At 37.0% G+C, this 72,089-nt stretch overlaps 2 protein-coding genes across 3 annotated transcripts; both read right to left on the reverse strand.

Annotated features, from left to right (window-relative positions):
* Positions 1 to 8,712: 8,712 nt before the first annotated feature.
* LOC114268301 (zinc finger CCCH domain-containing protein 48) lies at positions 8,713 to 38,108 on the reverse strand. 2 transcript variants are annotated; one of them, XR_014336811.1, is made up of 10 exons: positions 37,209 to 38,065; positions 36,891 to 36,986; positions 36,263 to 36,352; positions 36,020 to 36,121; positions 35,600 to 35,746; positions 34,792 to 34,911; positions 34,643 to 34,702; positions 24,283 to 24,489; positions 11,326 to 11,423; positions 8,713 to 9,109 (listed from the first exon to the last, which is right to left on the reverse strand). XR_014336811.1 is itself a non-coding variant. In XM_028209435.2 (9 exons), exons 1-9 carry the CDS (start codon positions 37,617 to 37,619, stop codon positions 8,968 to 8,970), a joined length of 1,266 nt encoding a protein of 421 aa, XP_028065236.2. In that variant the 5' UTR covers positions 37,620 to 38,108; the 3' UTR covers positions 8,713 to 8,967. The 2 variants fall into 2 exon arrangements, 1 of the variants encoding a protein (XP_028065236.2); XM_028209435.2 differs by lacking the exon at positions 24,283 to 24,489 and having other exon boundaries at positions 37,209 to 38,108.
* A 14,481-nt stretch (positions 38,109 to 52,589) lies between these two features.
* Positions 52,590 to 69,022, reverse strand: LOC145807321 (uncharacterized). The gene is made up of 7 exons (XM_082905322.1): positions 68,753 to 69,022; positions 56,273 to 56,278; positions 55,512 to 56,170; positions 54,422 to 55,283; positions 53,471 to 53,932; positions 52,888 to 53,368; positions 52,590 to 52,792 (listed from the first exon to the last, which is right to left on the reverse strand). The coding sequence occupies exons 1-7, from the start codon at positions 69,020 to 69,022 to the stop codon at positions 52,590 to 52,592; spliced, it is 2,943 nt and encodes a 980-aa protein (XP_082761448.1).
* Positions 69,023 to 72,089: the final 3,067 nt, after the last annotated feature.

Genomic DNA, 72,089 nt, shown 5'->3' on the forward strand with positions numbered 1-72,089 from the left:
GTGCTTTAATTTAGTAAGACCTGTTGGGATTGAGAAATTACCTGTTGAGTTACAACTTTGAGACTGAAATTACCGACCTGTAGGGGTTCAGAAATCGAAATTGAATACATGGATATGCTAGCGGGAATTTTTAAGGCCAATTGGGAAAGTTAATTGAAAATCTGATATGTTTGGTTCGTTAAGGTAAGTTTGGGTGTTCAACTTTGCACTACAAATTGAAGGTCTTAGAGGCTTCACAAACCAGAATGGAGTACATAATTATAATCAGTGTAATTTTCAGAGTCATCTATGAAGTTTAATTGAAAAGTAATTTTGTCTGAATCGTTAAGGCCCATTTGGCAAGCCTAGAAGCTGAAAGCTTATATAAGTGCTATATAACTCCCTTTTGAACTCATCCCTTAACATAAGTTGAGTGGAGAAGTCTAGAGAAGCTTGAAAGGAAGAAGAAAGAGAGAGAGAAGTAGAAGATCAACAAAATTGGGGATTGGGAAACTTGCTAGGAGCAATTGAAGAATTCAACTTAAATTGAGTATAGATTATTGGTACACTATCAATTCCTCTTAAAGTGATTGGAATTAGGCTTTGTATTGATGTATTCTCCTTCCATGGACACTAGGGTTTGGTTGGATACATAATCATGTGCCTCTTAAATGTGAAAGATAATAACATAATCACTTGATTTCTCTAAGCTTTGCCTAGTCTCAATCTTTCATGTGTTTGAATTCACATCAATGAATAGCAAAGTATTTGTGCATGTATACCTACATCATGGGAGTGAGGAAATTATGGAAATTTGAGGTGTAAATGGTCAAAGAGCTAAATCACATGTTTATGTGTGTATATATATATCATGTTTTAGTGCAAATCTATCTTGATTTTGGCTGTAAAAACTATCCCCTTGTACCTTAATATTGTTGAGGTTTCGGACTGAAAAACAGAGCAAACGACCGCACGTGCAGGGCCCACAGCCGCACGTACGGGTCTCACAGCCGCACGTGCGAAAACAGGGGAAGAAGTGAGGTGCGTTCTGCTAAAAAGGTACGTGCGGCCCGCACGTACGGTGCACCTTCCCGCACGTGCGACCCAAGGTTAGGAATTCTGTAATCTTCTTCTGCCCTTCTCGACCCTCTGAATGTGTTGTTATGACCGTTCAATGTTCCTGTAATGTATTTAATTATATGAAGCGTAACGAATCAGATAATGAGAAATAAAGAGAAACTAAAAAAAAGTGATGTGCTCACGAATTGTGTGCTATGTGTAGGGCATCCATAGGAGAGGACCATTATTCACCCGCATCACTGTGAAAAATAATAGCGTAATGATATATCTTTTGTTGCTCCTACATTTCCGTTTATAAATTATTATACCTTGATTATACTTAGCGCGTTGGAATCACTGTACTATGGTTTAGGTGTCTCTGATTGTGAATGGTATAGTGAGATGAGTCCCACTAGGATCCATGTATGTTATTGATACAAATTACGTTTATTGCTATGGAGTACGTCATGTGAACTAAGTTGTGACGGAAAGAATTAAACTACGACATTGATATGGACCTAAGGCTGTTCTGATATATGATTGGGCCCGAGGCCGTTTTGATATATGATTGGGCCCGAGGCCGTTCTGATATATGATTGGGCCCGAGGCCGTTCGGATATATGATTGGGCCCGAGGCCATTCTGATATATGATTGGGCCCGAGGCTGTTCTGACATATGATTGGGCTCGAGGCCATTTTGATATATGATTGGGCCTAAGGCCGTTCTGATATATGATTGGGCCCGAGGCCGTTCTGATATATGATTGGGCCCGAGGCCGTTGGTAAGTGTGATCACGAATAATGTTGAGAAAGATGTAAACGAGAAAGAGTGCGGTGTTATGCCTCTTTGAATCTAAATTATTCACCTGATTCATTGCACTTTATTGTTACTCATTGAGCTTCGCTCACTCCGTATTTTATTTTTGTGTAGGTGATCAACCGAAGACCATCCTTAGGTCAGCCTCAGAAGTTCTTTTGTGAACCTGCTAAGTCAAGCCACCTGAGATACGCCTCTGTGTTGAGGTTTTAGTCTTGTGTTACTAACGTTTTTGTAGTTATTTAAGTTTATGAAGATGTGTGTGATATATATATATATATATATATGGGTATGTTAGTGTGGTTGCATTAGTTTAACTATTTCAAGTATCATGTATGCACAGGCTCAACGGACATTATCATTAATTTTGTTTCCGCTTTAGGCCCCAATATGAGTTGAACATTATCAATAATATTTCAAAATTTTGTTTTGAGGACTGAGTATAGGCCGGTCATGACCTGGACTTTTAGGGGCAGGTTCAGGTCGTGACAATAGGAATTAGTCTCATTGGATCTCTATATAGGATCTTATCTAAAGTTCTTACTAATAGACTTAAGAAAGTTATACCTGGAATTGTAGGTGAAGCTCAATCTGCTTTCATGAGTGGAAGGAATATTTTCAATGGGGTGTTGATATCCAATAAGATAGTTGATTGGTGGAAGAAACGAAAGAAGAGAGAGATGATTCTTAAATTTGATTTTGAAAAGGCTTATGACATTGTAAATTGGGAGTGCCTTTTTGCTTTAATGTCAAAGTTTGGTTTCCAAAATAAGTGGATCAGATGGATGAAAGAGTGCTTATCATCAGCAAGGATTTCAGTCCTTGTTAATGGATCCTCTACTGTTAAGTTTAATCCAGAAAAAGGCCTTAGATAAGGGGATCCATTGTCACCATTTCTTTTTACATTGTGGCTAAAGGTCTAAACATGCTTTTCCAAAGAGGCAAATCACTGGGTCTCATAAAAGGAGCTATAATTGGTCATAGGGAAGTCACTATCGGTCACCCACAATTTGCAGATTATACAATAGTATTTTGTGAAGCAGATGGGCATGAAATTATAATTATAAAAAAGATCTTGAGGTAATTTGAAGTGATATCTGGTTTCAAGATCAACTTTCATAAAAGAAATGTATGTGGGGTAGGGGTTAATGATGATGTGGGGAAAAATTTTACCAAACAATTGAACTGCAAGTGCCAAAAATTACTTTTTATGTATCTTGGGTTACCTCTTGGTGCAATTCGGAGGAGGGAGAGTACTTGGTTGCCTGTGATTAACGAGTTCAAGGCAAAATTAGACTCTTGGAAAATGAAGCTTCTATCATTTGGAGGTAGATTAGCACTTGTTAAAGTAGTGTTGTCATCCTTACATATCTATTACCTCTCAATTTTTAAAATGCCTGAGAGTGTAGCAAGAGTTTTAAATAGGATTCAGGCCAAATTTTTGTGGGGAGACCCAGAGGTAAAAAAGAAATTGCACCTGGTAAAATGAAAGGAGGTTACAAAAAGTAAGTGCAATAGGGGTCTGGGAATAAGGAAATTGACGGTAGTTAATGATTGTTTGTTAGCTAAATGGCGGTGGAGGTATGGCTGTAAAGACATGGCATTGTGGAAGTCAATATTAATTAACAAGTATGGCAGCACATGTGGGAGATGGATACCTTTTACTGTGAAAGGTGAACAGAGGTTGAAAGTCTGGGGTGATGTACTTAATATTGCTGATAGCAACACTTAATTGTTCAATTTTTATGTAGATAACTGTGATGTTGTGGTGGGAAATGGTATAATAATCAGATTTTCAGAAGATCATTGGATCGGTAACAAATGTTTCAAGGAGGAGCATCCCAGGTTATATGAGTTGTCAATAGAGAAAGAGGTTTCCCTGTATCAAGTGGGTGAAAGGAAAAGAATCACTTCAAGATGGGACCTGAATTTTAGGAGAAGATTGTAGGCTTTAGAGGAATCAGAAGTGGAGAGACTCATCGATGAGTTGAATAGGATTACTCCAAGAATGGCAGATAAAGATGATGCTTTAGTGTAGAAGGCTTCATCATCTGGTATGTTTAATGTTGCTGTAGCATCACATCTGGGCAAGATTTTGATGACGATGGGTTCATTTGGAAGAACATCTTGCCACCAAAAGTGCAATTTTTTGGTTGACTTGTTTGGAAAGGCAGAATTAAATTAAAAGCTTATCTTCAAAGAATTGGGATCTTGAATCATGATACTAGGACTGAGTGTGTGTTTTGTAATGGGGAAATGAAAACTTTAAACCATGTTATGTTAGTGTGCCCTGTTATTTGGAAAATTTGGACAAATCTACAGACTTGGTGGGGTATGTAATGGGTATCACCTCATCATGTTGAAGGTCTGCTAGATTGGTGGGCAGAAAATAATATTTTGTTCGTAAGTTAGAATTTTGTAAAATACAAGCGATGTCAAAATTGTTGTTTCTCCGTTTATAGTGAAGACGACAACATTAGATTAGAGATACACAATAATAATATACACGATTTATATACTGACAAAGAACTCTCCTCATCTTCTGATAACAGGATCCTGAATAGCGACCCTTCTGCCCAATATTCCTCTACCTCGAAGGACCTTCAAGAACAGGAAAAACCACTTAGGCTAGAAGTCTCAGACGACACGACTACTTATCAGGCAAAATAAGTTTCAAGGACTATAATCAAAGATGTCATCTACAACATCATAGATGACATCAAATACTCGACAGTCCTAACCGAACTAATGAAAAATTTAGTAGGTTGCTAGAGAGACTTCCATGTATTTGTTAAATTCCAACCAGATCTCACTATTAGAGGAGGAATTCCTTGTATTATATTAACTAATGGCGACAGTAGTTGGTTAGATTCAATGTCTTCAAAAATAAGAGAATGGTTTGATGTAAATGTAACCACTGTCATGATTAATGAAAAATTTTATTAATTTTATTTATATAACCATTCAAACTTTTATTTACTTACTACATTTCCCTTATCATTAACTATTACATCTTTAGATTCATCACTGCTTTTTACACTCATTATTACATTTCATAAAATATCAAAAAATTCTGCAGGGTCCATAACAACTGATCCTCTCTGATTAACTTTGTCTTTCCTAGAAGCACCAACCTCTAAAATCGACAGACCAGGATCAACATCATTAGCACCATCACCACCTCTGCATACATCAATCTCAGACAAACTCAGACGATTCATGTGTTCATGAATAACTGAACCACTTTCTTCAAAACCTCCTAACAACAAATCTATTCGCCTCTCCAGCAAACCCCAGACATAGTCTATGTCAAAATCGGAATAGCCTTGGTTGGAGCACAATGCCACACATCAACATTACAAATAAAAATACATAAAATTATAATTCTAAACAGTCTTAAAGTACATTTGACTCCTTAACATAATTTTGCATTCTTTTCCACTAACAGTAGCAGCCACTGAATATATGGCACCCTTCTTAATACTTCCAACATTTCCCAACAACGTATCTTTGTTGTCCGTCCAAACATCAACAAGGAAGAATCGGTCCACAACCTCTATTTCGTAACGAACATACTCTTGGTCCTTGCCACCAATGAGCTTGAATCTCATTTTCTTTAGCATCCGAAACCTGTCGAACTGGTCAGGATCAACAATCCATGTGTCAGGATTACCCTCAACAACTCCAATAAATATCTTGTCTGGTGTAGGAATGGAATCTAATGAACTATTATCACTTATGACGAAAAACAAAACGTGGTGGACCACATCTTCCTCTTTAGCCTCTTTTCCCACTGCAAAAGAAAATTCATCTTTGCCATCAGATGTTTCTAGTACCAAATAAATAGCAAAAATGGCTCGTGAGTAAAGACGAAGATTTCCCATTCAAAATAATTCAAAACCATAATCATTTTCCCGCATTTGCTTTATGTCACTCATACTGAAAATATCTTTACTTTACAACCACGCAAACCATACAAGTTGACACATGTATAACATTATCCGGCAAAGGAATCAAAAGTACTCACACTACTCACACCTGGGCCCGGGTGTAACTTCCTTTTAACTACATCTATACACGTGTCCAGAAGTACATGAATGGACAAACCAGATCAGCGCGGAGGGGGGGCTGGTAATATTAATACAACGCCCCCCTTCCCCAGTCACACCAACTCACTCCATTCACACCAGGTTTTTTAACTAATAGGGAGTCATTGTATGGCCGTTGTGAGTTTACTATTTACCACTACAAAATGCCTTGCTAAGTCTCTTTCCGTTTCTATGCCAAGAATGTTTTCCTCATCCACCTACTATGCCCTTACCTAAAAGAACAACTCTTAGAACTCTTCCAATCCCTTCTCCAACTAGCCTGTTAGCCGTATCAAAAGTACTGGCCCGAGTGTGACTTCCTTTTAATAACATCCATACATGTATCCACAAGTACATGAAATGGAGGGCCCAAATCAGTGCCGGAGGGAGGGGTTCATGTGGAGGAAGACTGAAGACAAAATTAGGAAGGCTATCCCATCGGCTACTTTCTGGTCTATATGGAGGATGAGGAATGATTGTGTTTTTAGTGGGAAACAACCTATGATGGTGGAGTTAAGTGAGCTGATAAAGATGAGAGTTGCATTATGGTTTAAAGCTTATTCAAGAGATTGTTTCTACTCGATGCATGAGTTCGTGAATAATTTGCAACATGTAAGAAAGATATTACGTTGGAGGTTGGGCTAAACTGCCAAGTGGTGGAAGGGTTTACTTGGGTGGAACGGTGTGTATGGGTTTTCTTTTTCTTTTTTGGTTTCTCACCAACTTGAGGTCGGTGCTTGCTTGAATCGTGTAGGTCCCGTAGTGCCAACCTAGTTGGGATTAAGGGGGTTTCATTATGATGTGTACAGCACTTCCTCGCTTTATTGATGTATTAATTATATGTGTATGCATTTTCATCAATAAAAGCTTCTCTTTTGCTGATCAAAAAAAAAAGTGGGTGTCAATTCTACTAGCGAATTTTCTTTATAAGAATAAGGGTAATAATCTATAATATTTTCTTACTTATCTTATACAATGGTTACCTGTTTGTTTTTATCTAGTATTATATTCCAGAATTCATTTACAATTTCTAATAGATTGTCTTTATGCTTTTTGCTAAATTCTTTTTATAACTAAATTAATGTATTATTTTGTTCTATTATTATTTGTAGCGAAGCGTTATTATTTAAATTAACTAAGTCTACTTATTCAATATATCTAATACTCGTATAATTTTATTGACAAGAGTAAAACTAAATTTTGATACTAATTTAAATGTATAATGAAATAATAATTTTTACAGACAAAATGGAAAGTTCAATTTTTTTTTTAAAATAAAATCTTAATTAAATAGGGTCTTTTACTAACTTATATTACTTATGGGCTTTATATTTTATTTTTATAATCCTTTCAAGGACTAAATACATTTGAATTAAATACTTTAGTGAGTTATTTTGAGGCGTTGATTAAAAGCTGACTTTTTGACTTTTTGGCTTTTTCACTCGATAGTTTATGAATTAAATAGATTTTGATTCAGTTGTCATTTGGTAAAAACTTTTTTAGTTCAGTTTTTTGAGTTGGGACTAAAAATTTGTTTGGGTTATCTTTTTCGACTTTTGCGAGAGAAAATGTGAAATGATTATAATTTACGCATGATATTTTATTTTATTGATTTATTTAGCCTATTTTATCTTTTGTATTATTTTAAATCTATTCACGAAGTCGCGAGTTGATTCTCCTTTGCAAACTAAAATCTAAAATCTATTCACGAATGGAATCTAGTGATTCGAAGTTGAATCTATTCAAGTTTGTGACATCTGGGACACACAGGATTCGTTACTTTAGTTTGTTTGTGTATTGTCAAATTTTGATTGGTTTGTATGTTTTGTATATTTTCCAGTTATTGTTGGTGATAGTCAATTGAATATTTTAGTTTCAATGTTTATATTATGAGTAATTTAATTATTTAAAAATAATGAGTGAAAAATAAAATTATTATAAATTTAATGTCTAATTAAGCACAGCTGCCTCACTTCAAATAAGACAACATTTTTTTTTTTTTTCACCAGAACTTTCTATTCAGTTTATTAAACATACCAGAGAAGACAAATTCACTTTTTCTTATTTCCCCTTCATTTCCTCCGCAATTAATCAATCATATCACAATGAATATATGTTTCGACCATTCTATGTAGCTCGAAACCGCGGCTCGACACCAAAACGACGTCGTTTTGATGTCGATTTTTTTTTTTTTTTTTCTTTCTTTCTTCCCTGGTTTTGTTACAGAACGAAGAAGAAGAAGGGAGAAGAAGAGAAGGGAGGAGGAGGGAGGGGAGGGGGCCATAAAAACCGGTTGGAGGAGGGGAGGCTAGGCAAATGACGGTGATGTTGCGACGTCGGCGGGGCTGGGCAGACGACCGGGGCTGGGCGAGGCGACAGTCTGCTGCGACGATCGGCGACGACCCACAGCGACGAGCCCTCTCCTCTCTCTTGCTCCCTCTCTCCTCCTCTTCCCTCTCTTTCTCCCCTCTTCTTCCATTTTCGAGCCGTTTCGAGCTCGACCCTATCGAGCTACGAGACATTTTCGTATATGTTTTAACCCCAAATCAAAACAGCAAATCCACATGGACGAGCTAAAGTAGATGCAACAAAGACATGGAAGACAAGATTTGACCCCAAAAATCAATGATGATATATTATATTAAAACACAATGAAAATCAAAGAGGAACTTCTCTGTACGTTGAAACTCACCAACTCAAATCATGTGCACGAACTGCTTCTATTCAGAGTTAGGATTAACAATTAATAAGGTTCACTGGCTGAAATGCTTAGCAAAACCTTAAATCGACCAAAGCACTTATAAATAATTACGCGTACAGTTACAAGTACATGATGAGCTGAAAACAATTATTTCAGATCAACTAAAACAACTATCTCTAAGAACTCAAAAGCTGGCATTCTGTCGTCTTATAAGTCCTTCCGCACAAACTTAACACATTACAAAGACTCGATTTAACAAATTATTAAAAATAAAAAAGGAAAAATTACATTATGGTGGACGTGCACGTGCACGTGCACGTGCATCAAACGGCAGCAGTTGGTTCAGCCAACCAATTCCATACTTTCACTTGACCTGTTCCATCACCAGTGAAAAACAGACCACCTGGACCTATCTGTATGGATCGAACCTCCTGTTTTGCAAATATCTTTCCCCTCTCAGAAAACCTACATCAGTGTAGAACAAAGCTTAATTCAAATTACAAAACAAGAGTAAACAATTAGGGCAAAATTCACTTTACCCCCTTGTGGTTTTGCCTCAGAATACTTTACCCCCTTATAGTTCAAATATAGGCAAAGAACTCCCTTATGATTTGGACTAAAGTGCAAAGCTAACTCTGGTAAAAGTCTAGGTAAAATTACCTAAATACCCCTTTCTCTTTCTCTCTTGTCTAATATATATAATTTTCTATTTTAATCACATATTTGACAAATAAAATCATGGTAAACTAAACACCTTAATTTATTACCATAAAATTACCTTAATCTAATTTTTAACTTTTAATCCAATTTCTCACTTTATAACAATTTAAATTAAAATGAAATTAATTTTTTTTTACATAAAAGATGACAATCACGGTTAGGGTTTGATTAGAATTAAGATGGAATTTGGAGAATAAGATGCATATGAGGATATTATTGTTCAATTTTAACTTTGATTTGGGATTTATTGCTCACTCTCAATTTGAGAGCTTGACACACCGTCCGTTATCTTTAACGGAAAAACTAAGGTCGCATTTGATTGTGTTTGGAATTGTGACTCCAATTAAAAAATTTTAAAACTCATAACCAAACCAATCTTTTCAAAACTCATAACTTAATTCAAAAACTATTTTCAAAACTCTATTTAAAAAAAAAAAAATAAATAAAAAAAATATTTTTTTATTTTATTTTTTAAAATTATTTTTGGAATCATGATTTGAATGTGAAATAGTGTTTTGAATTATGAATTTTGAGTTGAGTTTTGAAAAGAGAAAATTTATTTGATTATGAGTTGAGTAATATTTTGAGTTTTAAGTTATATTTTGGATTTATTTTTTTAAAATATTTAAAAAATTTCTTAATTTTTTTTTTTTGGGTAAATATTTTACATTTTAAATATTTATTTATTTATTTTAATGTACATTATATTTCATACATTTGTGTGCTGTATTTTTTTAAAATGTTATATATATATATATATATATTTAATATTAAAAAAATTATTTTTTTATGTTAAATATATAATTTTTATTTTAAATATTTTCTATTTTTTTATTTTGAATATTTTATTTTATTATATAAATATAATTTTAAATATTTTAATTTTTTTTGTTATGTGTTTGATTACGATTTGAATATAAAGTTTTGAAAGTAATGTGAAATTTCGAGTTATGTGTTTGGTTATGAGTTTTAAAAATAATTTTTGAATTGTGTTTTGTTACGATTTGGGTGTGGAATTGTATTTTGAATTTGAAATATTAAAATTAAAAAAATTAAAACATTTACAAAATAAAATAAAAAAATATTTAAAATAAAAAAATTGAAAAATATTTAAATAAAAAGTATATATTTAAAATTAAAAAAATAAAATTATCTTTGACATTTTTTAATATTTCAATAAAATAAATTCAAAAAATTTCAAAATACAACTCAAAATTCAAAACTCAAGATAAAATTAAAACTCTTTTCAAAATTCAAAAACTTTTTTCAAAACATTATTCAACTAGACAAATTTTCTATTTTCAAAACTTAACTCACAATTTCACACTTAAATCACAATTCCACACTCAAATCATAATTCCAAAACTATAAGGGAGTTCTCTCCCTATATTTGAACCATAGGAGGTAAAGTGTTCCAAGACGAAATCACAAGGGAGTAAAATGAATTTTGTCCAAATAATTAATCAACAGGAATTTACAACCAATGAAATATGAGTAAATTATGCAAATAGTCCATGTAGTTTACACGAAGTGTCAATTTGGTCCCTGTAGTTTCAATTTACTCGATTTTGCCCCTTAGTTTAACGGATTATGTCATTTTAGTCCAATAAATAATGATTAAGTTAATTTAACGGAAGGTCAAACAATGTGTCAATTTGGTCTATGTACTTTACACGATGGGTCAATTTGGTCCATGTAGTTTTAATTTTCTCAATTTTGACAGGGATTAAATTGACACATTGTGAAAAATACAAGGACCAAATTGACATATTGTTTGATGTTCCGTTAAATTAACTTAACAACCATTATTTATTGAACTAAAATGACACAATCTGTTAAATTAAGGGGCAAAATCAAGCAAATTGAAATTGCATGAACCAAATTGACACATCGTGTAAAGTACAAGACTATTTACATAATTTTCCCATGGAATAAAATAGTAATTAAATGTCAAAACTCACGATGGTAAGTCATAGACGCGAACAGAGTTGTCATTGCAAGAGCACAGTACGACTGGCTTAGCTTCCGAATCATGCATCCCACAGAGGGTAAGCAGTCCCTGCAGCAGGCAGGTTATACCATTAAACAACCCCACATTTATTTATAATAACAATAGCTATAAGACATAACTTTAGGCAAAGAAGCACTGACACAGACAGACAAGCATGACACAAACATGTTGATATGAAAATTTTCAAAAAATTTTGGACACAAATATATAGTTATAAAGATAAGCAATTTTTATATGTAAATATACTACTAATTTCTACAGTCTAAAGGAGAAGAATATGTGCAAATTTACAATGTTTTTCTTTATCATTAAATTTCAAGTTACTTTATTCAAACTTCTAATATGTTTCATGTGTAGTGCTCCCAAGTATCTAATGTATGTCCGAATCTAGAATTTTTAAAAATTGTAGGATATATTGGACGTGTGTCGTTAGACTTTAGTTAAACACACAAAGAACCCAATTTACAAAAATAGAAGAAAATGATGCCGCAAGATTTTCTAGAAGAAATGTCAGCAACCAATAGGTAAACACATAGAGAACCCAATTTACAAAAATAGAAGAAAATAATGCCACGAGATTTTCTAGAAGAATTGTAAGCAACCAAATGTATTAGTATATCCCTTACAGACCAAGAATACCTATTAACGACATGAACATGACCATTTCTAGCATAAGAAACGCTTGTCGTAACATTTCTAGCAGCAGGCAGATTATACCATTAAACTACATTTATTTTTAATAACATAGCTACAAGACACAAAGAACTTTAGGTAAATAAGTAGTAACCAAGTTTGCAAACATAAAATGATATTTCCTAGAAGAAATGTAAGCAAAGCAACCAAATGTGTTTGTATCCATTGCGGACCTGGAAACTTCCTATTAACCCCATGAATGTGGAGAGACCTCCACGTGCTTGTGTGCCTACCTAATTGTAGGACAACAGAACTTATTTTATTTGAAACATAGAAGAAAAAATGGGAAGTAGTTATATGTTTCTCTACAACTTCAATGGTCGTATGATATAGTCCGGACTAATAACTCCATGAATGTGACTATTTCTAGCATAAGAAACATGTGTCAAAACTCTAAACATATGGAAGAAATCCCCTCCAGACTTCATGGAGATACACATTAACAAGTTCCTAAAATCTACCAAAGAACAAAATTTTGTTTTGTTTGCATCAAAATGATCGTGACGTATTCATTTCCTAGAAAACTGACAAGAAACATCACTGAAAAACAAAATTTCAGTTTTCATCAAAATGCACCAAAACACTACGAAACATTCCAAAATAATAAGTTGTTTCCAGGCCTATTATGAATATCTAACAAAAGCTATAATTTTATTTTTCTCTTTTTGTTAAAGAAAATATTTACAAACAAATAATATTCTTAAATTAGAATCTAAGAAACTAAAAAGAGAAAAGATGAGAAATAGAGAGAGCAAGAGAAACAAGAGAGGACATGGTTAAGTCAATTGTTTCTTTGCTATTACAGGTACCCTTTTTTAAGTAAATGATATCAATGTTACTTTCTTTTTTCCATTCGTACTAAAATCTAGCATGATTAACTCTTTAAACACCTTTTGGTTATGAGATTCTAATATTCAGCGACTTTTATTGAACATTAATCTTAATTTTTTTAACAAATAAATAAAAAAGTAACCTTTTTTGCCCAAAGGAACTCCCACACCTTGGAAACCCCTTGACCATTGTTTACTACTAATATTTTGTATTTTTGATATTTTGTTAGACCTTATTTGGTTGGAACCTTACCCACATTTAGAATCACATCATTTGCGCATGATAAAATTAATTTGTTTGACATTAATATAATGGTTCTCAGTTTGCATTGCAATTTATTTTTCAAATAATCCACTTGAACCCTTTATGTAAAATGATGTGCCGACTGTAGACCTTAAACATATCCAATTATTTAAGGGGCAATTTCACTTTTTCCTTTTAACTATTTTCATTTTTTCTATATCATCCAAACCAAACCAAACCAAACCAAACCAAGCCAAGCAAACCTTAAGTCTCATGAAATGGATCGGCTACATGAATCCTTCTTCTCCACTCGACTATATCAACGGCTATTTGGTTAGTCAAATTCAGAAGATTCATATCTCTATTTACTACAACAGTCCACATCAATCTAGGTATGCCTATTCCCCTAACACTTCCATCTACTGTCATTGTATTCCATCTTTTCACTACTGCCTCTATTGATCTCCATTGCATATGATCAAACCATCTTAATCTATTCTCTCTCAACTTATATTCTATCAGTACTACTACCTATTCACGAATATACTCATTCTTAACTCTGTCTTCTCTAGTCTTACCATACATCCACCTTAGCATCCTCATCTCAGCAGTACTCATCTTATCTACATGTTCTTTCTTAGTTGCGCAACATTTCATCACATACAACATCGTTGGTCTAATAGCCGTTCTACAGAAATTTCCTTCTAGTCTTGTGGGTACTCGTTTATCACACAGTACCTCAGACACACTCCTCCACTTAAGCCACCTCACATTAATTCTATAGATCACATTCGCTCCAATCTCCACAGCAATTGTGATAATCAATCCTAAATAACAAAAATGTTCACTCTTATGTAGTGCTTAGTTCTCAATTCTCAATTCTCAATTCTCAATCTTCACTTCTCCTCTACTTCCATTGTTATTATTACTAAAATTACATTCTATGTACTCTGTCTTAGTTCTGCTTATCCTAAAGTCTTTAGATTCAAGTGCTTCTCTCCAAGTCTCTAAATTAATGTTAACACATTTTCTAATCTCATCCATTAACACGATATCATCTGCAAAAAAACATAAAACACGGCACATTATCCTGAATATTTCTTGTCAACTCATCTATAACTAAAGTAAAAAGATAAGGACTTAAGGTTGATTCTTGGTGTAACCCCACAATAATTGGAAATTCACTTGTCTTTCCAGCGAGCAATCTAATAGTGGTCATCACACCTTCATACATGTCCCTAATCAAATCAATGTAACATTTTGTCACCACTTTCTTCCCTAGCACCCACCAGATTATATCCCGAAGCACTCTATCATATGCTTTCTCAAAATCAATAAAAACCATATGAATGTCTCTTTTCTTTTCTCTGTACTTTTCTATTACTCTTCTCAAAAGATAGATCGCTTTCATTGCTGATTTACCAGGCATAAATCCAAATTGATTCTCTGACACCTCTGTCATATCTCGCAATTGACGTTCCATCACTCCTCCACACTTTCATTATATGACACGTCAGCTTGATTCCTTTATAATTGTTGCAATTCTGAGCATCTCTTTTATTCTTATAAATTGGCACTAATATACTCTTCTTCCACTCCTTTAGCATTTTTCTAATCAACAAAATATTGCTAAATAACCTAGTCAACCAAGCAAACCCTATTTTTGTCCAAACATTTCCGAGCTTCAATAAGGATATCATTGGGTCCTAAAGCCTTATTCGATTTCATGTTCTTTCAACTTTTTAAGTGCAATCTCCACTTCAAAATTCCTAATCCTGCGATAGAACCTATAGTCTTAGTTTTCCTTATTACTAGCTACTTCCTCCCCTTTTGACCTTCTTCCATGTTCCTCCCCTTTTGACCTTCTTCCATGTTCCTCATTTAACAACTTCTCAAAATAGTTCTTTCACCTAATCTCTTCATCCTTCACCAACACCTTAGCGTCTTCATTCTTAATGTACTTAATCTGATTAAAATCTCTTGTTTCCTCTCTCTTATCTTAGCAATTTGTATTCTCTTCTCTCCTTCCTTACCATCTAGTCTAGTGTATAGGTCTTCATTGGCTTTCAACTTAGCCTCTCACTACTTTTTTGACCTCCTTATTGGCCAATCTATAGCTCTTAAAGTTTTCCTCAATTCTATCATTCTACTACTTTTTAAAGCACTCTTTTTCGTCTTTACCAACGCTTGAACCTCTTCCCTCCACCACTAAGTTTCCTTATAGTTGGGTCCCTTTCCTTTCAACTCTCCAAGGACTTCCCTTGAGATTCTCCTTATAAAATTGGCTATCGAGTTCCACACAATATTAGCATCATCTTCCAAGTCCCAAGTACCTTCTTTATCAATTCTATTCTTAAATTTTTCTAGGTTATCACCATTTAGGTCCCTCCATCTCGTCCTACGATGCCCACTATCCTTCCTACCTTGGTATTACCCTTTCAAGCATAGATCTAGTACCAAAATCCTATGTCGAGACGTCATGCTCTCTCCAAGAATCACCTTACAGTCACTGCATTTTAGACGGCCTACTTTTCTTACTAGAAAGTAATCTATTTGGCTAATAATTGATCCACTCTTGAAGGTTATCAAATGCTCCTCTCTCTTATATATAGTATTGGCCACCACCAAACTAGAAGCCAACACAAAATTTAAAATACTCTCTCCAGCCTCATTTCTATCACCAAAACCAAACCCACCATGCACCCTCTCATAACCTAGTTTGTCTATTCCTACATAGCTGTTGAAATCTCCACCTATAATTTGGTTCTCTCCTACGGGTATCTCCTGTAATTTGGTCCCAAAAATTTCTCTTAGTCTAATCATCTAATCCTATTGTCCCGTATATACTAATAACATTCACTATATTCTCTCTAATAACTAATTTAACTAACATAATCCTATCACCGTTACTAATAACCACAACCACATTTTCTATAAGACTCTTGACAACTATTATTCTTACCCCATTCATGTGTCTATCATCGCCACTATAATATAATTTAAAACCGATATCCTCTATTTTCTTAGCTTTCTCACCCATCCACTTAGTTTCTTGTACGCAAGTTATACTAACTCTCCTTCTAATCATGGCATCTACCAATTCCATAGTCTTACCAATTAAAGTTCCTATATTCCATGTGGCTACCCTAAACTTATAGTCTTGAACTAGCTTCTTTATTCGAGCTCGTCCAGAAAAATGCAAAAACCTTTGCCCATTTTTCACCGTACCCAGACATCGATGCAGTGCCCCTTACTCACTTTTCGAAACACCCGAAGGCAGGCGCAACGCGTCACTTAAGGGGAACGACCTAGCATTTAATCAATTCAAAGCAGGATTCATTTTCATAAGGGATCTGAGAGGCTTTTTTACATGTTGGCTATCAGCTACCTAACACACCACCCTTCTCCAATTGGAGACGCTTGTCCCAATCAATAACGAAGTCAGTCTAACCTAACGAGCAAAAAGATAATTTTACAATTTAAACAACCTAAAAATTACATAACCAAACACCCATCTTCCTACTAACACTATATTAAGACAACTTGCACCATAAAACCAAACATCCATATTCTCTTGCGCCCCCTCCTTCCCCCGCGCCCGCGCCCGCGCTCGTCTCTCCCTAATTGTCACATGTTCCCCACCTGCACTTTGGTTCTATGCATGAATCACTGACACTTCAATTCTCGGTGTCTTAGCCATGTCGGACACATATAGAACATGCACATGATGGGGACACACTGAGACACAAGGGACACGGTCATATTACAATATTTGGAAACGTGAAGGTTAAATTTTACAAAAAAATATATAACTCATATCAAACCATCAACAACACAACACAAATCTAACCACAGTTGTGAAGTTGAGAAACTAACATCTAACTATATCCCTAGAGCCTAACGCAACATGTATCTAAGCACTTGTTGATTTATATGTAATTTGTTTTTATGTTAAATTAGTGTTAATGTTCATTAATTTGATTGTTTATGGACATAATTAATTATTACATAGCATTAGTTATATTTCTGTACATTTCCAAAAAAAATGTTTAACAATACACTGATACGATCCTTGCAACCTACAAAAAAATCTTTTATAGTTTAGATTTTTTTGGGTCGGTTATAGTTTAGAATTCAAGAATAGCACAACCAATGGTGCCCTTCATCAAACCTGTGAAAAAATTCTGCCTTGTGGGCTCTACCAGGGAAGAGATTATGGAAGCACCTCAAGCTCACTGCCACTCACCACTAATGTATTTTCCAGAGCAACGCCGTTCACGTCCAAACAGAACTCCCTCCTTAATTATTTATTATTCCCCACAGAAATAGCTGTAAGATCAACAACTTGCATCTCCAAACAGAATAACTCCACCAGGTACAATTGCCAAACACCACTAACCAGACCAAAAATCGTACCTCACACTTCCCAAGATCCTTCTTATTTGCACAGTCATTGACAATAAAAGAGCCATACTTCTAAAGGACTTGCATGATGTACTACAAGATATTCACTTCAATACATCAATCCAAGCAGAAGTAAGACACCCTGAAGAGTTCAAATTTCTAAAAGATGGTTCCCATCATGGTTGCACCAGTAATTTGTATTTATAAATGCTGCAACCAGAAATTATGCAGGAGACCATAAACGAAGTACAAAAAGACTATTCTTAAATAGTCCAAATGGAATTATGACTTTCTAACATTGACAATGAGTCAATGACCCATGGTCCATGGTTCTGTTTGATAGATGCACATACTGGGCCCCTTAACTATCATGGCTAACACTCCCCCATTGCAAAATATTGGATTTCTATCCACACTATGCCTAATCTACGGATTCAAATAAAAATCAGAATTCTCAATTCCCTACTATGTCTAGATGATAAAATTATTTTCAGGAATGAGCAAATCATGATGATTTGTCTCTATGTCCCGTTCTTTGATGATGCCATGAATTGGATTCATCAAAATCCTAGGAGAGGACATACTTTGATCACTCCTGAAGAGGATGCAAGAACTATGAAACGCAAATGTGCAACTGCTTCATAGAATATCATCAGAATTAAACAATTGAATCAATCAAATCATGGATAACACAACATTTCAATTATGACATCAGGTAAACCTTTGGCCACTCCAGAAGAAAATTCAATTCATGAAATATATGTTAGGTTTAAAACAATTCTAGAAAAAAATATATATATATCCTTCACACTACTTCTGGTTAGAATATCGGTTGCCAATCATGCAGACAGCAGATCTCAGCTTAAGACATTCCGGAGGCAGTTATCATGACAAAACAGGATCTTTCTCTTTCCATAAAGCAACCATGAACTATCATATTTCCACAGGAATTATCTCCTCAGCCAATGCTCGAGAGTTAAAAAAATAAATAGAAGATCAGCTAAACAACAGAATGACAATAGCACTTTAACCAACAAAGCATCCTTTGATGTTAATATAATGACGAACAACGAGTTAGTTCAGCATAGTGAAGTGACAACATTATGGCTTTTCTGAAAGGTTATGTATGGAAGGAGCAAAACACCTCTAAAAAGATGGTGTCATGTCGGGCACTGTGTGGGAGACAAACATGACAAGACACTCATCACAAACTTCTTGACACCTCTCAGACACCATTCCAAACATGTCTTGTCATTTCTTAAAAATTTCTAGACTCAGACATGCTTGAGACAATTGAGGAACCCCTCTCTATTGTTCAAACCACATGAAACACATTACAAGTTCAAATAAAATAACTTGGAATCTAATGACAAAATATATATATAAATTTATAACTATTAATTTTTTTTTTTTTTTTTTTTTTTGGGGGGGGGGGGGGGGGGGTGGATAAAAAGAGGATTACAAGACATCAGAGAACAAGATGTCCTCCAAAGAAAAACCAAAAAAGAGAAGAAAAAAACATCTCAAGCTACAGATTGCAAACTACCCTCCAATTACTAGAATCAAAAAGAGAGGAAACCCTCTAAAGGTAGAAGAAACCAATGGCCAAAAAGATGACAAAAACAAACTCTATCCCGTAGGGAATCAATGTCCTCCTTGTACTCGAAAATTCTTTCGTTACATTCCAACCAAATGACCTAAAAAATTGCAAAAAAAATAAAAAAATAAAAACACAGCCTCCAAACACTTCTGCCTTCCTATTGCATCCAAAACCCCAAATATCCATCAAAAGCAAAAATGGTAACAAGAATCCAGAGTCACCCAACACATCTTTGCCAAAGTGAATAATCTTATTCCAGAAAGACAAAGCCAGCAATGCAAAAAAATGATCCAACGATTCTTCCCCCCTTTGACACATGATGCACAATTGAGGACAAAGACAGGAAACAGGTCGTGCAGTTTGGTAGACATCATTAGTAATGAGACTAATATGAGTCAACATACAGATAAACACCTTAACCTTCAAAGGCACAAATCACTTTCCAAATTCTTTTAAAATGAGGAAACCAGGGAACACTGGGATTATTGATAATAGAGAATGAAGGACTAGCTTGAAAAAAGTCCCAAGGATTAAAACAACCACACCCTATTGTCATGAACATCAGGGCCCAAATAAAAATCATCAAGAATAACCTACAAAGATGCTAATTCATAGGCTTCATGATCATTAAGATTTATGAAAAAGTTAAATTTCAAGAGATCAGGGCCAAAAGTGAACCAGCCATTGAGCAACAGCCACATTTGGAGATTGGACCAAACAATACAAGCGTGGGCACAAAACATAAAAGGAATTCTCGCCCACTCAAACATCTTCCCAAAACCAGTTAATTTTATTGTTTCCCACTTTAAATGATAAAAATCAAGAGCATACAGAAAGGATACCAGAAAGAGATTTCCGAGGATAGCGACAATTGCCCTAGTTAACCACAAGAAAATCCCAACCATTCGCTTGGACCTTGTATTTGCTCTCAATATTGAATGCCAAAGTGACTCCGCTCAATTGGAAATCTCCATAATCACTTTCCCATAAATGCAATGTTCCTTGTTACAATGCTTCCTACAATCAATTCCCCCTTATTTCATGCGAGACAGACTGTCTCCTAATTAACCAAATGATCGCTTTTCCCTTCCTCTAAATCTTCCCACACAATTTCATATTCATCATTTCAATTTTGTTTGCAACCCAACCCCAATGAAATCTTGAACAATGAAAAATAATAGATTCGAATATTGCACAAAACATAACCCTCCCACAAAAAATTTCATATTCAGCTTTTCAATTTTGTTTGCAACTCCACCAAAATCTTGAACAACAAAAAATTGGGATATTGCACAAACAGACTACACCAAAGTATACCTCCCTCCTCTAGAAAACGTGGTTTTCCTCCACGCTTCCAATTTTTTATCAATCTTCTCTAACACCAAAGCCCAAAAAGATTCTGTCCTAGGATTATCCCCCAAAGGCAACCCCCAAATACCTGAAGGGCAGGTGCACAATGGAACACCCAAAAAATATTTGCCACCCTCTATAAGTAATGAGGCTAGAACTCACAATCATATATTAACCCTAAGGCTCAAACCATCTCAAAAACTCGAGATCATAAGCAAGTTAGTTACCTACTTAGAATCCTCCCCCAAAGTAAAAAAATAAAAAAAATAAAAAATAAAAATAAAAAAATAGATGGTCTGATTAGCAAATTGTATATGGGACGCCAAAACACCATTTCTCCCAAAACAACCATTAGCAACGCCAAACCTTTTCCCAATCAACCTTCTCCCCAAAACATCAACGATCCACAACCAATGTAAAAAGAAAGAGAGAAAGAGGGGTCACGTTGCCTATAACCCCTAGAAGCATTGAAGCTTTCCCCTTACTTCTCATTGACCATGGCAGACAAATTACAAGAGGACAAGAACCCATGAATCCATCTCCTCCATCTCTCCCCAAATCCCTTTTTTTTTAACACAATTTCCAAGAAATCCCAATCCACGTGGTCATAAATTTTCTCAAAGTCTACTTCAAATATTAAACCCTCCTATACATTCTTCCACTGCTTCATTTGCAATTAAGACCTCTATTATTAGGAGCGTGCAATTCAGGATTTAAAATCGTACGATTCAATTCAATATACATACAAATCAATATGAACTAGCAGAGTGAATCGGAAATGGCCAATCAATCGCCGAATCACACGGTTCTGAACATCATGGGTTAACTCACAACTAGTTGGACCTGAGTGGACCTTTTTTTATTATTTCTAAAGCCTTTTTTTTTTTTTTTTTTTGCATTTTTTCGCTAGAGAATGAATCGCCTAGGTCTTCTAAAAGACCTTTGGACTTATTATATAACAATCCAGTTGTCTTTTTGTGTGGATATCAATTCTCAAACTACAAACCCTAGAAAACAATGTTTTTTTTTGTTTTTTTTATTTCCCTATGTGGTTACAAAACAGTAGCTTTGCTGTTGGGCCCTTGCATCTTCAACTTTAAGGGATTCTTGAAGCTTCAACGGGCTTTTTAAAAGTGTGGTGCATTGACTTTGAGCTACCATTTGTCCATAGACTCCATACGGTACAGTTACTACTGTTTCCTATAGAAGAACTAAACTAAACTATGAAGCACGGATACTTCAAAATGGGTTGCGTACGAGTATCGGATACGGATTCCGATACGTCAGGATACCTATCGAATATGGTAGAAAAGTATCCCTTCATTTCTTTTCTTTTCTTTTTTTTTGAATTTCGAATACGGCTCGGATACACATGGATACATGGGAGATACGATCCAGATACTATAAATAAGTTGAATTGAAAATAATACAAATCAGATCCCTCAAATCCACATACGCATGAACCAAAAAAAAAAATCAAACGGTGAGAAGAAGAAAAACCCTAACCTCAAAATCCACAAATCAAAGAAGCATTGAAGCAAAACTCTAGTTCCTTCTGTCTCGATCAACCACAGCAACAACAATAGAACATGTTTCTCTCTCTCTCTCTCTCTCTCTCTCTCTCTCTCTCTCTCGTTTTGTCTGTCTCCCTCTCTCGCTCTCACATTTCTTCCCTTTGATGTTTCTTTTTTTTTTTTTTTTTCTTTTCCTCATCTATTAGGCTGTTGCTTTATATATTTATTTATTTTCCGTTATCTATTAAGCTACTTTATTTATAAAAAAAATTCCTACACTGTTTGAATGTTTCATAGAAATTTAATTTCATGTTAATATTTCTTTACCAAATTTTATTTTCATACATATCACATTATTAAAATTATAAAAAGTAAAAAAAATTAAAAAAATGTACGAACATATCCTTGTCGTACTGGTATCCTACTTTCTCAGATTTTGGCATATCGCCGTATCCATATCGTATCCATGCTTCCTAGGAACTGAATACTTTATAGCTTGCCCGCTTTGAGCATTTTTATTCCTTTAGTAACTATGTAATGCTGTCAAGATTAAAGAATGATCAATAATATATACATATATACATATATATAGATATAAGAGCAAAAAGGAAAGGTGGGGATCCTATTTAGACCACATGATCATCATTGAAAACAATATTTTCATTGATAACTATTTCATATTTGTAAGTGTGTAGATATATTTTTCTATCTAATTTAGAAAAAGTGGATTCATGATTTTACTCGATTTGTGATTCGGTACAAGGCCATTTTGATTCACGATTTGAATTCTGATTTGACAACTATGAATAAGATTACATCTAAAACTTGGTACCCTTACATAGGCCCCAGAGCTAAACAAATAGTGTACCCTAAAAATGCTCGTAATCTCTTGAACAAAACTTGTTCCAAAATCTTACATAAAGATGAAACAAAACTGATGGGACTAAAATCACTGATTTTCAACAAGTTCTATTTTTTGGGGGGTTAGCAAATAAAGGAAGCAATAATGCAAGCATTCACAACCCTATTCTTAAAAAATTCCTCAAAGAATTTGAATAAATCATTCTTAACAACTTCCCAACAGTCTCAAAAAACAACATAGAAAACCCATCCAGACCTGGGGATTTATCTCTTTTACAGTCAAAAACCGCACTTCTTTTTAATCTACCTTTCATCAAAAGGCCTCTTCAATCATCCTGATTTAGCCACACCAGTCGAGACCCAATCCAATCCATCAATAGGCCTCACAACCCCTATAGCACCCACATCATGCATTGCTTGACATCGCATTCATGCATTCATCCATTTTAGATTTTTCATATTTTGCATTGTATTGTATATGTGATACGATTGTTTAGAGGAGAGCTTAGAATTGTTTAGTGTGAATAGGAGACTTTGAGGAAAAGAACCTACGATGAAAAACTTCAGAAAGCTTGTGTTTGGAAGAAAACCTAAGGAAGCTAGAGTGACTTGAATAAGGAACCTTAGTGTAGCAATTTAGTGAACATTATGGAGTTAGGGGAAAGACTATGAACTTGAATATTGAGTGACTAGAAATCTTAGGAAACCTTAGTTGAGGAGCTTAATGATCTTAGTCTAATTAATAGTCTTTTGAGAACTTCATTTCATTAAAAATTAAGCGGGATTAGTGAAAACTAAGCAAGATTAATTAACCCTAAGTAAGATTGATTAGACTAATTATGATTAAGAACTAATATTGATTAATTAGAACTAAGCTTGGTTAATTAAGCTAATGGAGTAATTAGTGAAACACTGAGGTTAAATAATATCCCTACACTAAACAAAAGAAAGAAAGGAGAACCTAGGAGAAACATTGAGAGAGTTCTTGTTCTTGAGCTAGAGAAGAAGGAGAAGAAGAGAAAAGGAGAAAAGAAAGAAAAATCAAGGGAACCTCAATTCTAAGCCTAGAAAATTTTAAAAAAAATAATAATAATAAATAAATAAAAATTAAAAAATCACCAAAAGATAAGAAAACTCATCATTTTTCTTGTGATGTTATTTTAATGTAGCTAGAAAATCACTTAAGATAGGTTTGGGAGAGATTGAAAATGAAGAAATGGAAAGAGTTCGAAAAGATAATAGATTCAAAGAATTCTTGTGAGAAAATTGTGTTTTGATTGTTTAAACTTTGAATTCTTTTGCATACAATGTTTTCCATGAATCCCATATCAATTATTCATGTTTTAGAACTCAAGATATCATGTTTTAAAGGTTTGAATGAAGAAAAATGGATGAAAAACACGAAGAACACCTTCAGCCCCGTTTTGCCTGTGCACAACCGCAAATGCGGCCAGCCTTTCCGAACATGCGGCCAACCCTCACCAGCCCCAAAAACATTCTGCACCAAACCGCAGATGCGGCCAAAACCCACTGCACATGTGGCCAACAGAGCATTTGCTTGATTCGATCCCTTTTCGCTTGTTTCAACTCACCGCACCTCATTACACTTGGTTAATACCTAAAATGGAATTGAATAAGGCTTAGAAACCAACTTTACGTAAGAGTAGTTAAAGAAAGAAAATTGAAGTTGACACGTTCGTTTCGCATTTTGTTTCATCAATATTTGTATGTTTGCTTGTGTAGGTCAAAATCGAGAGAAGTATACCCTGAACAAGAGCCATTGTGAGTAATATTATTGTAAAGTTACGTTCAAAAAGATTGTTTGGTAACTCAAAAATATATTATGTTTTGTGGAATCTCCATTGTGCTTCGGAATGAATGAATGTCCTCTATTCTTTGTATGAATCTATTAAATGGCATCCTTTAATAGTCCTAGCCATTGGAGGACAATTTCATGCACCATTGGCCGTTGTTGAGATCTCGTGTGCCACTTGAGGGTGGGTTGTTTAATTAGTACCCGGGCTGATTATCCCTATGTTATGTTCTAATGGATGTACCTTGCTATTATGTTTCATATATGAATTATTCTTGTGAGAAATGTTCAAATGCTTTTTGAAAATGTGTATGATATTATGCTTTGCAAATGGGATCAAAATTCATTCATTTACCACTTTACTATGATATTCACTGGGCCATGGCTCACCCCTTCTTATATATATGTAGGTGATGGCAACGAAGAGCAAAATTAGATGGAAGTCTTTGTTTTGAAGAGTTTTTATTTTGTTACCTCTTTTGAGACTTTTGTACCCTTGTAAGAAGAGATTGTGTTGAGTTGTAATAGTTAGTAGACGTTTGTATATTATGGTCGTAATGTCTATACTTCTGTAATGTTTGTATATGATGTAAATTATATGGAAGTTAATGAAAGAAGCTTGTCTGTTTCATTTCATATCTACTTATGCACTACTCTAATGGACTTAATGAATTAATAATGGGATGTTTCCGCTTTTAAACCCTGATATATTCTGAGTCCATTCTTTGATTTGATGAATTAGACCTTAGGTAATCAAGGACTACTGAGGCCCTGTTTGGTACAGCTTAATTTCAGCTTATTTCAGCTTTCAGCTTAATTTAAGTTATTTTGATGTGTTTGGTTTAGCTTATAGCTTATAGCTTATAGCTTATAGCTTTGTGGAAGTCAGAAAACAGCTTATTCTATGAGTGTGGCAGGAGATGCTTTAAGAATAAGCTGGAAATCAGCTTAAGCTGAAAGTTATAAGCTATAAGCTGTTTAGGCATAAGCTATAAGCACTTTCCCACAGCTCTACCAAACGGGGCCTGACCGGTCACCTCACTATCCTATAGGGGTGAGATGGGGTCGTGACAACCCCCGTCTCTTATTCAATATAAATTTGAATAAAAGTTACATATTTCACTTAGTTTGATACCTTCAATATCTTTATAAATTCCTTTTTTTTATCTATCTACAACCTTGTGAAACATTTTCGAGTCATTACCACCATCCTTAATCCATTTTATTTTGGCACTTTGCCATTCAAAAAATTGTTCTCTAAACACAATTTCCTCCATGTTCATCTTTAATTCAACTCTAGCTTTTCTCGAAAGTTCATCAACCCCCCACAGACTCAACCATCCAACTCCTCGAGCCTTTTAATGATCTCATTTTTAACCATAGTCAAATCTCTAAAAAGCTCTTTGTTCCAAACTTTTAATTTCTCCTTTATCATTTTCAATTTCTTCATGAACTTGAATCCTTCTCATCGATGACCATCCCAACTAGCCCACATTCCTCGAAGCATTTTCTAAAAGAGTGCCACATGTTCTCAAACCTCAAAGGAGAAGTCCCCCATTTAAAGGGACTAGAAGGAACAACCTTTCTAATAATGTTTGAAAATCTTTCCTCCCATCCCAAAGAAAAAAAACCTATCTAGTCTGCAACACACCAAATATGACTAAATATTAGACCATGTAAAACTAAGCACTAGATAATGGGGGATCGATCAAGTCACATTCCCTAATGAAAGCATCAAAATCTCCAATACTCCTTGTGACTCTAGAACCATTTAGCTTTCTAGCTAAAAATCTATTCACATTATAATCATCCCACATACCAATTGGGGAAACATAAACCAAACAGCCCAACAAGTTTATCCCAAAACTCCCTTCTCTCCTTAGCACAATTAGGATTGGGACCATAAACACCAGGAAGCCACCACTCTCTATTGTCAAAGTTTCCAAACCTAACCAACAAAGAGAAACACCCCAACCACTATTTCATAATCAAAAACGACTATTTCGTCCCAAATTATCAGAATACCCCCAGAGATACCACATAATGGTAAAACAACCCATTTCCTAAACTCCTAATCAATCTTCTATTTCAACTCCCCAAACTTTTACCACTCTCACCCAAACTTGAATTTACTGTCCTTAATTTGATCTCCCACCCTTTCCAAGCAAACTAAAGACAACCCCAACGCAAGAAGCACCACTTTAAATGGAAGCACACTTCCATCCCAAGAAAATGATACAAATTGGCTCATCCATCACTGTATGTCATTAGGACATCTATCCCTAAGCCCCCACTACCCAATTCCCCTTCTCTAGACTTTAGAAATTACAGTTACATTGCATTGTGTTATTATCTTTAAATTATATATCAATTGATGTAGAGTATAAGAAACTCAAGGATGGCTAAATTCAAAAAAGCAATGATATTTGGACATTAACATGATTTTATAGAGAAATTGATAAGAATTTTATATAATTATGTTTCTAGTATTATTAGAATCTTATTTTATGATTATTTTTATGTTTTGTAGGATTTTTAGATCAAGGGCATTTTGGTAATTTTTATTATTGTTGTCATGGGCTGTAGGGGTTGTCCAGGGTAGTTTTGTGGGTCAAGTTACTTAATTAGGTTCTATTTATGTTTCTTATTTAGTTTTAAATTAGTTTTAGAAGTTAAAGATATTTTCGTAGTTTCTTTTTTCTGTTATAATTGGTTTAGGAAGTCTAAAGTCTATATGAAGTCATGTAAAGATTCTAATTCAATAGAGTTGACATTTTAAAGAATTTTGAGAGCTTTGAAGCCTCTTTAGATTTGAGTGATGCAATCCTAACCTTAGGTGTGATACAATCATAACCCTAAGCCTATGTTTGGGAAGTTGGGTTTAAGGATTTTTTTGGCTAAAATAGCCACGGAAAACAAAATAGGTTTTTTAACTCAATAACACAAAATATCACATCCAACCCATAATCATTACATTCTTTCTCTTAAAAAAAAAGCCAAAAAAGTTAAAAGCCCTTCCCAAATCAGGTTTTTTAGCCCAAGGCTAAAATAGCCAAAAAAGCCAAAAAGCCAACCCACTTCCCAAACGAAGCCTAAGTGTGATGACTAAGGAATTCTAGGAGTGATTCCTAAATCAATCTTCTTCTTCTCATTCTTTCCCTCTTGTATTTTCAAGACTTTTTAACAACCAAAACACTGTTTATGGATATTGTTCACAGCCCCTAAACAGTGCCAAAATCCCGTCTTTTCATGCTTAAACTCGTACCCATTTATTACCCTAAACCCTACTTGTCCTGTATCAATTTGGTATCAAAGCCTAAGGTTCTGCCATGATGTTTTCACATTGTAGGAGATCCTATACAAGTGGATTGACTTGGGAAGAAGGTAAAGCACTTCTTACAAAAACAATTCGTCTAAGGGATCTTCAAGATGATTTTCTTGATCAATTGTATGCTCTTTAGCAAGATGATATGTGCGTGATTGATTATGCAAGCAAATATATGGAGTTATTTTTCAAATCTGGAGTAGTAGAAAGTGAATGGATGACTATTGCTCGTTTCAAAAGTGGATTGAGATTTGGATTAAAAAAAGAGATATCTCATGCATATTTAGAAGATCTCCAAGATGCTATTCAAATGGCTATACAATATGAATTTTTGTAAAATTGAAGGAGAAATCTACTGTTTTGAAGCTTATGTAGAATACAAAGGCTGTCCAACAAAACCAGCCAACAAAAACTCCAAAAACAAAGGGTTAAAGTGCCACAAAAAGATGCTGAAAATTCACAACAAGATGCGCCAAGGCCAGATGTTGTACTTAGGAATCAAAACTCTACACAATTGAAGTTGCAAGACAAGGAATATGTTCAAAATGATTGCCAGATTATGAAGGATGAGAAGCCACCAATTGAAGCACCATGTATTGAACTTGAAAAGGCAAAGGGTGAAATCAAAGAAATTGTCATTCCTTATGCTCTTGAGAGCAATGAATCAAAAAAGAGCAATTGCTGGTCTAGATCATATAATACCTTTAGAGATCAGGACATTGCAATCTGAGATCTCCAATGACTTTGCTGCAATCATGATGTGTGAAGAGTCCAAAAGCGAATCAAAAGATGACCATGTATTGGGAAAAGAGGTTAAAAAAGCAAGAGATTGCGGTCATTGTTGGGAATATTAAAGAAAATTTTACCAAAATTGATTTGGATCAATTCAAGGATGTGTTTTCCATGCCAATAGACTTTGTTATTAAAAAAAAAAAAAATAGTGGCAAGATTGAAAAGATCAATCTCTCATTATTTTTGTTCCTATCTCCAATGAAGAAAAGACGGCAAAAACTTAAAGATTCTAACATAAAACCGTGAATGGAATTTCAAACCTTGTGGATTCTTATAGTCCAATACTTCAAAACTCAAGGTCGAGTTATTTCCAACCAAGGGAGAATGATGCAGAGTATAAGAAACTTAAGGAAGACTAAGTTCAACGAAGCAATAATATTTGGACATTTGCATGATTTCATAGAGTAACTGATTTATATAATTATATTTCTAGTATTATTAGATTCTTATTTTATGATTATTTTTATGTTTTGTAGGATTTTTAGAACAAAGATATTTTGGTAATTTTCATTATTGCTATCATGGGCTGTAGGGGTCGACCATGGTTGTCTTGTGGGTTATTTAGTTTTAAATTAGTTTTAAAAGTCAAAAATATTTTACTAGTTTCATTTTTTGGTTATAATTGATTAGGAAGTCTGAAGTCTATATAAAGTCATGTAATTATTCTAATTCAATAGAGTTGATATTTTAAAGAATTTTGAGAGCTTTGAAGCCTCTTAGGGTTTGTGTGATGCAATCCTAACCCTAGGTGTAATACCTAAGGAATTCTAGGAGTGATTCCTAGATCAATCTTCTTTTTCTCCTTTCCCTCTTGTATTTTCAACACCTTTTTAACAACCCAAACATTGTTCACGGATACTGTTCACAGCCCGTAAAACAACGCCAAAATCCCATCTTTTCATGCTTAAATTCTTACCCATTTATTACCCTAAACCAGTGTTATTAGAGGCGCGACTAAGCGCTCGCCTAAGCGTGAAGCGAGGCAAGGTGACGCTTTAGCGCTTCATACCCACTGAGGCGAGGCGAAATAGTAAAGCGAAGTCCAAGCGCATGAAGCGAAGCTTAGGCGTTGAAACGAGAGGCGATGTGAAGCGTCGCTTCACCATTTTTTGTCTGCATTCAGTTCAAAAGATCAGGGCCCTTGATTTGAATGACTTTTGTGCTGTTTGTGGACATGCGTTGCACTTTATAATTGCTTTCTACTAAATAAGAAGTCAAAACCCTAGTCGACATCGTTCCAGTCGAAAAAGGAGGTGAGTACCTGCTTCTTCTTCTTCCTTTCTTCTCTTCGTCTTCTCCTGTTGCTTCTTCTTCCTTTTGTCTTCTTTTCTTCTTCTTCAAACTCTTTTTTTTTTCCCCTTTTTTTTTTTAATTTCTTCCCTAGTTCTTGTTTTGTTTCTCTTTTTATTTATTTTGCTGAAAATTTTTTCAATTAATTTTACTAAATTGATTTTACAATTGTTTAATTATTTTGTTGTGTTATTTTACAATTATTTTGTTGTGTTAATTGTATAATTATTTTGTTGAAAAAATTTCAATTAATTTTGCTAAAACACTATTTTTCCATTATTACCTCTGCTAAAAATATATTGTTCTTTAATTTCTTTATGCTGAAACTGTTGGTGGATTGTATTTGTCTTTGTTGGATATTTTCTGTTGTTTATGGATATTTAGCATTTGGAATGATAAATGCATGATAGTTCTTGAAAATATTTATATTTTTGTCTATACTATTTATTTAAAAAAAATATCCTTTGTGGTTGCCTCGATCCGATGAACCCCTCTCGCCTCACCTCGTCGCCTCGCGCTTAGGAGACCTTGCCGCCTCGGTTCGCTTTTTGCCTTAAAAAACACTACCCTAAACAAATCCTACTTGTCCTGCATCATCAATATAACAATGCATGTGGGTTTTTTAAAATGTCTTCAAAATGTATTAGAGATGCATTAAGTTTAAACAGTTGACCTAATAATTGTTTATCTTTATATATGACATTGACATAACACATATATAAACTATGGTTGTGTTTGGTTTGTGTTTGTAGAGTAGTTTTTGAGGTAAAAAGTACGAAAACTTGTTTGGTTTGCCTTTTTTCAGAAATGGTTTTGAAAAATTGTTTTGGGGAGAGAGTTTTAAAAAAAGTGATTGATTTGATGTGTATGAGAGAGAGAGTGATTTTGAAAAGTAGGTAACCAAACAAAATTTTGAGATTTTTTTTGAAAAAATTTGTTTGGTTTGATTACTCTTAAAAATTTGTTTGTAGAGAATTTTTCCCAAAAATTTTTCTGAAAAACAAACCAAACAAGCCCTATATATTTTGTGTATTCCCCCAAGTCATGTTCTAAATTTTTTTTAAAATTTTCGCTTCCGGTGTAACTACGTACTTACCAACATTGGTCCATGTCAAGTGTCCGTGTCCGTGTCCATGCTCCTTGGGGCAGGAGAAATGAAACCCAAATTCAAAACATGTGTCTGTAAATTACGTCATCCATCTAGCTATCTCAACACCTCCTTTATCATAGCTTGCAACTAACTTTGCACATCATTTCTCAACACCTCCTTTAGCATGCTTTCCACAAACTATTTTCACTACAAAATTACATGATTTGACCAACACCACCTCTCATTGGCCACCCTCTCACTTGTTTTCAAAACAAGTTTTTGAAACACATGTACCAAATGTGTTTTTTGTTTCCATTTTTATAAATAAAAATTAATAAATAAATAAACATAAATATGTTTGATGTATTCCGTAAACAAAACTAATAAATTGTAAACATTACCAAACTTGTTTACAGTTTGCTAATGAGATTGACTTTTGAATGGTCATAAGTAGAGATAAGTTTGACACTGATGGGTCTCTCATCGAGCTTGCCGAACTTTCCATCAATAAACCTGAACTAGAGCTTGTAACATTTGATGATGAATCAGATTTTCAAAGAGAAGCTACAATGGAAGTTCAACCTGATGGTGAAAACCTTGTATAAGAAGGTTATGACATTGACCTGGACAAGCTACAAACACTCGGGTTAATTACACTTAAGACACATACACTTTCACTATAATCTCACTTTGGTCCCTTCACTTTCAATTGTGATAGTCAATATCTAACACTTTAAGTCAAGTTGCAATGTCACCCTTGCATCCATCTACCGTCAATAAAGTTGATGGAACTTGTCATGCACTTTCATCAAAATCTCACTTTAGTCCTTACACTTTTCATTAAAAATTAAAATCTCACAAAAATTAAAATCTCACTTTGCTCTATTCACTTTTAATTTTCGTCAACCTCATTAATGGTAGATCAATGAAAGAATGAATTTGCAACTCAACTTAAAGTATAAGGGGTTGACCGTCACAATTGAAAGTAAATGGATCAAAGTAAGATTACGGCAAAAGTGCAGGGGTGTTAAATGTAATTTACCCATGTGATTGAAGAAACTTAACCTTTAGACTTTTGCTATGATGATATTGTTCATATAAAGTACATATTTTGTAGAAATGATCACTCCACTTGTATGGAGTTGATCTATGTAAATCTGAAATGGATAATCTATTTAAAGTTAAAGCTATTTCTAAGATAATATTTATGACTCATCAAAATTTACAATAGGTTGCAATCATAGAATAGGTGTGGTTCAAAGTCATAGATAATTTAATTGACCAAGCATCCATAACCTTCTTTTGTCTTCTGCTTAATTAATACACAATGATTCATTTATTTCATCAAATATAGCCTAAACTGATGTTGATAAGGAATTGTGCACGTAAAATCGTGACCGTGTGAATTGTGGGAGGACTAATCGGGTTCACAATAAACTTTTTGTGGTTAATTGTCTTTGTTTTAAACTTTTAACTATCTTAGTAATCATACTGATGTTGATGCATATATTATAAAGTTTTGAGGTTTATGTCAATTACCACAAGTACAAAAGATGCTCTCAACTTAACACGACATTTTTTGGGTTAAGAATCAAGTTTCCTTATCGTGAGATTCCTTTCTTAGACATTATTATCTCAATGTATCTTGTTTATTGCAAGTTAATAAAATTATATTTTGCCAATCAAATATATATATATATATATATATATTTCATGTGCCATGTGTCATATCCATTTCTAATTTTTGGACACTTTTTAGCAAAGTCCCCTTAACCTCTTTTTCTAGGGATTGACCAATCTAACACTTAGACCCCACACCCACACCCACACCCACACCCACACCCATCCATCTAACATATACTAAGGTTCACTGCAACTCTACTTTTTTTACTGAAATTTATACATAAAGAACAATTATAGTACACTCCATTGTTTTCTAGCCCTCAGAGAATAAAATAAACTTCAATAACACAGAGATGTCCCCACGTCCAAAGACAACTGAGCTCTGACCACAAAACCACACCAACATGAGTGCCTAAACCAGCTAACAGTATCATATCCTTCTAACAATTTCACAAATGTAGCAGGATATATGGGCGATATTTCAAGCATCAAATTATTTACTACTAGCTGATAGATTTAAACTGATGGCTTTAAAACTACAACTGATCAGCGCACACAAACCCACAAACACACACAAAACGACAAAAACTAACTACAACGCGTTTGTGGACTTAAGGGACAATTTTATAGCAAGGAATTCAACAAAACAATTTTAATCAATCAAATTCTTTTTACATCCTTGGGCCACATTCTTTTTCTTTTGTAAGTAATCTTAACCCACATTTTGTCAAAATGGAAGATAACCATGAAACTTCTAACTCCTAAAAATCCAAATTTTGGCTAATCGTATAAAAAAATATGGACCCAGCACCAAAAGCACAGAAGTTAGGGATATTATGATATGACTAAGTCTTGTCTCCACATGGGCATAACCAACAACACAAACAAAAATGTGAAAGAATCCATAAAACTATGGGAAATTATATACAAGTCCACATTCTAGACCCATTTTCTAGATCCAATGATATGTAAGTGATATGATTGGTTGATAATTAGAAAAGATATAAGAGAGTGTATTGCCTTAGATATCCTAATTGATTGCCACGTCATTGGGCTTGAAAAGTGGGTCTAATTTTTGGACTTGAATAGCAATGCTCTAAAACTATTATGATAGTCCTTGCTCCATCCTAAGAAGCATGGATAGGGTATGCGACACGATATGGACAAGTCGATTCAGCAATTTCAAAAAAATGCAAGACACAACAGTAGGGGGCATACACAGACTATATTTTTATTATATGTCATATATATGAATATAGCATTCAAAGATAAAATATATGTATATAACACAACTAATTTCTATAAATTTACATTATTTTTCTTTTATCTTTGTATTCTTAGATCTTTTGTTCACACATTTAATTAATTCATTTCATGTGTGTCTAAGCGATTGACAAGTGTGTCCTGCAAGTGCCCTAGTATAATAAATAAAAAATAATTAAAAATAATTGGACAGATTAGGATGAGAGTTCAACACATGTTATGAAATGTCCAACATGGACACGCTATCTTCTTAGAAGTGCCCAAACTTCTTAGGCTCTAATTTTTCAGCAATTGATAAGTGTGTCCCCCAAGTGTCCTGGTATAATAAAAAAAATATTAAAATTATAGTATACATTGGGCTAAGAGTCCGGCACACGTTGGGAAATGTCCGACATGGACAAGTTACCTTCTTAGAAGTGTCCGTACTTCTTAGGCTCCTATTTTTCTTAGACAGGATAAAGACCCAATTTTTCTATTAGATTAAGCTGACTAGTTACCGTACTAAAAACTTAAAATTCAATATGGACAAATGTACACAACAAAAAAGACTAGGGACATATTTTGTGGAAACATACATGTTCTTCATTGTGAGTGTATGTCACTTCCAGGTTTCCACTTTCAGTAGCTGCCCACACCTACAAAACCAGGAAAAACCAAATCAACTAATGTCTCAATCTCACTAGGCGAATGAATGTCATAACCGACAAGGAGGAAAAACACAAACCTTTATTGTTTTATCCAAGGAACATGATAAAAGAAACTGATCCCAGCAAAGAACAGACATCACTACAGAAGTATGTTCTGACAGCGTCTGTACACATTGCAAAGTTTCAAGGCTCCATAACTGAAAGCAAGATAAGCAAGGCAAAAGAAAATGGTAAGAAATGACAGAGCTCAAGTTAATAATAGAATGACATAAGTTCTAAGTGTTGGGATATATGCCATATCCCGCCAATGCAAACGGAAGCACATTCACGCACACACCAAAGAGAAAAATTAATCATATAGATTTATGTGGTTCGGCTCACATTTCCTACATCCACGAGAGAGAGAGCTTCCAATATGAATAAAATAAAGAATACATGTGAGATGACTAAAATACTCAAAAACTCACACCACTACCCGAATCTCATGCTCAAGGGTAATTGAGCCCTTACTCACCCCGTGCCCACGGTATTTTTTCTCTCACCCCTTGCATCTCTATTTTTTCCCTCACCAATCACACGATCTCTCTCAAAGAAACCCTATAGTCCACATAACTATTTATAATAGTCTACGCATAAGAATCCTAGTTCCATAAAATTAGGTAACCAAATCACTTACCCAAGAAAAGGTAACCAAATCCTACATATATTAGGTTTCCTAGTAGATTCCGAACTCTATTATCCTAACTCAAATACATGTATAAACCAACCTAACAACTATAAGGGACCCACCGTGATCACATGAGTGGACTAATCCTAACACTAAGCACTGCTTAAAGAATTAGAAATAAATGATGCATGATGCATATCTCACTACAGCTGACTTACTCTTATAGAATGATCCATGGAACCAGAGTATAGCATATTAGCTCCAACAACTAATGTGACAACAGCAAGATTGTGACTCTTAAGGGTTGCAGCTGGTTCAAAGGTGTTAGCAGCTGCATTAAATCTCCATGCCAATATTGTGCCATCCTGCAACAGAAATTTATCGTTTTACCAAATGAAATATGTTAATACCAAAGAGAGAGGAAGGAGAAGCCAAAGCTAGAACAACCATGCAAGGGCTTTCCTAAGCAGGTTCCAAGTTACACAGCCAAAATTTTGATTCCAACAAAGCCTACATGGAGATGCAGCGCCAACTTGTGAAATACTGAAAGCCCCAACATGGTAAGGTAGACTATGAGAATAAAACATTTTAGTTAATAGGATAATGCTCCACAACACAATCATAGTCAAAAGGTTTACCTGTGTGCCCGCAAAGAGCAAATCATTTCCCACAACCAGGGCATAGACTTGTCCAATAGGTCCAGTAAGACTCAGGTCAGTAGCCGTTTGGATATTCCATGCCTGCAGTATCACCATCAGACCCAAGTAGGTAAAATAATATTACACTCACACAACTAAGAAAAATGTGAAAAAGAACGAAAACAATGAACTAGTGAACTACAACTATTATCAACAGGGTGTAAAATATGCCGCCCACCTTACCTTGACAACATTTGGTATACCAACAAATACCCATGGGCCTTCACTGAGCATGCAACCTACTTCACCACCCAAATTAATCACCCCTGCGCACTGCAGAAAACACAGACATACCGCATAGTTTGCATGAATTCCAGTGCCCCCCATCAGGTTGACAAGAAAACTAAGGAAAACAAAATAAAATGAAATTTTATGGTCTTCTAATTTAGGATGATTGGGTAGAGTAATGCGTTCTTGATTCCAGTTTGAGTGTTGTAAAGGTATGCCCTTAGGCACGGTTAAGAATGTTCAAAAATATTATACATTCTTTATTACACGCACTTTCATACATACGTACAACACTTTTAGGCTTCTTAACAAAATCTTTTATTTTTTTGCTTGCTTTATCAGCGAATGTTTTCAACCTTTTCCGACAAGGCCAGTGTTTCTATTCATTTGCTTCAAATACAGAAAACAATGTATAAAGGGACATCCAAACAGCATTGTACAAACTACCAAGTAGAGGTCTTGGTTGTTTCTTTATCCAAATATTTTGAATATGCAGAGGAGGTTTTCTAGATTAAAAAAGAGAAAGAGAGAGAGAGGAACTAATTCACAAAATAAATACAGGAGATTAAGATAATAAAAAAACCTGCCCAGATTGGCAGTCCCAAACCCTCACAGTCTCGTCCTTGCTCCCTGTATAAAGCTTATCTGATCCAGATGGCATAGTGATCCCGGTAACAACCTATTGAAAGAAAGAGTATTCAACCACTAAGAAGACCAAAAATCAACCAAAATAAATCAGAAAAACATAATCTTTTTGAAGGTTAACAAACCTAATAAACATAACACAGATAAACTAAACAAGTACCTAATAATTTAACAGATAGAAAGCCCAAAATAGACTCAAACTCAAAAAATTAACACTAATTTGATCATATATATGTATGAATAAGTTCATGGTTACCTTCTGGTGTCCCTCAAGCTGGGTCAATAGTGAAAAGCAATCGCCGGTACACCACGAATGCAAGTATCTACATTTATCCCCATAACTACAACTCCCTTGGACCCAGTAATTACAAACTTTTTCAGTTTTGACAATCTTACCGGCAACACCACCACCATGAGCTCGTCCCCAACTTGAAGAATTACCAAAATTATTGGGATTTCGACGGACCATTGGCTGATCATCAGCGAAGCCATGAGGCCGTTTCGACGATGCCGTGCCATTTTGCGGCCGCGGTAACTCTCTGTGCAAGTATGGGCATGGGAATCGATCGCACTTTCCCGCCCGCCAATGATAACAAATCTTCTGATTTCTGTTATCATTCGAAGGTCCGAGCCGCTGGAATACGCGCTTATTCCCTTCAACGTCCATAATTTATTGACTCTATATTTGATGTGTGTATAAAGATCACTCGATTCTTCGAGTGTTTGATTGGGAAGAATTGGACAGTGGTGCGCAGAGTCGAAACTAGAGTGTGCGAGTGATTAAAATATCGTGTAAATCTGATGTGATCATCACAATAAGTAATTCAGATCAATAGCTGATTGTACGCGAGAAGCGAGAGAGAGAGAGAGCGATTGAAGATTGCGGGTGATTTGGGGGTTAGGGTTTTGATACGCTGAATCAGAAACCCTAATTTTTGTTGCAGTGTATATCTCTCTCGTTGGGGAAGAAGAACTGAAGAAATAAATTACTACACGAGGGCTGCGATTTTATTTTTATTTTTTATTTTTTATTTTTTTTCTTTATTGGATCAGATGCGTACAATTTACGATGAAAATATTTTCGTGTTAGCCCTTGCTACCCGTTTTAAATATTTTCATGATTTTTCATGATATATTGATGTTTGCATACGTTTTCGATTTTTTTTATTTTTTTAAGAAATTATTAATAAAAGGACACTTGGGGCTAGTTTGGCATGTACTAAATAAGTCAAAAAGTCAAAAAGTCACTATCTTATTTAAGTCACATCATCTTATTTAAATCACATCACCTCTCTAACACATCACATCAAACCCAACCCAAACCCAACCCAAACCCACCAATAAGTTAAAAAGTGTACTTTTTTAGGATATCCCAAACCAACCCTTGATGTATAAATTCAAATTTAAATTTTTATTACCCAACAGTGTTATAGCTTCTATTTTCACACACACTCCTCCCCGTACAAACAAATAAACTTAGGCTAAGTTTGGGAAGTCCCAAATAAGTCAAAAAGCCAAAAAGTTACTCAAAAAGTTAAAAAGTTAACACTATTCACCAAAAGTCAACAATTACGGCTGCACAACTCCCAATTCAAATTTTCCTCTACAAACCAATTTTTACAATTTTTTATTACACATTTTTCCATAAAAAGTCAAAAAGTTAACCCAAACATCCATATTTTCAATCTCAATTTTTTAGTTCAAAAAGACAAAAAGTGCACTTATTTAGTCTTCCCAAACTTAGCCTTATTTTTATTATAATTTTATTCTTAAATAAAATTGCTACTATGGATATTCACACACAATTTAAATAAACACAGAAGTTCTCAATACACATCTCACACTACACGTTGAAACTCCACACTCCATGGTCACACACTCCCTTCTTCCACACTCAATTTGCTAAACCTCCACACTCCATCATCATTCTTTCAAACCCGTTATTGTTAACTTTCATTCATTAGTTTACACACTAAGGGTTGGTTTGGGATGTTCTAAAAAAGTGCACTTTTTGACTTATTGACTTATATGGGTTGGGTTTGGGTTGGGTTTGGGTTGGTTTTGATGTGATGTGTTAGAGAGGTGATGTGATTTAAATAAGATGATGTGACTTAAATAGGATAATGACTTTTTGACTTTTTGTATTATTTAGTAGATGTCAAACTTGACCTAAACACTCACATTCTTCATTCTTTGCTTTTCATTAGTTTACACACTAAACTTTATCCTCATTCATCATTGTTATGGAAGATTTCCCTTTTGAAAATTCAAATTTTCAAAAGCAAATAACTGTTTATGAGATAGATAGCCAAAGAAATGTGAATTTTTTTTCGATGAATAGGAAATGTGAGTTTTGCTATGTAAAAATCGTAACTTCTTTTTTTCGAGCGTCTTTCCGAAAAACCAGGATCGAAATGTATTAATCTATTCGATAGTCTATTATCGAATTAATTAGTTAATTTCGAAAGTTGTATTCAAAATATTCGATATGCAACTTCCGAACCATGAAAATAAATTCGAACACCTACATTCGAACAGTTGTAGTTTTTTTGACATTGCACTTCCGAATGAAGTAAAAGTTTTGTTTTTTCATTTTATATTCCAAATTTGTAAATTACATACTAAGGGGTTGTTTGGGATAAATTATATAAGTGCACTTTTTAACTTTTTGGCTAAAAAAATAGAGAAAAAAATATGTATGCTTAGGATAACTTTTTGACTTTTTACGAAAAAATATGTATTAAAATATTGTATCAACTAGCAAAATTACCTTCATGCACTGTGCTGCACTGTGCAGGGTTTCGTACAGTGCATTGTCTTGCACTGTGATGGTATTAAAATATTGTTTGGGTTCCGTGCAGTGTACTGTGCTACACTGTGATGGTATTAAAATATTGTTTAGGTCCCGTGCAGTGCACTGTGCTACACAATTTTTTTTTTTCACCAAAAATGTCAAATGGTGTATGTGAATAGTGTTAACTTTTTTACTTTTTTTAGTGACTTTTTGACTTTTTTAGGAGATGCCAAACACCTACTAAATTTGTTGTTTGAAATAGCAAATTTGTCTTTATAATGCTATTTCAAATTTGTAATATTATACAAAACTTGCAGAAATATGCCTCAACTCAAGGAAGTGAGGTTCACGCGGATGGTGTGTTGGGTTACACTACTTAATTCACAGCTGAACATGTTTACTCTACGAAATTATAATGTTTGTGTTTTGAATTGTTCAACAAATGTAAATGTTTGATAATATTTATTTGACTTTGTAGGCGTTCAAAAGTAAGGATGAATTGCACAACCAGGTACATGAAGTTGGAAAGAGAAATGGTTTGGTCATTGTAATCAAAACATCAGACTATAGTGGAGGGGAAAAAAGATCCAGGATGTATCTTGCTTGTGACAGGAGTGGCCAATATAGAGCAAGAAAGAAGTTAAAAGATGATGGCAACAATACATCAAGAATAACCGATACGAAGAAGTGTGGTTGTCCTTTTGATATGAGGGCTCACAGGTTCACTACAAATGCTGAATGGACATTGACTATAGTATGCAGATTACATAACCATCCACCTGCGGAGGATCTTGAGTGACATTCATATGCGAGGAGGCGGTCAAATGATGAGAAATCATTGTTAATAGATATGTCAAAGAGCATGGCTGGGCCAAAAGAGATCCTAGTAACCTTGAAACAGCAAGATGCCCTCAATGAAAGCACACTTAAAACCATTTACAATGTACGCCATCGAAACAAGGTGGTAAAGAGAGCTAAAAGATCACAGATGCAATACTTATTGGTTGAATTGGCCAAGTATAATTACATTGAGCGCCATCGATGTGAATAGTCCACGATGACTGTGACAGACTTATTCTGGGCACATCCTGCCAGTTTGGACCTATTTCAGTCTTTCCCACGTATATTGATTATGGATTGCACATATTGTAACGCCCCCAAAAATGATTCAACATGAACTACCTACGTTAATTAAACATTCACTACACAATAACAATAATCCTTTCAAAATGAGATATTAACCTTGTTCCCTTACATGATTCCAAATGTTTTACAAAAGTAATTTCACATGCGATTATACATTCATTGACAAATTAGTACATGAATCTATAGCATGTAAAATCATTAAATCAAAACGAATAAGGCCCTCAAGGAGCTTACAAGTTCCAAGGCAGTAGCCCGGTTACACAAAATGGTCTCTCGGACCTAAACACATTAGCCCTTGGCTTACAAAAAGATCACAATAAAAGTAAGAGCTATGTGCTCTTTACAATCATTCGCGCCCTCAACTTAGCAGGATCACCACGTCTTTACCTGCACCAAAGTCCCATAGGGGTGAGCATAAAGCCCAGTAGAGAAATACCACACAAAGTATATACATTTATGTAAGAAGGCCAAAATTGAATGCAAGTGCAAGTGCAATGCAATACCCTTTTCAAAATATTATTCATGTCTTTCTTAAGAAACACCATGCATTTCATTTACAGTTATAATCTCATAAATTTCCAAATTTTAAATTTTTATTTACAAGGGGCAGTAAATGCGACACTAGTAATCCCTAGGCTGGTGTATGCAAGTAGACTCTACAAGTACTATCAAACTGTCATTTTTACCGGTATTAACCGGAAAGCACGACACCTATTCGCACGGTTTTCTAGTCTTTCACCAAGGACACTCGGGCCAACTTATAAAATTCATCTACACCCCCTAACCGGACTTACCACCGTATTTACCCCATACACAGTTTCATAGTTCTCATTACAAGCCTTTTCTCATTTATGAAAAAGAAAAATATCTTCAATCCAAGTTTACAATGCATAAAATTAAATTAAATTGAATGGATATGCAACATCAAGATTTCTTCATGCCACACAACGCTTCTCATTTCTTCTCTTCAATGCTCTTTCACGAGATAGCTTACATGTTATCATCTCATAGTAACAACACTTTCCCATCATGCCCAATTATTTGTTATTTCATAACAATACACATTCCAAGGTTTAACAATAATGTTGAAACAACACCTCATTCCTCATGTATCAAATAATTTGCCATTCTTGCTAAACATATGATGAAAATTCACTTTCTTAATACAAAACACATGATGCTCATAAACATATTCATATTTATCAAAAATCCCTAAAAATTCTCTAGGGTTTTATGTCAAAACCAAGGCAAACCTTCTCCTCTCTTTTGAGAGGGTTTTCTCTCAAGATGACATCCTCCTATTATGTGAGTAAAATCCTCTAGAAGATAGTTTAGAAAGAGAGAGATCAAAACCCACCTTGAACTCTAGCATTTATGAGACAAGACTACACTTTCAACATCATTAATGAAAACTCTTAAATCAACCAAATCAAACATAAATATATATATATATATATATAACTCATGGAAAATTTCCCTACCTCAATGTTTTGAAGAAGATTGGGAGAAGGAACCCTAGAATCAAAAGATGAGAGAGCTTGACTTCCACCACACCAAATGGAGTTCTTGCCCTAGATCTTCAAGATTAGAGGAAGATGATAATGATCTTAACCCACAAATTTGCAAAATCAAGGAGTCTTAATGTGTGAGGTTGTTTTCTAGAAAGAAAGGGGAGAAAATTAAGGTTTAGAGTGAGAGAGAGATGTGTAAAATGAGTGATACATTCGGACCAAAAAGATACAAAAAACAAGGTTTCGGGCTGCCCAGACTGCCGCACGTGCGGCGCTCCCTTCGCGCACGTGCGACCCTCACCCCCGTACGTGCGGGGATTCTCTCCCGCACCACACTCCGCTCGTGCATATATAGCAGTGAGCACACCAAACAAGTCCCTGAATTTCGCACGTGCGGCCCCCTTGATATGTAATAACCCGATCCTCGTATCTGTTTCTGGTATTTTTTCAGTTCCTTATTCTGAGCATTTAAATGCTTACTGTGGAATTTTATGTGAAATTGAGTTTCATTAAGTGAATCATATGATCTGTATGATAAGGAAAATTATCTGTCACACTTAAGATGTTTAAATTAGAAATTTAGAACCTTAGAGGCTTAATAATCCGAAATTGACTTCACATGTGAGATTAGCATAATTTTTAAGTCATAATATGATTTTCTGTGAAATTTCAATTTGGAATGATTAAACTGATTAATTTTCGTCCTTATTCACTTTTAATATATATATGTCCATATTCTCTAACCCTTTGACTTAGAGAGCCATTACTAAAACTATTCCCTGAGAAGAAAATTGGAGAAAAGAAGGGTTTGAAAGGGGGAAAAGAAGTTCAACAAGAAGGAATTTGGGAAAATTTAGAGAGTTGTAGGGAATTCAACTTAAGGTATGTTTAATCCCTTCTTCTTGATCCCTCTCTTTGAATTTAGTAGGAATTCCTCCATATTGTTGTATCAAATGCTTACTAGAGTTGTTGTCTCTTGTGTTGCATTAATTTGGAATTGTAGTGAGGATTTAACATCAAGCTTGAGTTTATCTACATAAATAAATGGTGGTATATGTGTGTATGTGTGTGTGTATGAGTATGGATGGTAGATAGAAATTTTTGGAATTAAGTTAGGTTGTGAGTTTAAGATTAAAGATTTGGTTATATTTGGATTGATACATGTTTATAGTCTTTATTTACATGTTTTTGAACCATACTTTATCAATTAAAGGGCCTATTTGGAGCCTTATACAAGCTTACCAAAAATGGGGTTTTGTTGGGAAAACTTCGGACTACACTGCCAGAATAGCTGCACATGCGGGGCTCACAGCCGCACGTGCGGCCCATGCTGCAAAATATTGTTTGCTCTATTTTACGTGCTTAACCCTCTGGTATTTTTGGAATTTGTGTTTGATGCCCTGAAGATGCCTGTAAATTCATTCGAAGTAAAATGAAGCAGGAAATGAATTAAGAAAGAAAATGAATTAATGTATAAGTTGTGTACAGGTGTAGGGCGTAACTCGGGAAAGACAAGCACTCCGTTATAGCACTGCGAGTAATAGTACTACAAATGTACATTATTTGCCGTTAATACTTCTTATTATTAACATTCTGTTTTCCGTGAGCAATGATATGTGGATTGGAAATTAGTGTGAACCTGTGTGGTCATTGAAAGATTTGGCATACATCGCTGTGATTCAGAGATTACTCTGTATTCTGATTACGGATAATGATTATCGGTAATGTGCTATACCTTATGAACGATCCATAATTCTGCATAAGAATTTCATACCAATTATTCGTATAATGGAATTAGTTAACAAAAAGAGTTCGTGGGAGTACACTCCGCTTGTCAGGAATATGATATGCTGAGTGGGAACATGATATCCCGAGTACCCTAATAGGGATTCCTATAGTCCGTTGGGTAATACATGTCTTACAACATAAGTGTTTGCCTATAATGGATGAACATAATTGGGATTGCTTACTGGTGAAAGGCATTATTAACGTTCTGTTATCCGTACATTACCTGTATTGATTTATAGTAGACAAACGAAACAATGATGTTCCTGTATTCCGAATCATTCTGTTTTGTCAATGATGAATCAAGACTGTTATGAGGTAAATTATTCCGTTCTTATTGATCGTACTATAATGATATTTATGACGTCTATCAAGGAGTGTTGTTAATGTTCTGACATACGTAAGATGATTATGCCCATTGGTAATAACCTATGAAATAATTTATGTACACTATTCTTGTCACACCCCAAACATGCCCATAAAAGTTTGGGCATGACCTATTCGGAAACGAACATGTAACCTGGTATACATAATCTACGGGGCCTTATCGGAAGCTTAAAATACTAACATAACATAGATACAAAGATACTCCATTGAGCTATTCTAATGCCAGGATCTCAACATCACATACATCATCAAAGTCAGATAAAGTTTAAAACTATATCCTTGGATAACGGTTACATACGCATACCTTTACAGTCCCAGCCCCATGATAGGTGTAGACGTCCCCGAACGCCCCGGGAGGAACGAGCTCCCGTTCTGTTCATTTTGGGGTCACTACAGCTCAGGACTCTCAAATTTGTCACGGTTCTAAGTCTGAACCAAAGAGTCCAAATCCGGCAAATCGTTTTGAGAAAAAACAGATTTTTTGAAAGAAGTGCCAAACATGGACTACTTTGCTAGATACAGAGTCGCCACCTAAATGTTTTTTTAATGGGAAATTTAGGAAACCCTGACTCGGTGCCAAAGGCCACGTGTCCGTCATCACCAAAGTTGCCTCGGCTCGGGAACTTGGGTACGATTGGGGAAGGTCACTTCGTGAGCACCCCCGCTCGCCCGATCAAAGATCGGCCTCTACTAACCATGATATCTATTTTTGAAAACATTGTGTGTTCTTATTCCGGTTATTAGCCTAGATTACTATGTGATGCACACAGCATACAAGTATAGACCAGGTCGCCTGGATTGGAACAAAACATTTCATGTTTGTTTGTTTGAAAATGGTTTGATGGTGCTATTCGCAAGTAGGCTAAGACGTGGATTTGCCACCCTCAGGTGGGCTTAGAAAAAAAAAACATGATTTTGCCACTATCTAGTGAGCTTAAAACACACATTTGATGAATTGTTCCAATCCAAATAACCCAACCTTCACCCACAGGCATTCAGGCAGTTATATCACATAAGCAAATAGCCTCATGGTAAGCATGCTATTCATGGCAGTCACTCACACGCATGCAAGGATGCTAAAGCATAAAACTTACCGAGTACTCCAAGCCAAAACAGAAACTATGTTAGAAATCATGCATGGTCCTAAACATACAGAAATGCCTAATGCAACACATGCAAAATGCAACTATAGTAGGCTCGGCTATTCTAAACATGGCATATGGAATGCTACAGCTAACATGTATTCAACTTGGAATTGAAAATACAATGCAGTTAGTATGATGCGCCGAGCCCGGTGCATGCAATACAGATGAATGAATGCAAACATGCTGTCATACTGTATGCTAATTGAAACATGCCCTAATCTAACCATCATAAGCGGATAAATAAAAGGGAAGAAAGACGTGGGGTTGGAAGACATACATCACACTCACGCACACTTTTTACAGTTTTGCCCTCACTCGGAGGGTCCAAATAAATATACAGTCCCGAATAAAAGAATAGTACAGTCCAAATAATACAGTCCAAATAATGTACAAATTCCTAATTAATTAACGAATTAACTAAAAAAAATAAATAAACTGGCATGCAAGCCAGGGACTGCCTTGACTCTTCTCCGGGTGATGAATGATGCATGTGCGGGTTGCCTTTGCGCGGAAATCCATGGCGATGCCCCGATTAGCCTCTGTTTGCACTTTTTCTTGAAATGCGCGCCAAACTCCGAAAAGTTGCTGATTCTTGATTTTTGCTGCAACAGAGAGCAGGAAAGGGGCATAGCAATGTATTTCACAAATATATGCATGCCTCGATCCTCGTTCCACCAATCACACATATCGATGCATGATGGCCGAGGAGCCGAATTGCGCAATTCAATGTAGAATGAATGTACATGAAAACACAACAAAACCTAACTCCATCATGGATGATCCGGAATGTCGGTGACTGGGGAATTGAGACGCGTTCCGTCACTCGGAGTACGAAACGCACCTCGTTTCCCGCGCCCGGGCTAACTCCTATTCCGAACACAATGCAATATGCATGACATGCATGAATACAACTAAGATACAGCCTAACATGCACAATGCTATGAAAATGAGATGCCTCGAAATGCGTGCACACGGGCACGCAAACTGAGGAAATGCATGAATGCGATCTAAGATACAACCTAGTATGCACAATGCTATGAAAATGAGATGCCTCGAAGTGCGTGCACACGGGCACGCAAACCGAGGAAATACATGAATGCGATCTAAGATACAACCTAGTATGCACTATGCTGTGAAAATGAGATGCCTCGAAATGCGTGCACACGGGCACGCAAACCGAGAAAATGACATACGCAATGCAAATGACATGAAAATATGATATGGGCTTACACTAACATGAGAGAGCCTCAGCCACACTCACATAAGAGGCCGATGGATGAAAATGAAGTGCCTCGAAATGCGTGCACACGGGCACGCAAACCGAGGCAATGGCATATGCAATGCAATATGGCTAAAATGGCATATAGAATGCAACATGGACTTATACTAACATGAGAGAGCCTCAGCCACACTCACATAAGAGGCCGATGGATGAAAATGAAGTGCCTCGAAATGCGTGCACATGGGCACGCAAACCGAGGCAATGGCATACGCAATGCAATGGCATGGAAAATGATATGTAAGCATGCTAATGGATTTTCAGCAATGAAATGTGGGGGAAAACAGCCCCGAAGTGAGGCGAAAACACACCCGATGCATGGAATAGTCCCGAAGCATGAATTTTGGGACCCAAAATGGCCTATAGCTATACCAAACATGCACAATATGGATATGCAATGAATAGAAAGAAGCAAGGCAGCCCCAAAATTAGCATTTTACTAGTACAAAGCATGGCCAAACAGCAAGCAAAGTTAGGGTAACAATGGCATGCAAAAATGGCCCTAAACATGAGGTTATGAAGCAAGTGGTATATGTAAAACCCAAACTGAAAAATTCCCTTCTACAACATTGAAGAGGGACCAAAAATAAGCATATTTACAGAACTGTAAAAAACCCAAAAACAAACATAGACATGGCTAAGCTTTTATGCAAGAAAAAGGGCCAAAAGGTGGCAAAAGAGGCAAGTGGTATATGCACAGCCCAAACTGAAAAATTCCCTTCTACAACATTGAAGAGGGACAAAAAATAAGCATATTTACAGAACTGTAAAAACTCCAAAACAGTATACAAACATGCTAGAAATGCAATGCAAAATGAGGCTCAAAAGAGGCTATAACACAAAGTATGCAAAGCATTCACCAAAAAGCCAAAGACCCTTAATGAAACATGTTAAGAAGGTCAAAATAAGACTATTTATAGGCCTGTAAAAAGATCAAAAACAGAAGCATGATAGGCTGCCAAAGCATGCAAAAATGGGGACCAAAAGAGAGATATAACATGAAGTGACATATGGATGTCCCAAACAGTGATGAGCCCTTCTTCAATGTTGAAGAGGGGCTCAAAATAAGCCTATTTACAGAACTGTAAAATGCCCAAAAATGGAAGCATAATGGGTTGCCAAAGCATGCAAGAAAATTGACAAACAAGGGGATATTGAAGCAAGTGCAATATGGGGGCCTCAAACAGGGTTGAGCCCTTAATGAAACAAGAAAATGATCTTAAAAGAAGGCCACTTCCAGTTTTGGTCGGAGCTCAACTCAGCAAGCATGTATGGCTTAAAGATGGTGCCAAAATGAGCTAGAAAAGAGGGCAATTGGACTTACCTTTGAAGACCAACACTTTTGTTGCTTCTTGGACCAGATTTGGTGACTCTAAGCTGCTGGAATCCCCTCCTTTGCTGCTGGAATGGAGTGGTGATGGTAGAGCTTGAAGATGATGAAGAAATGGAGCCCAAAACTTGAAGGAAATGGGGTGATATGTATGTATATGCTCCAACCAATTCTTCTAACCTTTTCTCTAGAGTTGGGAGGCTCTCTATATGGATAAGAGATGGAGAGTAGAGTCTAGCCAAAGTGGAGGGAAAATGAGGCCTTTTTTCCCTCCAAAAGGGTCCCCCGGATGTAGATATTTTTGGGGGAAAACCAAGGCACAGCTGGAATGTACTCAACCTGAAGAAGCAGGCCGGCCTGACATTTTGGCTGCAGGTGGCCGGCCGGCCACTTCCCCTAGCCGGCCGGCTAGGTCAAAGGAAAAAAGTGGCCGGCCGGCCAGAAAAAGTGGCCGGCCACCCCTTAGGATGAAGCCCCAGAAGTTAGCTTTCCAATGGCGCAAACCTTGCATTAAAATTCCTCCTGTAGAAAAAGTTATGCCCTTTTCCGTGAAGCCGCGCAGATTCGGTCCAAGCGGACTTCAACCAACCATATCTCTCCCCCCCGGACTTGGACTTGGGATAATCTTGAGTGCAAAATGAAGCCCTGGAAGTAAGCTTTCCAATGGTGGTGGCCTCATATCTTAATTCCTCTTGTGCAAAGAGTTACGCCCGTTTCGGTGAAGCCGCGCAGATTTTTCTCCTTCCCGGATTCATGCTGAACCACTTTTGACCAAAAAGAAGTTGGCTTTTCAGCAAAATTGCTGGCCTCCCACCCTCCTACAAGCTTTCTAATAGTGAAAATAAGGTCTCCACCAAAAATGAGCCCAAACCGATGCAAAATGAAGGTTCGGGGGCCGAAACGCGCAGCCCGAAGCCCCGAAAACTAGCTGTTAGGCACCGGGAGTGGTGTTCGACCACGAAGTGGGTCTCTCAGACCTCAGTGTCCCTCAAAAGGGAGCAAATAAGAAGTATGCCAAAACCGGAGCAAACGGAGATGGTTAAGCGGTCCCGAACCGAGGCACACGGCCTGACGGTCCCGAAAACCGGAAACCGGGCTCCGAAATGGACAAAATGGCCTACAGCCACAAAATGTAGCCCACGGCCACTGAGAGATGGTCTACGAGACCTCTCCCTCCCCTCAGGAAAAGAAACAGAGAAAACCGAGTCTGGTTCGCAAACCGAGGCAAGGCAAAGAAGAGGGTTCGGAAGTCCGGAGGCAGGGCTCACGGCCGCGACTCTGAGACTTCAGAACGAGCACGATATGCAACGTCACCGAGCGCTCAATCGGTGATGTCTGAGTCTTAAGGTTGGTAAAAAATGAGGTGTCTACAATAGGGCGTATACAAAAACATAAAAGTTATGTATATCAACCTTAAATGGACACTTAACAACTTCGCAAAATGGGTGGCCTTGTATAGTGCCTGGACACGTAAATGGTGACAAAAGAAAGCGGAGTCAAGGCTAGGACTGACCTCCTGATTGATGACCTACAGAAACAGACGTAATAGAGAGTGAGTCGGGCTCAGTGAATAGTAATACATAATAAACGATGTTCAACTTGAAACATAAAACACATCGATACATATAAAGATGCAGAGTTCACATGGTTAGTCTGATTCTGTGCTAAGTACATAATGGCCTTAGGCCCAATCCTGCAACATAAACATATGGCTCTAAGCCCTTGAAACGTGATGGCACGAGGCCCTTGAAACATGTGGCACGAGGCCCTTGAAACATGTTGGCATTACAGCCCTTAGAATCATGAGAGTAGGCAAAATGTTCACCTTCTTATCATCATACATTTACATTAAGTACAGGTGCATAATTATCATCAACAAAATGTTAAGGGCAATCATTATCTGTAGTAAAGTGTACTATTACTCACAGTGTTGTGATGACGTGTTCCTTCCTCCCGGAGTGTGTCCTGCACACACGCAAAACTTGCACATTAGTTCTCTTTTCTTTCTTAAATCATTTCCTAAATCATTACACTTTGCATGAATTTACAACCCTCTTAAAATCATCAGAAAATATTCTAAAAATACCAGTGAGTCAAGCACGCAAAACTAAACGAACCACTTTTCCATCCCGGGCCGCAAGTGCCGCCGGACCCTCCGCTTGAGCGGCCAAGTACCGCACGTGCGGTCATCCCCCTCCGCTCGAGCGGCCATAGACAGTAAGCATTTCCAGGTTTTTCTTCTTTCTCTACTCGAGCGCCCAAGGCCTCCGCTCGAGCGGCCATGGCCCTGTTTTGGGACAGCTCGGTTCCAACTCAATTTTAAGCATCATCACTTCATTTCTCATGCAACCCAAGATGAAATTAAGGCAATACTTGAACCCAACTTCACTATAACATAATTTATCATTGAAATATCACAAGGTAACATGATTAAAAGCTTGATCAAGTCACTATTCTTCCAAATTTCATCCTTTAAGTTAACTTCCTTTTGTTCATAAAACATAACACATTATAATATGGCATAAAACCAAGGATTGAAGTACAAATTGCACCATAGCATGTACTAGAACTTGAGCATCATAAAATACACATGAATAGAAGCTTATTCCAGTTACAAACCATCTAAATTCTATCTTTAATTCAAGTTCCTCATGTTTATAAAAACATCATACCTTACTTAAATATAGTTTCATGGGTTTAACATGAGAAACAAAGATTGAGGTATAAATTTCATGTCAAAGCAACCAATTGATGAGTATCCTCTTCAATCAAACATAAATTATGAACAATTCTCCACTACAACCCTAAATCATCAAACATAAATCATAAACAAATCCTTCTTCACAATTAAAAGGAGAATTCCCATATACACTAAATTTAACATACCTTAAGCTTTAAAAATGGCAAGGATCTCCTAATTTAATCTCAATTCCCTTCCTTGTTGAACCTTGCCCTTGTTCTCCTTTTTTTGTTTTTCTTCTTCTTTCGTTTTTTCCTCTCCAGGAGATATGTCAAATTGTTTTTGATCCAGTTTAAGAGAACTTGGACTTTGATATATATATATATATATATAAAGGCATATAAGACAAAATTCCATCATTTAATCATTCCGAAATTGAAATTTCGTAAACATGCTTAACATTACATAAAAATTATGCTAATCACAGATATATAATCAATTTCAGATAATTAAGCCGTTAAGGCTTCCAATTTCTAATTCAAACGTGTTAATGGTAACAGATAGTTTTCTTGTGCAACAGATAAGCATTCATAAACATGGATTTCACTTACTTAACCGTAATTTTTCATGGAAGTTTACAGTAAACATTTAAAAGTACCAATCAAGGACTGAGAATATATCAGAAATCATGTACGAGGGTCGGGTTCTTACACTCTCCCCCCCTTAAATAAGTTTGGTCCTCCAAACTTGTTGTACCTTAAGGCAAAAACAAATATGGGTATTGGTGTTGCATGTCCTCTTCTTTTTCCCAAGTTGCGTCGGTTCCGTAATGTTCTTGCCACTCAACTTTGACCATTAGAATTTCTCGGTTTCGTAAGTGTTTCACTTGTCGGTCCAAAATGCGGATTGGTTTTTCCTCGTAAATTAGCTTGTCGTCCAACTCAATTTGGTAGTAATCAATGACATGTGACGGATCCGGAAGGTATCCGCGAAGCATAGAAACATGAAACACATTATGTACTTGACTCATATGCAGCGGAATGGCAACTCAGTAAGCTACCGGACCCACTCTTTCCAGAATCTGAAAGGGACCAATATACCGGGGTGTCAACTTACCACTATTTTCGAATCTTGAGTGTCCTTTCATCGGAGTAACTTTCACGAAGACATGACTATCCACTTCAAATTCCAAATCTCTCCGTCGGTTATCCGCATAACTTTTCTGTCTACTTTGAGCAGTTCTCAATCTCTCCGAATAACTTGAACTTTTTCAGTTGTCAACTGAACAATTTCAGGCCCTAACAAGGATTTATCTCCAACTTTAGCCCAACACACGGGAGAACGACATGGTCTTCCATATAAAGCTTCATAGGGCGCCATGTCTACACTCGAATGGTAACTATTATTGTACGCAAATTCTACCAATGGTAGATGGGTTTCCCAACTTTCTCGAAACTCTAGCACACACATTGGAGCATTTCCTCAAGAGTTTGTATCGTCTTCTCGGATTGACCGTCGGTTTGAGGGTGGAAAGCTATACTAAACCTTAATTTTGTACCCATTGCTTCTTGTAAACTCTGTTAGAATCTGGAAACAAACTTAGGATCCCTATCTGACACAATGGAGATCGAAACACCATGAAGCCTCACAATTTCATTCACATAAATTACCGCCAATTTATCTACATTATACTGAGTCTTTACTGGTAGGAAGTGAGCGGACTTAGTTAATCGGTCCACAATGACCCATATCGAATTCATACCCCGAGGAGTCCGCGGTAACCCTACAACAAAATCCATGGTTAAATGTTCCCATTTCCATTTCGGGATAGGAAGAGGTTGCAACAAACCGGCAGGTCTTTGGTGTTTACTTGCTGACATTGCAAACACTTAGAGACAAACTCTGCGATCTCCCTCTTCATACTTGGCCACCAAAAATTTTGCTTCAAATCTCGGTATATTTTAGTACTCCCTGGATGCATTGAAAACCTTGAGGTATGTGCGTCTTCCATCAGTTTTTGCTTAAGATTCAACACATTGGGGACACATACTCGGTTTTGAAATTTGAGCACTGCATCTACTAAACTGAATCCCGATTTCGGCTTAGTTCCCAACTCATCACATATCTTCCTTAGAGCTTCATCCTCAATTTGATGCAATTTAATTTCCTCAAGAAAGGTTGGTTGGGCCATCATTGCTGCCATTAAAGCTTCTTGGCCATGTAACACAAAGTCTAATTCCATCTTATCCAATTCAATTGCCAATTTCTTTTGCCCTGTAACCATACTTGCCATAGTCCCCATACTTTTCCGACTGAGCGCATCTGCAACTGTGTTGGCTTTACCAGGATGGTAATGAATCTGCAAATCATAATCTTTAAGAAGTTCTAACCACCGTCACTGCCGCATATTCAACTCTTTTTGAGTAAAAAGGTACTTGAGACTCTTGTGGTCAGTATATACTTCGCAGGTAGTGCCATACAAATAGTGTCTCCATATCTTTAAACCAAAGACTACTACAGCTAGCTCCAAATCATGCGTGGGATAATTCTTCTCATGGGGTTTCAACTGCCGAGAAGCATAAGCGATGACTCTTCCATTTTGCATAAGTACACAACCAAGCCCTTTATGCGAAGCATCACTGTAGATTACAAATCCTTCTGTACCAGATGGCAAAGCCAAAACTGGTGTTGTTGTCAACCTTGTCTTCAATTCTTGGAAAGCAGATTCCCGCTCTTCTGACCATTTGAATGCAACTCCCTTTCGAGTCAGTTGTGTAAGTGGCACATCAATTTTAGAAAAATCTTGAACAAATCTCCTGTAATAGCCAGCTAACCCCATAAAACTACGCACCTCAGTTACATTAGTAGGAGTTGGCCATTTCACAATTGCCTCAATCTTGTGTGGGTCGACGGAAACTCCTTCCTTTGTAATAACGTGCCCCAAAAATGCCACTTCTCATAGCCAGAATTCACATTTCTTCAGCTTTGCATACAGTTTCTTCTCCCGGAGGGTTTGAAGGATCAAGTGAAGATGGTTCTCATGAGCTTCTACATTCTTTGAGTAAATGAGAATATCGTCGATAAAGACCACCACAAATTCATCCAAATAGGGCTTGAAAACACGGTTCATCAAATCCATAAAAGTTGCTGGTGCGTTTGTGACTCCGAAGGGCATAACCAAAAATTCATAATGACCGTACCAGGTTCGAAAAGCTATCTTCTTAACATCATCAGCCTTGACCTTTAATTGATGGTATCCAGACCGTAGATCAATCTTGGAAAAGACTTGTGCACCCTGAAGTTGATCAAATAGGTCATTGATTCTTGGCAATGGATACTTATTCTTGATTGTAACTTTATTAAGTTCCCTGTAATCGATACAAAGCTGGAGTGTTCCATCCTTCTTCTTTACAAATAGAACTGGTGCACCCCACGGAGACACACTCGGACGGATAAATCCCTTGTCCAGTAACTCTTGCAACTGCATTTTCAATTCCTTCATTTCAACTGGTGACATTCTATACGGAGTCTTCGAAATGGGTTGAGTTCCCGGTGCCACTTCAATTGTAAATTCAATTTCCCGGTCTATCAATTGCCCTGGTAACTCTTTTGGAAAAACGTCCAGGAATTCACGAATAACTAGAATTACGTCAGTACCCTCATTCATTATTTGCTCTTCCAAAATACTACACAAATACCCTTGGCACCCTTTCTGAATTAATCTACAAGGCCTTCCTGCAAAAATCAAATACGGTGGGAAAGTCACCTCCTGTCCTTGAAATGTAGATTCTGCTTGACCCGGAGGGTGGAAATTAACTTGCTTCGTCAAGCAATTTATAGTTGCACCATGTTCACTCAGCCAGTCCATTCCGAGTACAATATCAAAATACATCATGTCGAGAGGTAACAGATTGGCATATACCTGAATATCCCCGAGGTGGAGTTCACAAGCAACATATACAGAGGTACAGATCATAGAATCCCCCAAGGGTGTGGACACACACAATATATAAGATAATACTTCTTCTGGTTTATCTAAATTAGGAGCAAATAGTTTTGACACAAAAGAATGGGTAGAACCAGAATCAAATAAGACCGAAGCAGAATGACCGTGAACCATAAATGTACCTGACACCACTGTTACTGCATTTTGCACATCTCCTGGAACCAATGCAAACACCCTGCCTTGCCTCGCAGTGTCTTTATTGTTGTTAGGTTTGACCGGTGTCTTGGTGTTAGCAGTTGATGTAGATCCCGCTGAACTAGTAGCAGCCCTATTACCATTTCGTTGATTCCTCTAAGGGCAATCCCTTATCAAATGACCCGTTTTGCCACACTGATAACAGGCTCCAGACTTCCAATGGCACGTCCCACGATGCCTCCTTCTGCATTCCGAACAAACAGGAATCGTACCCTAACTAGGGGTAGAAGTAGTTGAAGTCCCTGAGTTTTGTTTCTTGTTTGGTGGAGTAGTCGCTCCCTTTGACCATTGATTATTTTGCCTCTTTCCTTTCCACTCGAAAATCCGGTTCTGAGCAGCAAGGTTTCCCTCAGCTATAACAGCCCTCTCCAGCACATCTACATAAGTAGGCAACTTTAACATATTAAATCGGTCCAGGATAGCACCCCGTAAGCCCCCTTCAAATTTTCGTGCCTTCTTATAGTCCGTGTCTACCATGTGCGGTGCAAACCGAGTTAGCTCTGCAAATTGGGCCTCATATTCAGCAACAGTCTTGTTCTCTTGTCTGAGAGTTTCAAATTCAGTCACCTTTTTATCCCGCATGCTTTGAGGGAAGTATTTATCATAAAACAGCTCCAAAAATCTGTCCCAGGTTAACCCTGGATGGATTGTTCTCATAAGCATCCACCACCTCCGTGCCTCGTCCTCAAGAGTGAAGGCAGCTAGTTGCACATTTTGAGCTTCTGTGCAGGGAAAGACTTCGAATAACTTCTTTATGCCCAACACCCAGGCCTTAGCTTTCATTGGTTCTATCATTCCTTTGAAAGATGGTGGTTTCATCTTTTTAAACTCCTTAGTGAGAGTGATAGTTCGGTCTTCAGCATGGAACTCTGGTACTACCGGTGGAGGTACCGGTGGCGGTGGCGGTTGTTTTTGTGGTTGTTGCTGTTGTTGTGGCAGTTGCTGCTGTTGTGGCTGTTGCTGTTGTTGCCGTAAGGTCTCCGCCATTTCCATAATCATTCTCTCCATCCTATCCAACCGTGCAGCAGTAGCATCTTCCTGCTCCTTTGCCCTTGTTTTCACCATGATCTACACAACAATCAATTATATACAATAGACATAGTTCAAAATTGTTAACATTATCAGAGTACACTTAATGTTGCCATCAAACTTGTCTTCTACTTTTAGGATGTCATGCACGGTGCCTAAATCTTTCTAGACACCCTACAGCTCAATGGATCCGTGTGTGAGATAGCAACTCGTGCTCTGATACCACTTGTCACACCCCAAACCTGCCCCTAAAAGTTTGGGCATGACCTATTCGGAAACGGACATGTAACCTGGTATACATAATCTACGGGGCCTTATCGGAAGCTTAAAATACTAACATAACATAGATACAAAGATACTCCATTGAGCTATTCTAATGCCAGGATCTCAACATCACATACATCATCAAAGTCAGATAAAGTTTAAAACTATATCCTTGGATAACGGTTACATACGCATACCTTTACAGTCCCAGCCCCATGATAGGGCGTATACAAAAACATAAAAGTTATGTACATCAACCTTAGATAGACACTTAACAACTTCGCAAAATGGGTGGCCTTGTATAGTGCCTGGACACGTAAAGGGTGAAAAAAGAAACCGGCGTCAAGGCTAGGACTGACCTCCTGTTTGATGACCTACAGAAACAGACGTAATAGAGATTGAGCCGGGCTCAGTGAATAGTAATACATAATAAACGATGTTTAACTTGAAACATAAAACACATCAATACATATAAAGATGTAGAATTCACATGGTTAGTCTGATTCTGTGCTAAGTACATAATGGCCTTAGGCCCATTCCTGCAACATAAACATATGGCTCTAAGCCCTTGAAACGTGATGGCACGAGGCCCTTGAAACATGTGGCACGAGGCCCTTGAAACATGTTGGCATTATAGCCCTTGGAATCATGAGAGTAGGCAAAATGTTCACCTTCTTATCATCATACATTTACATTAAGTACAGGTGCATAATTATCATCAACAAAATGCTAAGGGCAATCATTATCTGTAGTAAAGTGTACTACTACTCACAGTGTTGTGATGACGTGTTCCTTCCTCCCGGAGTGTGTCCTGCACACACGCAAAACTTGCACATTAGTTCTCTTTTCTTTCTTAAATCATTTCCTGAATCATTACACTTTGCATGAATTTACAAGCCTCTTAAAATCATCAGAAAATATTCTAAAAATACCAGTGAGTCAAGCAAGCAAAACTAAGCGAACCACTTTTCCAGCCCGGGCTGCAAGTGCGGCCGGACCCTCCGCTCGAGTGGCCAAGCACTGCACGTGCGGTCATCCCCCTCCGCTCGAGCGCCCAAGGCCTCCGCTCGAGCGGCCATGGCCCTGTTTTGGGGCAGCTCGGTTCCAACTCAATTTTAAGCATCATCACTTCATTTCTCATGTAACCCAAGATGAAATTAAGGCAATACTTGAACCCAACTTCACTATAACATAATTTATCATTGAAATATCACAAGGTAACATGATTAAAAGCTTGTTCAAGTCACTATTCTTCCAAATTTCATCCTTTAAGTTAACTTCCTTTTGTTCATAAAACATAACACATTATAATATGGCATAAAACCAAGGATTGAAGTACAAATTGCACCATAGCATGTACTAGAACTTGAGCATCATAAAATACACATAAATAGAAGCTTATTCCAGTTACAAACCATCTAAATTCTATCTTTAATTCAAGTTCCTCATGTTTATAAAAACATCATACCTTACTTAAATATAGTTTCATGGGTTTAACATAAGAAACAAAGATTGAGGTATAAATTTCATGTCAAAGCAACCAATTGATGAGTATCATCTTCAATCAAACATAAATTATGAACAATTCTCCACTACAACCCTAAATCATCAAACATAAATCATAAACAAATCCTTCTTCACAATTAAAAGGAAAATTCCCATATACACTAAATTTAACATACCTTAAGCTTTAAAAATGGCAAGGATTTCCTAATTTAATCTCAATTCCCTTCCTTGTTGAACCTTGCCCTTGTTCTCATTTTTTTTGTTTTTCCTCTTCTTTCGTTTTTTCCTCTTCAGGAGATATGTCAAATTGTTTTTGATCCAGCTTAAGAGAACTTGGACTTTGATATATATATATATATATATAAAGGCATATAAGACAAAATTCCATCGTTTAATCATTCCGAAATTGAAATTTCGTAAACATGCTTAATATTACGTAAAAATTATGCTAATCACAGATATATAATCAATTTCAGATAAGTAAGCCGTTAAGGCTTCCAATTTCTAATTCAAACGTGTTAATGGTAACAGATAGTTTTCTTTTACAACAGATAGGCATTCATAAACATGGATTTCACTTACTTAACCGTAATTTTTCATGGAAGTTTACAGTAAACATTTAAAAGTACCAATCAAGGACTGAGAATATATCAGAAATCATGTGCGAGGGTTGGGTTCTTACAATTCTGTGACGATCTTCTTATGAATTTGGGATTATTCTGTTCGGTTTATTCGTTCTGTTTATGCATCCTGCCTTGTTAATTCATTCCGTTTATGAGGTGATATAGTATGAATTGTTTGGTTTTTAAAACTTATTAATTTCTGGTATGGAACAAAGTGCTGTACGGAACTAAGTGCTACACTTTGGTAGGAGCCACCTCTTGAGTCCATACATATATGAACTGGACTTAAAGCCGTTTTGTTATTTCTGGGCCGGCAGGCCGTTCTATTATTTCTGGGTCGTTAGGCCGTTCTGTTATTTCTAGGCCACTAGGCCGTTTTTTTATTTCTGGGCCGCTAGGCCGTTCTGTTAGTTCTGGGCCGTTAGGCCGTTCTGTTATTTCTGGGCCGCTAGGCCGTTTTGTTATTTCTGGGCCGCTAGGCCGTTCTGTTAGTTCTGGGCTGTTAGGCCGTTCTGTTATTTCTGGGCCGCTAGGCCGTTCTGTTATTTTTGCGCCGCTAGGCCATTCTGTTATTTCTGGGCCAATGGCTGTTCTGTGTATTACTAGGCTTAAAATCACTCTGTTAAGGAATTTAGACTATGGCCGTTCTAGAAATGACAACAGAATGTAATTAATCATATGCCTCCACAGTTATATGCTTTGTTATTTAAGTTAACCATTGTGTTATGTATATGCTATTATTCACTGAGTTTTACTCACTCTGTATTTTGTCTGTTTCTGTAGGTAATTAACTGGAAAGCCAGTCTCAACCCTTGAGACTTGTCTATCTCTTGTCAACCTCAGTGTGTCCAGGCACTTAAGATGGAACCCGTGCATTTTGTAAAGCTTTAACTAGGTTTTCGGTTTATGCTTTATTTGTTTGCCTATGGTTGAATGTAAATAACCCCTTTCTTCTTTAGTACTTTTGTATGAATGTGAATGACGGCAACTAAAGCTCGGGTATATGCTTCCTGTGTATTATCTATCTAATGTAACATCTGCGGTCCTGACATAGTAGTGGTAGCTCAATGGATGATGTTTTATGTTATTTTATTTTATTAATGCTTCCGTTCAGGCCCCATATCTTATGCATATCAAGTTAAGTGTCCGTTTCTGAAATAGTCATGCCCAAACTTTTAGGGGCGGGTTTGGGGTGTGACAAGTGGTATCAGAGCACGAGTTGCTATCTCACACACGAATCCATTGAGCTTTAGGATGTCTAGAAAAGACTTAGGCATCATGCATGACATCCTTAATGCATATGAAAAATTGATAGCAACAATAATGGTGCATGTCTATCGCTAACCGTAATGGTTATTATTTATGTCGGTTATACATTCCTTGCGTATATTGTGATTGATTGCCATGCAGAACATGGTAAGACCTGCAGATAGGATTAAATCAATAAAGTTGCACAGCGGAAGCGTGGTGAGGGTTCGAGCTGGTCGGTAAGACAATTTATATGCTAATGATTAGATGAAATATGTGTTATCATGGGAATAATGATAATACGATTGGGCTTTTACCATCTGCTTAAGTGACTTGATTAAACTCTAAGTACAGAATATTCCTAAGATCAAAGGAAGTGCTATATGTATGATACTCTTAGTCGTGTTTTCCTTGCCATAACCATGTCTAGATTCGTGATTTTAAGAATTTACTGTGTGTGAATACTTTAATAGGATGTGTTTTGCGTAATGATTGAAATTGTGTTAAGTATGACCGGTTCTAAGAAAAAGTCATGCATATAGTGACCCCCTTAAAGTTGTGAAAGGGATCAATTAATTGTGACTTTGCTTCTTGCTAATGATTTAAATAAATAAGTTATGCTGAAGACTTGGTTAATGATCTTGAAATGGTATGTAAATAATATGATTTTGTGAACCAAGGAAATTACCAAAGACTTCTGATAAGGAATTATTGATGAGATCTAAGGAATAGTGTTTGTGTGTAACCGGAATTTGATTATGGGAATCTATAACCATAATTGTGTCTGCTCACAGTTAAGCAATCTGTAATTTGTACTCTGTACTCTGCCCTCTGTAATCTGTAATCTAAAACCTGAAATCTAAATTTGTAATCTGTTTTGTTACGTTTCATCTGTACTCTGTAATCGGGATTTCTTATAAGAAATGGCCGAAGAATATGAAGAGGCCCATCTATATTATGTGTTTGCTTATATGATACCGGTTAAGAAAAAAAAGAAAAACGGGGTAGTTGAGGACTACCGTGAAACCAATTTAAATGAGTGGGATCTGATAAATTGCTGCAAGGATGAAAACCCTACACTTCCTCTTGCAGATTATATAGATTTGTACAATGCGCATTACATGGTTCAGAATTGATTTACTAGCATGATGAGCTAATCTTGCCAAGAATTCTAACTCTGATATTAGTTGATTATCATTTTGTCGTTATACTGTTGAATTTCTAGATATTATGGAACCCAAATGGATGTAATTACTGTATATATTTACTAGAATTATGATCCTATAAATGGACCTAACAAGACTTACGTATGTGGAATAACTGGATGCTCTGTTCATGTTAATTGACTGAACCAGATGATTGATTTATGATTTCAGTGTGGCTGTTTGCAAACCCACTGTAATTATGAGTTGCGAATACAAAACCATGTGGTTGATCTCGTGTCTTACACTAGGAAAGGAAGAATCATCTGAATAGTGGAATACTGAAATGATTAAAAGAGAGGCCAAATTAATTTGTCCTGTAACAAGAAGAAATGTTTACTAAGAGAAGACGTTACGCCTTCAAGTTATGACTGATTAATTGAACATGATTTTGAATTTGATTCTGGTTTTATTTTTGGATGACGCCCTATACTTGAAAAGATAGTTACCTTATATGTTTTTATTGCTTAGATCCAAACTTATGAAATTCTGATTAAGTGTCTCTCGTGGCACACTTACAGGAAATTGCAAAAGTGTATGATGCTAGTTTCGATATTGTCGTAACTGTTTGATTTGGAGCATGGTTCCCTTTGTGTTACTGTATTTAGAAATGATGCTATGAGGAAATAACGATGTGTATTGTGATCCTTCTTTCTGTTATACACTAATGTTCTGAACCAATATAATGGTATAACTTTGAAATGCTCTTGGAAATAGGGAAATAATAAGAACAAATTGTATAGCTTTGGTTAACAACTTATTTCTAAGTGACTTGTAATATGTGGTTTGCCAAGTAACAAGATTTGCATATGAATTACGTACTTAAAGAAACGAAATCTACTACATCTCTATATTTAAGAATTGTACGTTCCAATATGTGAGAATTGACACTGTGAAACTTATTAACAGGAAAATATTGTGATTATAAACTCTGTTTACTGAGGAATTTTATGTCTTAAATATCCTGCAACGGACTCTGATAGTTTTATCTTATTCGATACAGGATCCTATGAAATAAATATATGGAGTTGTTTTCTTTTATTCTACATGCCTGAAATAGACATTGAAACGATTAGTTAAATAAAACTATGAGATGCTTGTTGTGGTGAAAACTTTTGAATAATTGTGGTAGATACCGGATTAACCTTTGAATTGTTCGAACAGAGGAATTACGTGAACATCTATAATAGGAATAGACACTGGAATGCGACTGAGATTTCTAATCTGTTATACGATTGAACAAGTTTGAGGGACCAAACTTATTTTAAGGGGGGAAGAGTGTAATAACCCGATCCTCGTATCTGTTTCTGGTATATTTTCAGTTCCTTATTCTGAGCATTTAAATGCTTACTGTGGAATTTTATGTGAAATTGAGTTTCATTAAGTGAATCCTATGATCTGTATGATAAGGAAAATTATCTGTCACACTTAAGATGTTTAAATTAGAAATTTAGAACCTTAGAGGCTTAATAATCCGAAATTGACTTCACATGTGAGATTAGCATAATTTTTAAGTCATAATATGATTTTCTGTGAAATTTCAATTTGGAATGATTAAACTGATTAATTTTCGTCCTTATTCACTTTTAATATATATGTCCATATTCTCTAACCCTTTCACTTAGAGAGCCATTACTAAAACTATTCCCTAAGAAGAAAATTAGAGAAAAGAAGGGTTTGAAAGGGGGAAAAGAAGTTCAACAAGAAGGAATTTGGGAAAATTTAGAGAGTTGTAGGGAATTCAACTTAAGGTATGTTTAATCCCTTCTTCTTGATCCCTCGCTTTGAATTTAGTAGGAATTCCTCCATATTGTTGTATCAAATGCTTACTAGAGTTATTGTCTCTTGTGTTGCATTAATTTGGAATTGTAGTGAGGATTTAACATCAAGCTTGAGTTTATCTACATAAATAAATGGTGGTATAGTTTGTATGTGTGTGTGTATGAGTATGGATGGTAGATAGAAATCTTTGGAATTAAGTTAGGTTGTGAGTTTAAGATTAAAGATTTGGTTATATTTGGATTGATACATGTTTATAGTCTTTATTTACATGTTTTTGAACCATACTTTATCAATTAAAGGGCCTATTTGGAGCCTTATACAAGCTTACCAAAAATGGGGTTTTGTTGGGAAAACTTTGAACTACACTGCCAGAATCGCCGCACGTGCGGGGATCACTGTCGCATGTGCGGGAAGTCTTACCGCACGTGCGGGGCTCACAGCCGCACGTGCGGCCTATGCTGCAAAATATTGTTTGCTCTGTTTTACGTGCTTAACCCTCTGGTATTTTTGGAATTTGTGTTTGATGCCCTGAAGATGCCTGTAAATTCATTCGAAGTAAAATGAAGCAGGAAATGAATTAAGAAAGAAAAGGAATTAATGTGTAAGTTGTGTACAGGTGTAAGGTGTAACCCGGGAAGGACAAGCACTCCGTTATAGCACTGTGAGTAATAGTACTACAAATGTACATTATTTACCGTTAATACTTCTTATTATTAACATTCTGTTTTCTGTGAGCAATGATATGTGGATTGGGAATTAGTGTGAACCTGTGTGGTCATTGAAAGATTTGGCATACATCGCTGTGATTTAGAGATTACTCTGTATTCTAATTACGGATAATGATTATTGGTAATGTGCTATACCCTATGAATGATCCATAATTCCGTATAAGAATTTCATACCAACTATTCGTATAATGGAATTAGTTAACAAAAAGAGTTCGTGGGAGTACACTCCGCTTGTCAGGAATATGATATGTTGAATGGGAACATGATATCCCGAGTACCCTAATAGGGATTCCTATAGTCTGTTGGGTAATACATGTCTTACAACATAAGTGTTTGCCTATAATGGATGAACATAATTGGGATTGCTTACTAGTGAAAGGCATTATTAACGTTCTGTTATCCGTACATTACCTATATTGATTTATAGTAGACAAACGAAACAATGATGTTCCTGTATTCCGAATCATTCTGTATTGTCAATGATGAATCAAGACTGTTATGAGGTAAATTATTCCGTTCTTATTGATCGTACTGTAATGATATTTGTGACGTCTATCAAGGAGTGTTGTTAATGTTCTGACATACGTAAGATGATTATGCCCATTGGTAATAACCTATGAAATGATTTATGTACACTATTCTGTGACGATCTTCTTATGAATTTGGGATTATTCTGTTCGGTTTATTCGTTATGTTTATTCATCCTGCCTTGTTAATTCATTCCGTTTATGAGGTGATATAGTATGAAATGTTTGGTTTGTAAAACTTATTGATTTCTGGTATGGAACAAAGTGCTGTACGGAACTAAGTGCTACACTTTGGTGGGAGCCACCTCTAGAATCCGTGCGAGCCACCTCTTGAGTCTATACATATATGAACTGGACTTAAAGCCGTTTTGTTATTTCTGGGCCGCCAGGCCGTTCTATTATTTCTGGGTCGTTAGGCCGTTCTGTTATTTCTGGGCCGCTAGGCCGTTTTGTTATTTCTGGGCCGCTAGGCTGTTCTGTTAGTTTTGGGCCGTTAGGCCGTTCTGTTATTTCTAGGCCGTTAGGCCATTCTGTTATTTCTGGGCCGCTAGGCCGTTTTGTTATTTTTGGGCCGCTAGGCCGTTCTGTTAGTTCTGGGCCGTTAGGCCGTTTTGTTATTTCTGGGCCGCTAGGCCATTCTGTTATTTCTGCGCCGCTAGGCCGTTTTGTTATTTCTGGGCCAATGGCCGTTTTGTGTATTACTGGGCTTAAAATCACTCTGTTAAGGAATTTAGACCATGGCCGTTCTAGAAATGACAACAGAATGTAATTAATCATATGCCTCCACAGTTATATGCTTTGTTGTTTAAGTTAACCACTGCATTATGTATGTGCTATTATTCACTGAGTTTAACTCACTCTATATTTCGTCTGTTTCTGTAGGTAATTAACTGGAAAGCCAGTCCCAACCCTTGAGACTTGTCTATCTCTTGTCAACCTCAGTGTGTTAAGGCACTTAAGATGGAACCCGTGCATTTTGTAAAGCTTTAACTAGGTTTTCGGTTTATGCTTTAATTGTCTGCCTATGGTTGAATGTAAATAACCCCTTTCTTCTTTAGTACTTTTGTATGAATGTGAATGACGGCAACTAAAGCTCGGGTATATGCTTCCTGTGTATTATCTATCTAATGTAATATCTGCGGTCCTGACATAGTAGTGGTAGCTCAATGGATGATGTTTTATGTTATTTTATTTTATTAATACTTCCGTTCAGGCCCCATATCTTATGCACATCAAGTTAAGTGTCCGTTTCTAAAGTAGTCATGCCCAAACTTTTAGGGGCGAGTTTGGGGTGTGACAGGATACTAGCCCAGAAATTTTGGTCCAACCTCCTGGGCACTCTAGACTCTGCCAAAACACCTTCTGGAACTTAGTGAAATTCAACACCGAACAAAACAAGAAATAGGACTTTAGTTGGAAACCTCTTCCGAACGTTTCAAGCCCAACAAGAGTAAAAGAGAACGGAGCCAAATGAATGAAAAGAGAGGAAAAAAAAAGGAGACTCGGTCGTCACAACCTCCCCACCTTTGGAAATTTTGTCCCCGAAATTTGAACAAACTCCCCAAAATTAAATAAACTCACCAAACCAAAGTGCTTTCGCAACTACAATCATCCTAACAACATTCTCAAGTCACAACATCTATGTTCACCCAACATTTACCGTTCCTTTCACTATCATTTCATCAAAACAACATTTATTTATACAAGACATATGAAATAAAACATCTATAGCAAAACAACATGCCTTCACAATCTCATGCTCGAATTAGCACTACTCATAACAACATATGATCCACAATGCAACACTTTTCCTCTTCAACACAAGGAAACCTTACAATTAAAACTTAAAACAATTAGGCATTCTTAAATAAATCTGAATATTTGGAGCGGACCTCTGCTTCTCGTTCCCACGTTGCTTCCTCAACACTGTGGTGTCTCCACAACACCTTCACTAATGGTATGGTCTTTTCCCATAACACTTGCTCTCGGGTATCTAAAATTTGAACCGGTCGCTCCTTGTATGAGGCGTCCTTATCTACCTCTAAATCAACCCAATCCAACACATGAGAAGGGTCAGCTTCGTACTTCCTAAGCATTGACACATGAAACACATTGTGTACTCCCGAAAGTTGTGACGGTAAAGCGAACCGGTACGCCACTTTCCCGATTCTCTCCAATATCTTGAAAGGCCCAATAAACCTCGATGATAACTTTCCACTCTTATCAAACCTCATTAGACCCCACATAGGTGAAATATTGAGAAATACATGGTCACCCACTTCGAAGGATAAGGGTTGTCTACTCTTATCGGTGTAACTTTTTTGTCGGCTTTGAGCTGTGGCTAATCTCTTGCGAATGAGGGCAACCTTCTCAGTTGTCTCTCTAACGATCTCCAGACCCAACAGTGGTGCATCTCCTATCTCGGTCCAACAGACTGGTGACCTACAGGGTTGGCCATACAAGGCCTCAAACGGTGCCATCTCAATGCTAGCCTGATAACTATTGTTGTAGGCAAAATCAACGGTAAGTGCCTCTCCCAAGACCCTTTGAAGTCTAGGACACAAGCTCTAAGCATGTCCTCCAAGATTTGAATGGTGCGCCTCGACTGCCCATCGATTTGAGATTGATAAGTGGTGCTAAAGGTTAACTTGGTTCCCAACGCCTCTTGAAGGCTTTGCCACAACCGGGCGGTAAAGCGAGGATCCCTATCCAACACAATGGTTATCGAAACTCCATGAAGTTGAACTATTTCTCTAACATACAACTTCGCCAAGTGCTCAGCTGAGTCACTAGTACGCATTGGAATGAAGTGTGTGGATTTAGTCAGCCTATCAACAATTACCCAAATGACATCGTTGCCCCGCTGCGTTCTAGGAAGCCCAACTACAAAGTCCATGGTAACGTGGTCGCACTTCCATTCAGCTATTGGTAAGGGTTGTAACAAACCCGCTGGTCTCTGGTGTTTGGCCTTCACTTGTTGACAAGTAAGGCACTTTGACACAAAAGATGCGACATCCCGCTTCATACCCCTCCACCAAAACTGACGGCTAAGGTCTCAATACATTTTGGTGCCTCCCGGATGTACCACAAGGCGTGAGTGATGGAACTCTCGAAGCACTTCTTCCCTACAAGATTTAGGCACAAACAGGCGATCTAGGTAACGTGCATTGTGATTCGTGTGAATGTTCAAACCCTTCTCTTCCTTCCCACTGGAGATCCTATCATGAATGAACTCTACTTCGTGGTCCCCTCATTGTGCCTCTACAACTCTGCTAATCAAGGTGGGTTGAGCACTCAAAGTAAACAATGTTGCACCCTCTTCAGACTCATTCAATTGTAATTCAAACTTGCTGACTTCACCCAACATACCCCACTCTCGAATGGCCACACTCGCCAAATTGCTCACGATTTTTTGACTCAAGGCGTCGGCCACTACGTTGGCCTTCCCTGGGTGATAGTGTAACTCGAAATCATAGTCTTCTAAAAATTCCATCCACCTCATTTGACGTAAGTTCAAGTCTTTATGGGAAAATAAATACTTCAAGCTCTTATGGTCGGAGAAAACCTCAAACTTCTCACCATACAAGTAATGCTACCAAATTTTCAAGGCAAACACCACTGCGGCCAACTCTAAGTCGTGGGTAGGGTAATTCTTCTCATGGTTTTTCAATTGCCGCGAACCATACGCTACAACTTTCCCCTCCTACATCAACACACAACCAAGCCCATCCCGAGATGCATCACAATAAACGGTGTAACCCAAGCCCCTCTCTGGAATGATCAACACCGGTGCCATAGTTAACCTAGTTTTGAGTTCTTGGAAAGACTTCTCACAATTTTCACTCCATACAAACTTAACCCCCTTCTTAGTCAGTCTAGTCAAGGGTATAGCTAGTCTAGAGAAGTCCCTCACAAAACGCCGATAGTACCCCGCCAATCCCAAGAAACTCAAAATCTCAAAAACGTTCTTAGGTTGCTCCCAATCTTGTACTGAATCTATCTTCAAAGAATCTACAGTTACTCCCTCTCTTGACACAACATGGCCTAAAAACTTCACCTCAGTGAGCCAAAATTCGCATTTCTCAAATTTGGCATACAACTGATGCTCCCTAAGCAAGTCAAGCACTATCCTCAAGTGGGTCTCATGTTCCTCCTCGGAAGTCAAATAGATTAGGATGTCGTCCACAAAGATGACCACAAAACGATCCAAGTACTCTCTAAATATTCGATTCATCAAGTCCATAAAAGAAGCCGGTGCATTAGTCAACCCAAATGGCATTACAAGGAGCTAATAGTGGCCATAACGCGTACGAAAGGCCGTTTTCTGGATGTCCTCTTCCCGGACCCTCAGCTGGTGGTACCCCTACCTCAAATCTATCTTGGAGAAGGAACAAGACCCTCTAAGTTGATCAAACAAGTCATTTATCTTGGGCAACGGGTATTTGTTCTTGAAAGTAACTCGATTTAATTTACGGTAGCCAATACAAAATCGCAATAACCCATCCTTCTTCTTTGCAAAGAGGGCCGGCGCTCTCCAAGGTGACATACTAGGGCGAATGAAGCCCTTGTCTAGGAGTTCTTGGAGTTGAATCTTCAACTCATGCAACTCCGCGGGTGCAAATCTATACGGCACCATAGAAATTGGTGTCGTTCTAGGCACTAAGTCGATGGTGAACTCAATCTCCCGGTGGGGTGGCAAACTAGTAAGGTCCTTGGGAAACACGTCCGGGTATTCACACACTATCCTTGGCACCTCAACTCGAATCCCGCCACTCTCATTATCCAAAAGAGTAGCAAGAAGACCACTAAGCTCATCCCTACTACAAGGATGCTGAAAATAATCAATCACTGCCTGATACGAAGACAACAAATTGATGCCTTGGATGACGTCAAAACTCGACATGTCTAACAACACAAAAGCAAACGGGAGTCTATGCCCAACAACCTCTATCTCACAATCGCGACATTCCCGATCTAGGTCAACTGTACCCCCAACTAGAGACTCTACTATGAGTGGAGATGCTAATTGTGTCACTTCTAGCCCCAATGCAGATGCGAATACAGTAGATATGAATGAATAAGCCGCACCCGTATCTATCAACACACTGGCCAAAGAATTACACACAATGAAAATACCTCACTATCGAGGATCCTGGTAACTGCTCTAGCGCGGTGACTGCATACACGCACCCCTGTGGCCTCTACTCGACCTACTCATCCCTCGGAGCATAGGCCTGCTGTATTGACTGAGCCGAAGTGGCTCCCTGATGAACTTGTGAAGTCTGAGCTGAGTGAGCCTGTTGGTGGCTCTGTGCCTACCTAGACCCTGAAGCGCCAGATGCACCTCCTAACTGAGGGCCAGCTCTCTTCATGTGCCCTGACTGACCGCACTGGAAGCAAATAAGTCCCTGCCCCCTACTCTGAGTCTGACTCTGAGATCGGTTAGGTGGTGGTGATGGCAACATTTGCTTTCCTCCTCTCTTCTGTGGACAAGCAAAGGCCTTGTGACCCGGCTGGCCACACTTGAAGCAAGAAACCTACTCGGTGCGCTCTTCCCCGGGCCTGCACTAGGTAAGGGGTAAGTAGATCTAGACTGCTGCGGCTGGGATGAAAAGGTGCTCCTACTCTTCTTGTTGGGCCTAAAGTTCCCCTGTGACCCTTGGCCCCTAGACCTTGAATTTCGAAGTCTCTCCTCCTTGGCCTCCACAATAATCTCCACATATGCGGCTGCCTCCATAAGGCGATCAAAATCTCGAATCATATTCCCGGCAACCTTGAACAAAATCTTCGTCCTTAACCTCTGCTCGAACTCAATGCAACGGCGTTCCTCCGTCGCGACTAATTCCGGTGCAAACCGAGACAAACTAGAAAAGGCCGCTTCAAACTCAGCTACTAACATGTTTAGTGGCTTAAGGTCCTTGAACTCCTGCCTTAACCTCTCCCCAGCAATGGGAGGTAGGTACTTGTCTTGGAAGGCTACCACAAATGCCTCCCATGTTGGTGCTATTCGACCCTTGGCGTACTTCCACCATTGCCCTGCATCCCCTTTGAGGTGGTAACTCACAAGAGTCACCCTCAATTCACTATCTTCTATATGGAGCAACTCAAAAGTCTTTACCGCTTGTTCTAGCCATTCGTTTGCCTTCTTTGGCTCAGGGTCGCCATGGAATTCATCCGGCTTGGCCCGCAAGAACTCCCTCGTGAGGAAGCTCACCCTTGTCTCCGCAACATTCTCCCTAGCTTAGGTCTCCGCCCTCAAAATGTTCATGGACCCCCTCAATGCCCCCGCCATTTCCCGGGCTAGAGCGCCCATTGCGGCTTGGCCGGCTTGCCTCGGCACCTCCGCTTGCCTAACTTGTTCGGCCATGTTAGCATGGCCTAAACCCTCTTCTTGTACCAAAACCTTGTGGACCGGTATCTCATGTACACCCCGACGACCTCAACTTCGCCTTCCACCCCTACCACCTCTTGTTTGAATTCTTCCCAACATCCTAATTAAGGAACAAAATAGATAACTTAACACATAATTCCAAATGTGCTCATAACTTACCTCACACATTAAAATAATACAATTATATACATCCTAACACACAAACAATTCAATTCACTCCACATAAGCACGTAGTCACGTAAGCACATATGAATTATCCTTTAGTGAGGAGATTCGTCCCACGAGAAACCAAGAATTCTTAGTAGAATGAGTATTAACTAGGTACCCTTCTAATAAGACCTCAAGGAATCTAATAGGCGCAAATAACATCCCAAAAGTCTAATCCCATACCCACATAGCCACATAAGCATGCTATCACATATCCACATAGACAAATATTTCCTAATCATGCGAAATGAACCCATTGTGGTATAGCAACCACTTCCCGCGAGGCCCAAGTATTCAAACCCAGTAGCTCTGATACCAAGTTGTAACGCCCCAAAAAATTATTCAACATGAACTACCTATGTTAATTAAACATTCACTACACAATAACAATAATCCTTCCAAAATGAGATATTAACCTTGTTCCCTTACATGATTCCAAATGTTTTACAAAAGTAATTTCACATGCGATTATACATTCATTGACAAATTAGTACATGAATCTATAGCATGTAAAATCATTAAATCAAAACGAATAAGGCCCTCAAGGAGCTTACAAGTTCCAAGACAATAGCCCAGTTACACACAATGGTCTCTTGGACCCAAACATATTAGCCCTTGGCTTACAAAAAGATCACAATAAAAGTAAGAGCTATGTGCTCTTTACAATCATCCATGCCCTCAACTTGGCGGGATCACCACATCTTTACCTGCACCAAAGTCCCATAGGGGGGTGAGCATAAAGCCCAGTAGAGAAGTACCACACAAAGTATATTCATTTATGTAAGATGGCCAAAATTGAATGCAAGTGCAAGTGCGATGCAATACCCTTTTCAAAATATTATTCATGTCTTTCTTAAGAAACACCATGCATTTCATTTACGGTTATAATCTCATAAATTTGCAAATTTCAACTTTTTATTCGCAAGGGGCTATAAATACGACACTAGTAATCCCTAGGCTGGTGTCTGCAAGTAGACTTTACAAGTACTACCAAACTGTCATTTTTACCGGTATTAACCGGAAGGCTCGACATCTATTCGCACGGTTTTCTGGTCTTTCACCAAGGACACTTAGGCCAACTTATAAAATTCATCTACACCCCCTAACCGGACTTACCACCGTATTTTCCCCATACACAGTTTCACAGTTCTCATTACAAGCCTTTCTCATTTATGAAAAAGAAAAATATCTTCAATCCAAGTTTACAATGCATAAAATTAAATTAAATTGAATGGATATGCAACATCAAGATTTCTCCATGCCACACAATGCTTCTCATTTCTTCTCTTCAATGCTCTTTCACGAGATAGCTTACATGGTATCATCTCATAGTAACAACACTTTCCCATCATGCCCAATTATTTGTTATTTC

This window comes from Camellia sinensis, chromosome 1, assembly GCF_055761805.1.
Source record: "Camellia sinensis isolate YWXY chromosome 1, ASM5576180v1, whole genome shotgun sequence".
Taxonomy (NCBI): Eukaryota; Viridiplantae; Streptophyta; class Magnoliopsida; order Ericales; family Theaceae; genus Camellia; species Camellia sinensis.

What these genes read in the sequence shown, in the direction of transcription:
- LOC114268301 (XM_028209435.2), bottom strand. Translation starts at nt 37,619, where the DNA reads ATGGACGTTGAAGGGAATAAGCGCGTATTCCAGCGGCTCGGACCTTCG. An exon ending in CCATGGATCATTCTATAAGA is followed by an intron (nt 34,912 to 35,599) that starts GTAAGTCAGCTG and finishes TCTTGCTTTCAG; the next exon opens with TTATGGAGCCTTGAAACTTT. An exon ending in CCTTGGATAAAACAATAAAG is followed by an intron (nt 34,703 to 34,791) that starts GTTTGTGTTTTT and finishes CTGGTTTTGTAG; the next exon opens with GTGTGGGCAGCTACTGAAAG.
- LOC145807321 (XM_082905322.1), bottom strand. Translation starts at nt 69,022, where the DNA reads ATGTCGAGTTTTGACGTCATCCAAGGCATCAATTTGTTGTCTTCGTAT. An exon ending in TTCGAGTGGAAAGGAAAGAG is followed by an intron (nt 55,284 to 55,511) that starts GCAAAATAATCA and finishes AAATGGTAATAG; the next exon opens with GGCTGCTACTAGTTCAGCGG. An exon ending in GGGGTGCACCAGTTCTATTT is followed by an intron (nt 53,933 to 54,421) that starts GTAAAGAAGAAG and finishes GTTATTACAAAG; the next exon opens with GAAGGAGTTTCCGTCGACCC.